The sequence below is a fragment of the Panthera uncia genome, chromosome D4 (assembly GCF_023721935.1).
Source record: "Panthera uncia isolate 11264 chromosome D4, Puncia_PCG_1.0, whole genome shotgun sequence".
NCBI classification, from domain to species: Eukaryota; Metazoa; Chordata; class Mammalia; order Carnivora; family Felidae; genus Panthera; species Panthera uncia.
Window position 1 is genome coordinate 32,273,127 of NC_064807.1, and position 72,089 is coordinate 32,345,215.

A 72,089-nucleotide genomic window follows, 5' to 3' on the forward strand; every position below is an offset into this window, starting at 1 on the left:
CCCACCTTAGTTGATCTCCCACTTGATCATTGGCATCAACTTCTTAGCCTTTGTGAGCAGGCCATGATGGTGGTGAATTCATCAGCCCTTGGTTGAAGCATCCAGTTTATAACACATGGAGCAGAGACAAGAGTTTCCCACTAAACTCTGAACAAACTGCAGATTTGCAATCATAATAAATAACTGTTGTTATTTTAAGTCACTAAGTTCTGGGCTAGTTTATTAACCAGAGCAAGGGGAAAGCAGAAGATATCCAGCATGCTTGGCTGATGTGAACTTATCCTTTGTATCTTAGCTCAAATCTCATATGCTAAGAGGATGTGGCCCCGACCCAAGTCTTCCTTGTGTCTGAGATGCTTCTCCCATAGCATACAGCACTAATCTGCCATGGCATTCAAACTATTGTATTTTAATTACAAATTTACATTTTCCTCTCATGGCTTGATTAGCATTTTGCCCCCAGTGCCTAGTACAGAGTCTGAAACATGGTACAGATTTAATGTATATTGGTTAAATAAATGAATGTGGATTTCAACCTTTTTTTCACTAGCTTTACCTTTCTAATAACTTTTATGGGTTGTCATTCATAACCCCAGGGTTGCAGATTAAGAAACATTTGTGAGCAGCAACTCAGCATGAGGCTGCAGTTTGAACAGTCTCCCTCTGTAATATACCAGCTTTTCAGAGTGTCTGGCATGACACCACTATCATTTTTGCAGAGCACCAATAAAAAATGATTTGATATCATTACAAATAATTTCTCAAATGTGTTCTTAGGAGGAAAGGGAAATCATGAAATAGAACGGAAGAGTTTAAAGAAATGATTATTATTTTGGATGGGGGGAAGAAATGAGGATGGAGAAATAAGGAAAAAAGGGAGCACAACTAAAGTGGAAAAAAGATGTGGTAGCCCTACATTTAAGATAGTCTGTGTTGCAAAAAGGGAAGACCATGGGTTTTAGAATCAGAACTGAATTCAGAGCCTGTTTCAGCTATATATGAGCAACTGGGAAAGACAATTCCAGTGTCCTCCCTTCAAATGAACATAGTAACTGCCAATTGATAGAGTTGTAGAGGATTAAGATGCCCTCTATTGGGGGCTAACACAATATGTGATATATGGCAGATGACTAACAAATGACTACTACATCCTTACTTTCACCACAACCACTACTACCATAAATATGGAACTAATTGAATGATGAGGAGGAGATAGGGTCTTGTAAGTGTCTTCTGACTCTCCTGAGTGTAGCTCTCACCTGGTAGCTAATATTTAGTGAGCTTTTTTTTTTTTCATTTTTTTTGCCTCAGGTGTAAACAGCTGAACTCCATCACGGTGTCATTTTATAGCCACTGCACTTGCTAATTTATAAGAAGATTCTCCTTCTTAAAGTTTTAAACAAACAAACAAAAAACAAGCTTGCCACCCCCTGGAAAGGGAAGTGAGAGAGAGAGAGAGATGAGGAAGCAGAAAGAAATAGGGTGATGAGATGGAGCCCCTTAGTCGTAGATCCTTCCCTGAGGACCTGGGTTAGAGGTAGTCAGAAGGCAGATAAACCTGGAGAGTAACATGACCCATGGCTCCTTCACCATCAGACCAATGATTCATCTGATTGTTTTGAGCAGAAAGTATATTATTGAGTAACCAGAAGACACCATACAACAAAATTTATGTACCCTATATCACTTGTAAACATGATAACTAGGATTTATATCGAGATGTATTTAGCTATAAAAGCTACAGATGTTGCACTACAAGAAAGAGCATGTGATGCAGGAGAGATGCCAGGTTGTTTTATACATGGTAGAGTTGTTTCTCTTTGATGACAGGGTAACAAAGAATTACAGGTCCTATTATTATAGACATAGGTTGAGTGGGAAGATGCTTAATCTAGCTGCCAGAGCCACCTTATAGATAAAGAAAAAAAAAGGTAAATAAATGCCTTGGAAATAATTTATTTTCTAATTCATGAAATGTGGAGTTGCAATTCTCATTACTTCAGCTGAATAATATGTAAGTCAAATGTCTTGGGTTTCTTCAGCTTATAAGTGTGCATATGGCCATACTAACATTAAAAAGTTAGTTTCAATGATGCTGAACCTCAGTTTCCGAAATTTAAAGTTTGCCAACTCCTGACTTAATGGAAATATTTCTCCATTTGAATTTCCATTCTGTCATTTATAATCTATGCTGGGTTCAAGTATGTTTCTTAATTTCCTGGAGCCTCAGTTTTATCATGTGTAAAATGCAATAATACCATTGACCTCATTAAACTACTCTGAAGATTGAGAGGATATATATATGTGCAACATGTGTTGCACACACCACACAGACCACAAAAACCTACCTAGCATATAGATATCTAGCACTCTATATAGGTTAATTCATTATCTTCCTTTACCTCTTCTCATTTTTCCCCTAAGACTGTTCCTGATGAGAGGATTATAGCTAGAACAATGAGGGGCTTGACAGGTTTTATCCAAGTGAAGATGGTGAAATTGAGTTTCAGGATTAGACTCAGGAGTCCTAAAGTGAGTTTTCAACACATGCAGTTGTTTCTGTTGATCCCTTTTGGGGAAGGGGATTTAGATAAAGAGAGGACATGGTAGTCAAAGGAAGGAAGACATATTTCTTTGTTATTCATGGCAAGGAGAAGGACTTGAAAGTCCCCTTCCCCTATAACATCTGTACTTGAACTTTTATCTTAGAGGTTGTCAATAAAAAATAATAGAGTGGTCTGCGTTGGGACTGGGGGCCTCAGGAAATCTCATCATGTATGGGCTCCATAACCTCCACCCTGGGAAGGCAACCATACACATTTGGCCACTAGAAGGTAGGGTGCCCTCTACTGTGGTGAAGTGAATAGCTTGGCTGAGTGTGGAGGGGGAAGCAGGAGGTTCAGGGACCCAGATAATAAACTTTGTGAGACTCCCCCTTACTTTCCTTCCCTTTACAATGTGGGGATATTTTGTACAATTGTGGGAGCCAGGTGGGTTTCTTCCTCTGCACAATAGGAGACAAAGGAAACTTTAGGAGAAGTTCTAACTGCATTTTTTTACTTATATTCTGGCTGTTGAGTTAGTAGTGTAATGAGCATTTCCTGTTCTGATTTAAGCTGCAAAGTTCAAGCTATAAGATTGGCTACTCACTGGCTGGTTGGTTGGTTGGTTACTTGCTTGTTTGGTTGGTTTTGGATTATGATTAACTAATTCTTCTTTGGGATTAGAGTTCCTAATCATGCCGTCAGATTGCCAGAAGTACCAGACATCATTGCTTAGGTCAGCCTTTACTCAATAGTCCTCCATCTTTGGGGATTAGCTATTCCAACCCTTCACCACCACCACCACCACCTTTCTTGGGTACCCTAAAGAATGCTGAAAAACAGTTTTAGAGTAAACTCACAGCAATATTGCCAAAGGGCAAGCTTGCAAACCCAGAGAACACCTCCAGGAATTATTAGGACACTTCTACATACACTTATTTATTGGTAGGAAAAATGGTGTGAATTTTGGCTTCAGTGTCTACATCTTGACTCATCACTTATTTCCAAAGGGGTTTTAAGCCCTTTTACTTTTCCAGAGTCCATGTTTTCTTATTGGAAAAAAGGATATAAGAATAATACTTACATTGTAAAATTGCTATGATAATTAGGAAAAAATATAAAGTGCCCATTGCAAAGTGTGATACACCTAGGTGCTCAACACATGCTTGCTAGAAAAATTATTATTAGAACAAAGTAAAGCAAGAAGTGTGGGGGACAGAGGTTGGAAATAGTAGCAGGGGATGAAGTTGGGAGGTAGGCTGGGGAAAGATTTTCAAAGACATTGGATGGAAAGTTTGGATTTTAGTTTAGTGGATATTAGATTTACTTGAATTAGATCAGATATTAAAAAAGAGGCTTGTAATTTGGAAAGAAAAATCTGCTATGCAAGTATAAGATAGAGAAAGATATGCTGTTAATTGAGAGACACTGACTTGACCAGGCAGTGGAATTGGGTATGTAGAGGCAGAAGAATACATGATTGAAGGACTGGGATGCTGAAACCAAGATGCCTGAGTTTAAATCCTGGCTCTGCCATTTATAAACTGTGTGGCCTCGTGAAAGTTGCTTTACCTCTTGGCATCTCAGTTTCCTTATCTCTAAAACGGGAGTCGTTTTAATGCCCTCTTCACAGACTTGTAAAGCTTAGAGCAGCACCTGGCACAAATGGAGCATTTTTTAGACAAAAATATCATTCATAATAGAATGTCGGTTTCACTTGACCAGAGACTGGAAATGCAGGAATAATGGAAGATATATCTGAAACTCCATCTTGGGACACTGAGTACATGCTGGTGCCATCAACTGACATACGAACACAAGAGGAGGAACAGGTTTGGGAGTTTTCATGATGGGTCTGGGATAAAGACGTGATTGAGGAAGTGCATCCTGGAAAGTAATGGGACTAGATGAGTTCACCCAATGACATTAGACATTTGGAAAAAAAGAGCACTATACAAACTTGCAGTATATTTATATTCCTCAGGTGGTTGAAGCCTATGATTAGAGTAAGGAGGGAGCTGAATGAAAAGAAGAGAATCAAGAGATATCTGGGTGGTAGAAGCCAAAAGGAGAGATAATTACAAGTCTGACAGGGTGGTCAACAGGGGCAAAGTCCAAATACTCTATGAATCTATCTTTGTACAATCTGCCTCCCAATGGGCCATATCTCTAATGTTTTTGTTAATGAGATCTGTCTTTTGTCCTCATGAATTTCCAGCTGCTTTTGATTTTCAATCATGTAATGAGTCCCAGACACAAATACAATCAACTGTGCAGCAGAAAGGAGAAATACTCCCATATACATGAGCATACATGCACACAGATACACACCACAAAGCCTAACCTGGGAAATGAGTTAATTAAGCCAAAGAGAATTTTTTGTCCTTAAGTAGAACACTAATGGTTCTCTGTAAATTAATGGAAATGGTGTTAATCAGTTCCTCTGCCCCGCTTTGCAGACCTCCTTGATCTCTACCAAAACACAGTGCCTCTTGTATGGCCTTGCTTCATATTTTACTCAGACAACTCATATAAGTCATACTGAGATGTAGGCTCCATTAACTCAGCTTGCAGGGTTATCATTTACATTTTTAAAGCCTGAAAGACTGGACTGCATAGTTGGCTCTCCCTCACCCTCGTCTCACTAAGAGTGTGGTGGGCAGAATCTTGGGTACATCTGATGGGAAAGTTGTCTCTCTGCTTATGGGAAGGACTGCATCTCAAATGTCCCAATGGAAAATCTTTAGGTTTCCAGAGAACAAACAATGCATGTTTCCACTGAAAAGCCTGCACTGAGTACCCACTATGGACACATTGCTGAACAAGTAGTTAAGGATGCCACCATGTAGTGTCCCTGTCTTCCAACTCACAGTCAGTAGGGGGAAAGAAAACCAATAACAGCAGCATTGGAGAGAAAGAAAACAGTGTTTGGGGGTTTGAGGAAGTGGAACAAATGCAAGGCAACTGTATCTATTTTCAGAATGCTAATGAGATGAAAATATTGAGAATGGGGAAGTAATGTACTCTTGCCCCATGGCATATTTTAGGTTTTTTTTTTTTTTTGAGGGGGTGAAAAACAGTGGAAATTGTAATATAGAATGACAAATAAGGTTGGCAAAGAGTGTTTATCAGAGCAATTAGAAGAGGTGAACTTGATTGTTAGTTAATTAATTCAACATGTATTTATTACATGGACACAATATGGAAGAAATTCTGCCAGGTGCTGGGGAGCCAGCTGGCCTTGTTGGGTATGCCGGGTAATTATCAGCACTTTCTGGGAGTGCTCCTTTCCTACAAAATGAACATGAGGGGAAAGGAGACTGTGAAGAAAAGGTTATAAACAATTTTGTGTTGTTCACATTCTTACAGGACTCTTCTGAACCATGGCTGAGTTGTTGTTTTACTGATGTATCAAGCATTTTCTCCCTTTCACTTCCACCATTAGTGATGAAAACCAAATGGGTGGGAATAAATTGTCCATTCCGCAAACCATTTGTAGAAATGTTTAGTTAATGGATAGAAAAATGCACGGTAGTTAAATGTTAATTAATTCCTTTTTTGAGCAGCATATTCGTTTTATACTATTTATGAGGGTTGTCTTGTAAACAGATTCCTATTACTTTGGTTCAACCATTGAATTTCCCTAAGTCACTTATCCTAAATGTTTATTAATTTCAACCAGCTCTAGAGACTGAATTCTTACTGAACATTACCACAAAATGCAACTGAAAATCAAGGACTGTGTCTGTTTCATGTTCTAAAAAATGCCCACTAAGGAAGGAGAAGTGCTTGAGGGAGCCCCAAAGAGAGGGTTTGTTGAAGATGATGATGATGATGATGATGGTGACAATGATACGGAATTGGGCAATGGTAATGATGGCAATGACAATATTGGATTCCCTGTTTTGATGCCAAATGAAGATGAGAACTGTGGTGTGAGTAACTTTTCTTTCCAGGTGTTTTAAAGACATTTTGTGTTTCCTAACAGAGACACAAAGGGAAATTCTTGAAAGGGAGGGCCTGTTGGACATTCTAGCTTGGAAGGACTGCTAAAGAGTGAATGGACTAAATAGATCTGTCCATCTTCCAGGAAAATGAAATGAACCCTTGGCCAGTGTGGAGCAAGAATTTGAAGACAACACAACCTAAATAAAACTCTGAGGTCAATTTTGTGAATTTGGGTGGTCACATAAATGCCAAGTCTCCCATCTCCTCATGTGTAAATGGGATACAATTCCCTAGGTGTCGGGGCTGTTGTGAAGACCATTGGGTAATGTAGTGAAGTTTCCATACAGTTTCTAATGTGTAGGTTGCAAAAAAAAAATTCATCCTTCTTTTCTTTCTTGTGATCATTAGTTTTTTCACCTATAAAATAGGCTAATGATGTGTGCATCAAATGTAATAATGTGTGGGAGAGCACTTTGTAAGGCAGAATGTCTTATAAACTTGTAAGCATTAATTATATTCTGGTGCAATATGGGCAATTGGGGAAGAGCAGGTCCTTTGGACAATCCCTATAAATCTCTGGGATTTTTCAAGATTCAAGACTTTGAATCCAATTCAATACTGACAATGTCAACATCATCCTCCAGTGGAGAGCAATAGTCATCTCTTTGAACCATGGGTTGTCGGGAGGTTGGAAGGTAGAAACAGAGGGTGGAAAAATGGAATTGACCCTTTGAGTCTGAGCTCTGCTATCCTGGCTGTGGACGAAAAGCTGAGTCTATCCATAGTCAGTTGTGGAGAGAAAACAAGAAATGGGGGCAATATAGAGAAGCTACCAGGAATTCATGAGGCTTTGTAACGTTCATCTTTTCAATAGTTGCCACAAATGGCAAAGAGAATTAGGCCTCAGCTATGCAGAAGGAGGGGGACTGTCACTATCTGGGTTATGTGATCAACCTTTGAAAATGGTTCTGAATTGATTACTTTTCTTAATGGCTCAAGAGGGCCAACTACTCAGTGGCCCTCACTTCCACAAATGCCCATCCTACTCTGCCCATTTTTCCCCGGGAGACAGTTTCATGTCTGCAGCTCCCTCTGTATCCAACAGAGGGAAGGGAAGAGGCAAGGCTCTTCTGCTTGGCATCAGGAAGATCTGTCTGCACTTTGGCTCCCCACCAGCCCCATCAGCATGCAAATAACTCCCTTTGTTCCTGCCAAACATCCTTATTGAAAAATCGAAACATCTTGTCTTTATTTTAAATTTTAAACAGGCAAATTAATTTTATTAGTTAAACCACTCTGGGGGAAGAAAGAGCTTTTTTACCTTAGAAGCCATGACATCATCTCATCTGTCACCTTTTAAAAGCCTCACGTTTGAAATCAAGCCTCTTGGCAGCCACTGCACTGGGCAGCAATGGCTCTAAAAAGAGAGAGAGAAAGGGGAGAAAAAAAGCCATAAAATGAACTAACTTTTGGAAATTTAGTGACATGGCTACAAAGCATCAGACAGGAGAGCTGAGCTGGAACAGCTGCTCCAGACTTAAAAGTCTGAGCTCTGGAGGCAGGGCTCCCAACACATCATACACTGTGACAGATGCCGACTGCAGCAGGAACATTAGTGGTTATTAGAATAGGGACAAAGCTTGAAATTGTGTTGGGGGCCAGTGTGTTCAACAATGACTGTTCCTCTCTTCTATTCAAGCACTAGGGAAGTTGGAAACATCTAATCCAGGAACGGATTAGTGAGTTTCTTTCATTGACTCTGCATATGATCTGTTCTCTCAGTATTATTCTGGGGCCCTTAGGCCTTTAAAAGTTCTGTCAGAGCATTTGTCTCCATAGAATCCACCACCACCATGGTTGAGGTTACTGGTTTTCATTGCCAGGCTCCCACAGTCTTCTGATTGCCTTGCTGAGTTGGGTTGGGTTCCCCAGAAAGCAAACTTTGAGATGCACATTTACATACAAAGGGATTATTTAAGGTGTGCACTAGGGTCATCACCTGTGAGAGAGAGTAGCTGGTCTGAGCAGAAGGAGAGTTCAGCTGGATGTAGTTGTAATAAAGCCTCAGCTAAATGCCATAGGGAGCTTGAGAACCCAGATAGCCCTTCAGAGCCACCTCAAATGGAAGTTTTTGTAGCAGCATTTTTCACTCATCTGATGCCAGCTGTCCCCTGGGAGGAACATAACTTCCCTATGGTAGCATCCTTCAGTCAAGGGCCACTCACGTAGAAGGTCTTAACTGTAAATTGTCAACAGCCAACATTCCTATATCTGGGAGAATGCATCTCAATCCCGAAGAGTGTACCTGGGATGCATGCAACAGCACCCACTACAATGATCTCACACTCCTGTTCCCCCATCCTCTGTTCTCTATACCCCAAATTATCTTTCTAAAATGCAATAGGATATGCCTGCACCCTGATCGTAAAGTCATCAATGGCTTATTGTATCAAGGTAAAGGCCCAAATCCTTATATGGCTTTCAAAGACCTGAATCAGTTGAATTTCCAGCCTCATCCATCTTCACCCTTCAGACAGAGGGCACTATGGATCCTGTTTTTATTCTCAGTGATGCTCTTCTTTTTCTGCCTCAGTAGGTAGACTGTTCTTCCTTTTTGGTGTACGTAATTTACCACCCCCTTCCTAGTTCTGTGAGCTCCTATCACGTGGATCAGTAAAAGAAGAGCCTTCTTGTTCTTGGACACCTGAATTAACCTTGTACAACTGTGTGTTCCCACTGCACAGTTTGAATCTGGAGACAGTGACAAAAAGACAAAGGACAATGAGGTTTGATTGCTGGCCTCAGTGGCAGCATCATTGAACAGGAGTGGCTGCAGGTCCAGAAGCATTTCTGCTGCCAGTTTACCTTGATTCCTGACAGTTTCTGAGCTGATGCCTTCAGTCTTCCTGTCAGTTTGGTGAGTTACCCAACGTCCTTCTCCTACATCCCTCTTTTGATATACTTTTTATTCATTACTCATACTTTTGATATCAGCACATGAGTCACTTCCTTAGGAAGCCTTTAATGGCACCCTCCCCAGCATAGGTCAATTTCCCTTCATATCACCAGAGCTCTTCATTCAGAACACTTACATATCTGTAATCAAACATTCATGAAAGTGATTATTTGATTAATGTCTAACTCTGCGATTAAAATTTGAACTTTCTGAGAGCAAGACTGTGTCTATTTTTGTTCACAGTTTTCTCCACAGCTGTAGCACAGGGTCTAAAACTAAATATATAATCACACATTTTGAATAAATAAAAGAATAATGAGAGCCAGTGTATGGAATTGGATGTCTCTTAACTTTTTAAAAAGTCAGATAAATATAGACATTGAAGGAGAAAGGCATAGGATATTTTCCAGAATGACTGTGGGAACACCATTTTTGTTATGCATTGTCTTCTTGTGTTTGTCAATAATTTCCTGTTTCTTTTCTTTTCTTTCCTTTTTAGTGAGATGTCTTAATGACATAATTGATTGGCTCCCTTACATTCTGATCTTATCACACTTTAGGAAGGTTGAACATTCCAGTTTCACATCTTTTAGATCTGAGTTTTCCCATTGTTAAGGCACAATTTTGCTTTGTTTTCCTTCTCACACTTAACTGAACCTTAAAGAATTACTGATGAAATCAATAGGCACATGATGTGTGGAGACAGATTCTTTTACAAGAGGCTTTATTAGGTTGCTCCTGAAAACTAGGGTGACAAAGATATTTCTTCAGTGGAAAGAGCACCAAATGAGAGAGGCTCTCCCCTTCTTCCACTTTTGGGTCTCTACCAAACCTCACATTTATAACTTTAGGGACAAAACTTAATGTCCTTTCATTTGAGGCTTGCCAGGGAGTTTGATTTCCAGCTGGCCTTGGGAACTCTTGGGGCAGGGATGGATGGATGATGTTCTAATGATAGTTGCCTAGGACCACACATCCATCGGCAAATTTGTAGGGAGGATGAAAAGGGCTGGGTTTTACAATCAGGGGGCCTCTTCAAATAGCATGGCCTGGCTTTAGCCCACATCAGAGCACATGGGATTCCAATGTGTTCTCTCTGCTCTAAGTTTCACAGTATCTCTGGTCCATGAGTCGAAAGCCAACTTGGAAGAAGGATTAACTACCTCTGCCAACATTTCACCCCTTCTCAGGGCTGACATCCCAACAACCAGAATTCTTCCTTACAATAGCATCAAATATCTGGGAGATTACCCATAGGAAAATGTAGTTGTTGTTTAAGAAGACAGACTTCTTGGGGCGCCTGGGTGGCGCAGTCGGTTGAGCGTCCGACTTCAGCCAGGTCACGATCTCGCGGTCTGTGAGTTCGAGCCCCGCCCCGCGTCAGGCTCTGGGCTGATGGCTCGGAGCCTGGAGCCTGTTTCCGATTCTGTGTCTCCCTCTTTCTCTGCCCCTCCCCCGTTCATGCTCTGTCTCTCTCTGTCCCAAAAATAAATAAAAAACGTTGAAAAAAAATTTAAAAAAAAAAGAAGACAGACTTCTTATTAGGAACTACTGGTCAAAAAGAAGGGGAACAAAGGGAGTATCCAGTAGGCTCCAAAGTTGTATTAGGCAGTTTTAATCATATTAAGTCACTGGGTCCTCATACTACACCTGACAAATAGGTAGAATTACCCCTACTTTCAGATAGAATATTCAGATTCTGAAGGCGTACACGGCTAGCATATAATCACACAACATTAAAGTGATAGAACAATGAATAAAACTGAGGTTGGGTTTTCTCACTCCAAACTGGTATACTGAAAGAGCATTGTGGAACAGAGAGTACCTCTGCCTGTAAGACCCCACCCTGGTGGACACTGCTGCTACACAGCACTCTTCACTCTTATCTGTAGATGTGGCTTGGCATTGATCTGCTGGCACTGCTACACCCCATATGTCTTGAGATATCTATATTCAGAATTTTTTATGAGTATCTTTTTTTTTGATTGGCATGATATCTAAATCAGACAGGATGGTGTTGTGAAAATTGATGAGAAGGGCTTTGCTTAAAAGTTACAAACTCTATGAGTTGGATTCCAGCTCTGCCATTTACTCGTTGTGTGACTATGGGCAAATTATTTCTCTAAGCTGCATCCTTAAACTGGAAATCCTCCTATGTTTGTGGCAGGATTAATTCTGTAATAACAAAAGTCATGCTTTCTTATTTTCTTTAAATCAGCTCAAATCTGATTCTGAGCTCCCTCCTACCAGCTCATGGAAAATGTACTCTCAAACATTATAGGGGCTCCCCCTGCTAGTACTGTGCAAGACTATGTGTGGGAGACATGAATGGTATGTGCAAAATGGGAGAGGAGACTAGAACGTTGCATGGGGATCTCCATACCAGCCATTTCCTCATAAAACAACCAGTATGTTCTACTCTGTGACAAATGTCAAGGCCAGAATGGAAAACACACAGACTCAGTCATCACAGTAAGGCTGAGAAGACAAATAATGTTATAATAAAGTGTGATAAATATTAGAAGGGCATGTGGGTAACTAACCTAATCCAGTAGTGGTGGTGGTGGTGGTGGTGTGTGTGTGTGGTGGGAGTCCATTAATCCTGGAACAGAGAGCAAGAAGGGAGAGTGGCATGAGATGGGACTGAGGAGTTAGGAGGGGCCAGACAGTTGAATACTGAGATTCAGTAATATTGAAGTTAAGAAAGGGTAAGTGACACCCTTGCAGGTTAGCCCTCAATCACAACAATTAAAGTTGTGGCAGTGATTAAGAGTGAAGATTGACCTGTTCAGTTTTCTGGCTCAATCTTGTTATCAAGGCTTACAAAGTCTTTTCCCAAAGGATTTATCCGACAGCTTTATCTAACAGGAAAATTTGTAAAGCAGAAGGAGAAATGCATCAACTGACATTTATTGGTATGATTCATGTGTATATTTGTTTCTTCAGTGTTTTTGGACACTTACTGTGTGTCAGACATGTTGCTATAGGCATCATCTCACATAAACATCACAGTAACCTAATGAAATACGAGCCATTATTATGCCCAATTTACGGAAGAGGAAATCAAGGATTAATGAGGCCAAATAATTTGCTCAAAATCATACAGCTCGTAACCATGATTTAAATCTAGGTGGTCTTATTTCAGAGCCCTTTTATCTTCTAATTTCTAACTAGATAATTGGATAAGTTGCCTCTTAACAGAGAACAATATCCTGAGGTTGTACATATATGTTGGTATATTTTGATGATGAGTGGAAGCTAGTTTTGGAAGGCTGTACTAGAAAGTGAAAAGTGGGTGAAAGTAAAAGTCAAAGTGAAAAGCAGCTATGATATTTGCATATGTATGTGTATATGTATGCAGTGATATAATTGGTTGAAGTCCTACACCAGAATTTTTTAAGCTGTGAAAAGTTCTAGTTTGACAAAAGTTAAAAGATGTTTTTTGAAAGAGGGATTCTGCAGTCAAATTGATTGAGGAGACATTGGGAAACAAAGCAAAATTTCTTTACTGTAGGACTTCTCATTTCCCTTAATATGGTATGCAAATAAAACATAACTCTTCTAGAGGGGATTTTTGTTTTTCAAAGGTAATTGATACAAGTACCTATTATTTTTTTCTTAAATGTCTATTAAGTAACACCAAGTATTATATAGGTTAGGGAATGCTGCTGTAATAATCTTTATATTTTAGTGATTTTCAGTGGGTGAAATCGAGTATGATAACTAATGTAATTCTATGAGTAGCTTTTGATAAATATCCTCTTGTGAGATGCTTTCTTTGAGATACAGAGATTATTTTTTATTGGCTTGTTCACTTTAATAGGAAAAGGTCTTTATTATTGTCTTGGGGCAATCTGAACCTAAGGGAAAGCCCGCAGATACTTTTGAACATTTGTGGATTATACAGAGATTTAATAATACCTTCAATATTTTATTACAACACATTTTTAGAGGTGGATAAGTTTGGTACAGGAGGGCTTCAAATTAGACTTTAAATCTGGAGGCAGAACCTCTTTTCCACAATATAAAGTCTTTTGTATCAAAAAGACTTACCCATGTTGCAAAGACAACAGGATGAGAAATGAAGTGGAAATCTGGCTTTTGGAGTTAGCAAAAGTAGAGAGTGGAAATGCAAACCGAAGAGAGGACAGGGAATTTACTGAATTGTAATTTCCTTTTAAAATCTGTTTGGAGGGTCCTTTGCTTTTATCACAATGTTCATCCATTACGCTTTCTCTTTTTAGCAGTAAGCATTGATTTGCGAAAATAATGGCTTCTGCTGGAAGATGAGAATTTCATTTAAAAAATGCTACATCTTGTAGTTTGTACTGTCTTTAAAAAAATCTAAAAGAAGAAATTGCTAACTTGATTTTGTCGGTTTTCACTGGGATTTGTTTTTCAAATTCTTGGACTGTTTCCATTCATAGAAACAATTTCAATGCTTATGATTTGGCAGAGAAATGACATTTTTTTGTCCCCAATAATTGTTTTCTTTAATAGTCTCCAATTCAAAAACAAAAACTTATTCTAGAAGATGAAAACTTGTTAAGTTTTGAGTGTTTAACACTTCTAAATTCAACCTTAAGAATGATGCAAATAGAAATAGTCTTCATAGGATTTCTACATAGAACAGAAAGCTTAAAATTCAGCAAAGTGGAGCAGAGTAAACTTTCTTCCATTCTTTGAGGTGGGAGGACAAATGTAGCCATAGGTATTTGTACCCAGTACCTCAGAGTGGCTGTGGTAGGAAAGAGGACATGAGGGGAATTGTTTTAAAAGTTCTTATAAGTTATATGCAAAAGTACTCTCCCATTGCCTCAAACAACAGTAATCTTGTGTCATGGGTAATGTCATAATCCCATTTTATTTTATTTTTATTTTGTTTTTTTATATTAAATATAATTTATTGCCAAATTGGTTTCCATGCAACACCCAGTGCTCATCCCAACAGGTGCCCTCCTCAATGCCCATCACCCACTTTCCCCTCACCCTACCCCCCCATCAACCCTCAGTTTGCCCTCTGTATTTAAGAGACTCTTATGGTTTGTCTACCTCTCTCTCTGTAACTATTTTTTCCCTTTTCCTTCCCCCATGGTCTTCTGTTAAGTTTCTCAAGATCCACATGAGTAAAAACATATGGTGTCTGTCTTTCTCTGACTGACTTATTTCATTTAGCATAATACCCTCCAGTTCCATCCATATTGCTGAAAATGGCCAGACTTCATTCTTTCCCATCGCCATGTAGTATTCCAGTGTATATATAAACCACATTTTCTTTATTCATTCATCAGTTGATGGACATTTAGGCTCTTTCCATAATTTGCTATTATTGAAAGTGCTGCTATATATATTGGGATACAAGTGCCCCTATGCATCAGCACTCCTGTATCCCTTGGGTAAATTCCTAGCAGTGCTATTGCTGGGTCATAGGGTAGATCTATTTTTAATTTTTTGAGGAACCTCCACACTGTTTTCCAGAGTAGCTGCACCAGTTTGCAGTCCCACCAACAGTGCAAGAAGGTTCCCGTTTCTGCACATCCTCGCCAGCATCTATAGTCTCCTGATTTGTTCATTTTAGCCACTCTAACCAGTGTGAGGTGATATCTCAGAGTGGTTTTGACTTGTATGTCCCTGATGAGGAGTGACATTGAGCATCTTTTCATGTGTCTGTTGGCCATCTGGATGTCTTCTTTAGAAAAGAGTCTATTCATATCTTCTGCCCATTTCTTCACTGCATTATTTGCTTTTCAGGTATGGAGTTTGGTGAGTTCTTTACAGATTTTGGATACTAGCCCTTTATCCGATATGTCATTTGAAAATATCTTTTCCCGTTCCTCGGTTACCTTTTAGTTTTGCTGATTGTTTCCTTTGCAGTCCCAATAGTTCATTTTTGCTTTTAATTCCCTTGCCTTTGGAGATGTGTCAAGTAAGAAATTGCTGTGACTGAGGTCAGAGAGGTTTTTTTCCTGCTTTCTTCTCTAGGGTTTTGATGGTTTCTGGTCTCACAGTCAGGTCTTTCATCCATTTTGAGGTTATTTTTGTGTATGGTGTAAGAAAGTGGTCCAGGTTCATTCTTCTGCATGTCGCTGCCCAGTTTTCCCAGCACCACTTGCTGAAGAGTCTTTTTTCCATTGGATATTCTTTCCTGCTTTGTCAAAGATTAGTTGGCCATACATTTGTGAGTTCAATTCTGGGTTCTCTATTCTATTCCATTGGTCTATGTGTCTGTTTTTGTGCCAATACCATGCTGTCTTGATGATTACAGCTTTGTAGTAGAGGCTAAAGTCTGGGATTGTGATGCCTCCTGCTTTGATTTTCTTCTTCAATAATACTTTGCCTATTTGGGACCTTTTGTGGTTCCATAAAAATTTTAGGGTTGTTTGTTCTAGGGTTGAGAAGAATGCTGGTGCAATTTTGATTGGGGTTGCATTAAATGTGTAGATTGCTTTGGGTAATATTGACATTTTAACAATATTCATTCTTCCAATCCATAAGCCTGGGTTGTTTTTCCATTTATTTGTATCTTCTTCAGTTTCCATCATTAGATTTCTACAGTTTTCAGCATACAGATCTTTACATCTTTGATTAGGTTTATTCCTAGGTATTTTACATTTCTTGGTGCAATTATGATTGGAATCAGTCTGTTTCTCTTTCTGTTGCTTCATTATTAGTGTATAAAAATGCAACCAATTTCTGTACATTAATTTTGTACCCTGCAACTTTTTTGAATTCATATATCAGTTCTAGAAGACTTTTGGTGGAGTCTATTGCGTTTTCTATGTAGAGTATCATGTCGTCTGCAAAAAGTGAAAGTTTGACTTCTTTGCCAATTTTGATGCATTTTATTTCATTTTGTTGTCTGATTACTGATGCTAGGACTTCCAACACTGTGTTAAACAACAGTGGTGACAGTGGACATCTCTGTCATGTTCCTGATCTCAGGGGGAAAGCTCTCAGTTTTTTCCCATTGAGGATATTAGCTGTGGGCTTTTCATAAATGGCTTTTATGATGTTTAAATGATGCTGACTTTGTCAAGGATTTTTATTAAGGAAGGATGCTATATTTTGTCATATGTCTTTTCTGCATCTATTGACAGGATCATATGGTTCTTATCCTTTCTTATATTAATGTGATATATCACACTGATTAATTTGTGGATATTGAACCAGCCCTGCAGTCTAGGAATGAATCACACTTGATCATGGTGAATAATTCTTTGTATATGCTGTTGAATTAGATTTGCTAGTATCTTGTTGAGAATTTTTGCATCCATATTCATCAGGGATATTGGCCTGTAGTTCTCTTTTTTTGCTGGCTCTCTGTCTGGTTTGGGAATCAAGGTAATGCTGGCTTCACAGAATGAGTCCAGAAGTTTTTCTTCCCTTTATATTTTTTGGAACAGCTTGAGAAGGATAGGTATTATCTCTGCTTTAAATGTCTGGTAGAATTCCCCAGGGAAGCCATCTGGTCCAGGACTCTTATTTGTTGGGAGATTTTTGAGAATTGATTCAATTTCTTTGCTGGTTATGTGTCAGTTCAAGTTTTCTATTTCTTCCTGTTTGAGTTTTTGTAGTGTGTGGGTGTTTAGGAATTTGTTTATTTCTTCCAGGTTTGTTGGCATATAATTTTTGGTAGTATTCCCTGATAATTGCTTGTATTTCTGAGGGATTGGTTGTAATAATTCCACTTTCATTCATGAGTTTATCTATTTGGGTCATCTCTCTTTTCTTTTTGAGAAACCTGGCTAAAGGTTTATCAATGTTTATTTTTCAAAAAAACAAAACAAAAAAAAAAACAACTCTTGGTTTCATTGATCAGCTCTACTTTTTTTTTGATTCTATATTGTTTATTTATGCTCTGATATCTATTATTTCTCTTCTTCTGCTGGGTTTGGGGTGTATTTGCTGTTCTGCTTCTAGTCCCTTTAGGTGTGCTGTTAGATTTTGTATTAGGGATTTTTCTTGTTTCTTGAGATAAGCCTGGATTGCAATGTATTTTCCTCTTAGGACTGCCTTTGCTGCATCCCAAAGGGTTTGGATTGTTGTGTTTTCATTTTCATTTCTTATCATATATTTTTTAGTCTCTTCTTTAAGCCTGTTTGACCCATTTGTTCTTTAGTAGGATTTTCTTTAACCTCCATGCTTTTGGAGGTTTTCCAGACTTTTTCCTGTGGTTGATTTCATGTTTCGTAGCATTGTGATCTGAAAGTGTGAATGGTATGATCTCAATTCTTTTACATTTATTGAGCACTGTTTTGTGACCCAGTATGTGATCTATCTTGGAGAATGTTCCATGTGCAGTTGAGAAGAAAGTATATTCTGTTGCTTTGAGATGCAGAGTTCTAAGTATATCTGTCAAGTCCTTCTGGTCCAATGTATCATTCAGGGACATTGTTTCTTTACTGATTCTCTGTCTAGATGATCTATCCATTTCTGTTAGTGGAGCATTAAAGTCCCCTGCAATTACCACATTCTTATTAGTAAGGTTGCTTATGTTTGTGAGTAATTGTTTTATATATTTGGGGGCTTCCATATTTGGTGCATAGACATTTATAATTGTTAGCTCTTCCTGATGAATAGACCCTGCAATTATTATATAATGCCCTTCTTTATGTCTTGTTACAACCTTTAATTTAAAGTCTAATTTGTCTGATATAAGTATGGCTACTCCAGCTTTCTTTTGACTTCCATTTGCATGATAGATAGTTCTCCATCCCCTCACTTTCAATCTGAAGGTGTCCTCAGGTCTAAAATGAGTCTCTTTTAGACAGCAAATAGATGGGTCTTGGGTTTTATCCATTCTGATACCCTATGTCTTTTGATTGAAACATTTAGTCAATTTACATTCAATATTATTATTAAAGATATGGATTTAGAGTTATTGTGTTAGCTGTAGGTTTCATGGTTGTAGTGATGTCTCTGGTCCTTTGTGGTCTTTGCAACATTTCACTCACAGAGTCCCCCTTATGATGTCTTGTTGAGCTGGTTTAGTGGTGATGAATTCCTTCAGGTTTTTTTGTTTTGTTTTGTTTTTTGTTTGGGAAAGGCTTTGTCTCTCCTTCTATTCTGAATGACATGTTTCCTGGATAAAGGATTCTTGGCTGCATATTTTTCCTGTTGATCACATTGAAGATTTCCTGGCATTCCTTTCTGGCCTGCCAAGTTTCAGTAGATAGGTCTGCTACTACCTTTATGTGTCTACCCTTGTAGGTTCAGTCCCACTTATCCCTAGCTGCTTTCAGAATTCTCTCTTTATCCTTGTATTTTGCTAGTTTCACTCTGATATGTGGTGCAGAAGATTGATTCAAGTTACATCTGAAGGGAGTCTCTGTTCCTCTTGGATTTCAATGCCCGTTTCCTTCCCCAGATTGGCTAAATTCTCAGCTATGATTTGTTCAAGTACACTTTCAGCCCCTTTCTCTCTCTTCTTCTTCTTCTGGAATTCCTATGATATGGTTATTGTTCTGTTTGATTGAATCACTTAGTTCTCTAATTCTCCCCTCATAATCCTGGATTTTTTTATATCTCTTTTTCTCAGCTCCTCTTTTTCCATAATTTTATTTTCTAATTCACCTATTCTCCCCTCTGCGTCTTCATTCCATGCTGTGGCCACTTCTATATTATTTTGCCTCTCATGCATAACATTTTTTAAATCATCATGACTATTTTTTTTATTCCCTTGATCTCTGTAGCAATAGATTCTCCTCTGTCCTCTGCTTTTTTCAAGCCCAATGATTAATTTTATGACTATTATTCTAAAATTCTTGTTCAGTTATATTGCTTAAATCTGTTTTGATCAGTTCATTAGCTGTCACTTCTTCCTGGAATTTCTTTTGAGGAGAATTCTTCCTTTTCATCATTTTGGCTAGTTTTCTGTCCCTTATGAGCTTTAAAAGCTTGTTGTGTTCTCTACACCTGTGAGCACTACTATATTAGAGGGGGGTCATACACTGTCCATGGCCTGGCCCTTCAGGAGGTGTGTTTTGGGGAGTGTTACTTGCTCTCTGTTGTTGTGAGTTTGATTATTTTATTTCCTTCTTCGTAGTGATGTTTTGGACCCTCCACCAGATGTGCTTTGAATTGTTCCTTGGAGTAGCCCAAAAAAGGAAAAAAAAAAAAAAAAAAAAAGAAAGACAAAAAAGAGACAAAAACACACAAACATACAAACATAAAATAAACAATAAAATAAACAAAAACAAAAAAGCAAAAAACTAAACACAATACAAAAGCAAAAAACCCAGAAACACCGACTACAAGTAAAGAACAGGGTGGAGGTGATGCTGATGGAAGGGCACATACAAAGAGAAAAATGACAGAAGCAGGGAAAAAGAAAAAATAAACATTGATTAAGCAGAGAGACTAGAAGGCTTAATCCAGAGAGAAAGGAAAATAAAGAAGGAGGCAGGGAAAAAGAAAGGAAGATAAAGTTACCCAGACAGAAACTATATGGCTTGATTATTCCAGAGAGAGAGAAAGGAATGTAAAGTAGAAGGTGTAGAACATGTATCAAGAGAATGGATTAAATATGTCTATTTAGACAAACCAATAACCAGGGTAACCAGCCTAGAGGAGGGAAGAGATAAAGGGGAGAAATGGAGTGTGGGGGAGTGAATATATCTATATATCCAGAACCAGAGAGAGAGAGAGAGAGATTACTCTGAGTCTGAAGACCTGAGAACTTGGAGAGCTAACACTGTAAGTTATAGTCTACAAGCTGGCAGGCTTGAGGTCCTAGAAGAGTAGATGTTTCAGAGTGAATCCCAGGGCTGGAAAAGACCAATACATCAGCTCCAGAGGTCAGTTTCCTTTTTGCAGGAAAGAGGGGGAGAGGGAGACAGAATCTTAAAAGCAGACTTGACATTCAGGGTTGAGCCAGACAAGCTTGGTCCCATGACCCTGGGATCATGACCTGAGCTGAAATCAAGAATCAGATGCTTAACTGACTGAACCACCCAGGCGCCCCAGCAGAAGTTTCCTTTTAACACAAGTCTTTTGTTCTATTTAGGTCTTCAACAGATTAGATGAGGCTCACCCAGTTCAAATGCTTATCTCATTGAGAAATACCTTAACAGACACACCCAAAATAATGTTTAACCAAATATCTAGGCACCCTATGGCCTAATCAAGTTGACAGACAAAATTAGCCATCACACAGGCCTTCTGAGTTGAATCTCATGCTCTGCTTGCATAATAACAATATTAAGCCCTCTTTCTGGCCTATTTTTGAAGCTATCATCCATGCTGTTGTTTATATTCCTGTAACAATTTTACTTATTGCCATTCATGGTGTTTCTCTGTGTGAGTCTATTGATCAAGGCTGTCCTCTCACAAAATTTTATATTTGTATTGATCCTTTGGAGCTAAATAAGCTCAACCAGGGGCAAGTTTTTCCCTCAACAGCTATATATATGGAACAGTTTGGGCTATCATAACTGTATTGTAGAGGGATGGGGACAGATTTCTGGCATCTAGTAGATAGAAGCCAGGGATCTGGTAATGAATGATCGTGCAATGCACAGAACAGCCCCCCATAACAAAGAATTATCCAGCCCAAAGTGTCAGCCAGGTTAAGGTTCAGAAACTATAAGTGTTCTTAGGGTCCATGGTGGGTTTTGGGAAATTCATACATACCATGAAAATATATGCAAAATTTTATATGTACATTGTTATTTTTCCCCCACAGGGGAGAGTCCATAGCTTTTATCTTATCATGACAGAGTTACATGCTCTCTCTGTTGGATATGGCAGATTAACACTTAGCATCAAGCTTCTATTGTACCTTTCTGCACTGCAGAATCTGGATGGCTAAAAGCTACATTTCCCAAACTCACTTGTAGCTATAATACTGGGTATAAATTCAGTTCTTCTGGAAGGCAGAAGCAATGTAGAGGGTATATTCCTGCTGCTTTGGTTGTTTGTATGGAAGTGTACTGGTAGTCATGTTGAGTTTTTCTGCTTTGTTTTTCTGCTTTGTCTTTCTGGGAACCAACCAAGAGCTTAATGGGCAGTAAAAGACAGTGTAAACAGTGGTAGCAAAGACAGTGGTTTTCTGATCTTGGATCACCATTACAAGAGAGTATTTCCTTGAAGTCCACAATTCCAGAGGCAGTCTTCTGGAAGGGATTTATCCCTTATTTCCAACAGAAGCAAATATAGAAGCTACTTAGATGGACCATATTTTGGATATTTTTCTAGGAGTCATTTATGGAGGCCTACCTAGAATCTGTTCCTCTAAACCTTCTAAAATTTGAAAGCAGCTGCCTTCTTATACAAAATCCTATTCTACTTAAAAACATTGAGACGAGTGTCTGGGTTTTTTCTTGTTTGTTTTTTGTTTTTTGTTTTTTTATAACTGAACTTTGCTGATACACCTCTAAAAAGTTAAGGATCACTGATTTTCTGGACTTCTGGCCTGGTGAGGTTGTTGATTCTTTTTTCATTGTAGAGTATCATTTACCTATATGGCAAGATCTTTTTCATATCTATGTAAGGGAGCCATTAAAAAATTTTCTACCTGTGCATCAGTAAGCTTGTCATCGTGGGGAACCAGCAAAAACCACAGTTCAGTGTAAAATAAAACTGACTTCATCGGCATAGAGCTCTTACCATGCATGTAAGAAATATTGAAAAGTTAACATTAGAAAAGGCCTTAGAAACCATATAGCCCAGTTATTTTCAGTGGAGATTTGTGGGAAATGTAGGGTTATCACAATGCCTGCTACTGGCATTTAATGCCCACAGGTCATGGATGCTAAACATCCTGCCATGCGTGGGACATACCTACACCATAAACAAATGCTCCTTGCCCACCAATGTCCATAGCACTCTTCTTGGGAAACACCAGCTTGATCTCCTTACTTTACCAAAGGAGCAAGTGGAGCACAGGACAATGAAATGATTTTCCTAAGGTCATAGAACTCATAGCAGTAAGACTGAAACCCAAGCCCTATGAGTCCCAGAGCAGAGGTCTTTTCTCATCACACTAAGAGAGGTTCTATGGTGTCATCAAGGGAGTCAGGGAGCCAGGGAGCCAGGGAGCCAGGATACATGCCTGGAAATGGAAATAAAAAGAGAAGGAGCTGAAACAGGTCTATCAGGTGTCTTATATTCAGTCAACATGAACCTAAATGGCCAGACTTGTTCTGTTTTGTTTTGTATATGGGCAGAATGAGTTCTGATTGCTCATTATTCAGTGTTGTAATGTTATTCAGTGCTGTAGTGTTAACTGTTTTGTACATTACCCTGAGTTAGAGAAACTTGTTGAAGAATAAAAGTGAATGGAGAGATGCTGGCTTGGCATTTGACTTTGTTCTCAGCATGGTTACCACATCTTGAGATGTTTATTCCTCAGTGCACACAGGGAATTTTAAATTCTTCCTCATTACATTTAATTGCCATGCAGTAATCTACTTGCTATCATGTCTCAAAAGGACACCCTACCCCTGCTGTGGATTTTTATCTCTGTTATGATATTTTCCTTTCTGAGATGTTCTATATTCAACTAGAAAGTTTTGCAAATGTTTTTTGAAATTCTCAAAGTGTCCCTAGGATTCCTGGTACAGAATTAATTGTACAGGAATTGGTGATTAGTTCTTACTTTGGGAAAGAATACTTGGCTGAACAGGAGGCAGATTTACTAAATAAGTTGCCTCCTTTCTGTGTAAAATTTGGCCATATTCCCTTTTCTCTAAGAATGAAGGTCCTGAATTATTTCAAATTTTCATTGTAAGCCTGCTATTCACTCATATGGTGATTTTAAAAACATAGGTATTAGAAATAAGATGGATAATTAAGCTAGAAATTAGGATATACTAAATTAAATCTTGACTTTTTCTCTACACCTATAGGCAATAATCATCCATACCTTCCATAACAGTGAATTGCTTTCTGACATGAGTGATGTCTTATTGCTTTCTCACCTGCACAAAGTAGTCATTCATTCATTTGTTCATATCATCAACAAACATTTCCTGAGCACCTACAACCTGTTATACACGGCTATGTGCAAGGGATTTATCTAAGGTAAGTTATCTAAGGCTATGTTGCCCAGCAAGGTGTCAGTCTGTTTGGGGTACTGTAATTTTATTATTGGTATTTTACAATGGCTTAGGTTTCTTCATTCTATTTCTCATTTTGCACCAGACTCTAAAGATGAAACTGACAGTGATCCAGAGCAGAGAGATCTCTAAAGTGGTGAAGACAACCAAATAGTCTTTTCCTTCAGGAAGTTTATATTCTGGTTAATAATAATAGTATGTTGAACTAGAGTAAACTACCTCATCAGGGTATTAGAAGGGTTAGTGAGAAAGGAAATACAGAGTTCAGCATAATGCCTGACTCAAGTGAGTACATTAGTTTATAATGTTTATTATATTAGTTATTAGGTGAGGCTTTCATAGCTATTTTCCAATTATCTGTCCATCCCAACTGTGTGAGTACCAGGCAGTCTCTCTCTGTTCCAAATCACTGTCAGTTTCACCTCCAGGCACCCCAATAATAAAATTACTATACCTCCAAACTGGCTGGCACCTTGGCTGGGGAACATAGTCATAGATAAATTAAGTAAAATTTCTGTGTTTGTTTCTCCATTCAAGAAATGGAAATCATAATGTATGTCATTTCCTCCTCCTCCTCCTGGAGCTAGGAGGATTAATGGGAGACTAGATTACAAGTTTATTAAGCATGTAGGGTGTAGCCTTTCTCAATGGGTAGCACACTGTGATGATCAGCTGCTGTCCCAACAATAACGCCACAGCAGATAAAGTGATGGCTTTATGCTCCATTTGAAATTTGATGTGTAAGGATGGAAAGAGTCTATGAACATCAAATAGAAAAAAAGAAAAGTGAAATTAATAGAGAAAACCAAAGAACACTGAAGAATTAGAATTAAAAATAATAGGGTACTTAGAAGGCATTTGAAGTGAAGAGTATAATGTAGGCAATTGTGTGGAGTATGGTACAATCACAGCAACAGAATTTTACTCTGCAGTGAAGGAAGATGGCATTCTTTTGAGAAGAAAGAATAGTCAAGTCTGGGCTCTGGCTGTCAACAACCTGGTAACTTCAAGCATCACTCAAGCTGTCTGGGTCCCAGTTTTCCATCAGTCCAATAATAATACTTTCCTTGATCCTCAGATATTGTCTTGAAGACTTGTGACAATGGCAACAATGAAAAGCTAAAAGATGTGAATGGGCCTTGGGCTGAATCATGTCTTCTGCACCCTCATTTATAGGTTGAAATGTTAGCTCCCAGTACCTCAGAATTTGAATGTATTTGGAGATAAGACCCTGAAAGAGGTGTAGGAATGCTAACAATACTGACTCCATCTCCGACCTTCCATTTTGCTTGTGCCTGTGCAATGATTTCCCTGGGGTTACACGTTTCAGGTCCTGTGCATTTTAATGTATGTCTTTTTTTTTTTTTAATTTTTTTTTAACGTTTATTTATTTTTGAGACAGAGACAGAGCATGAACAGGGGAGGGGCAGAGAGAGAGGGAGACACAGAATCTGAAACAGGCTCCAGGCTCTGAGCTGTCAGCACAGAGCCCGACGCGGGGCTCGAACCCACGGACCGTGAGATCATGACCTGAGCCGAAGTCGGACGCTTAACCGACCAAGCCACCCAGGCGCCCCTGTTAATGTATGTCTTGACTAGAATGTGGGCAGCCTTGTTCTGGTCCTTCCTGAAGTTGTTTAGGTAACTGGAAAGATAAAATAGTTTCTCTCCCTACCTTCAGTCACAAGTGACAGCATGAGGTCTGTTAAATGATAGACTTTTTGACCTCATCACAAGGCTTTCTGCACATCCTCTCACTCTATAAAATCTGTGGACTCAAGTCCAGACTTTGTGGAGAATAGCTATGTAGTGCCTGGATCGTCACTTGCCCAATTCTCCCATCAGTAAGTTGCCCTAAACAAAAGTATGTATAAACTATATAGAGTCACCTGCTTTGTTTTCTGGTTGCAAGGTGCCTTCTCAGTTTGGACATACTTTACTCTCCCTCTGCCAGCTTGTAAAAAGGTAGTTAAGGTTAAATGACATCATTAAAGTGAGCCCTAATATAATATGACTATTATCTTTATAAGAAGTTAGGACACAGACAAATATGGAGGGAAGATCATGGAAAGCAGAGAGAAGATGGCCATGTACAAAGCAAGGAGAGAGGCTTCAGAAGAAACCAACCCTGTCAATGTCTTCAATTCAGACTAGTAGCCTCTAGAAATGTGAGAAAATAAAATTTCTGTTTTTTAAGCTACCCAGTCCATGGTACTTTGTTATGGGAGCCCCATTAAACAAATACAGGCTGTATCAAGGTACTATCTACTTTTTGTAGATTGCTTTGGACTGCATATTTTGCTTCCTCAAAACCTAATATGATGGTATTTGGAAGTGAGGCTTTTGGGAAGTAATTAGGTCAGAGGGTGGAGTCCTCAAGATAGGATTTGTGTCCTTATTAGAAGAGAAAGAAAGATAGTGCACTCTCACTCTCCTTGCTATTTGAAGGTACAAAAAGAAAGTGGCCATCTATAAACCAGGAAGAGAGCCTTCACCAAGAACCAGAGCATGCTTGCACCTTGATCTTGAACTTGCAGGTTCTATAATATGAGAAATAAGCATTTGTTGTTTAAGCCACCCATATGTGGTATTCTGTTACAGTATCCCAAAGTGGCTAAGACACCCGTATAGCACTGAGCACACAATAAACAATAACTTGAATGGGGCTATCAATGATGCCTGGGATCATTGTCTAATAGGGAAACATTAGTCTGTTCTACTGTGAGATGACATTGAAGGAACACAATTGAGATATTTAGAAGGTAGTCTTTGCTGAATAACTCAATGTAGAAGGTGAGAAGTATAAAACCATGGTGACTAGCATGGGTACAACTTTGCAGCTGGGCAGGTGATGGTTCCATTTGCAGAGACAGCAAACCCAGGAAGAAGAGAAGCAGAATCTGAGATAACTGTTAATTAAGTTTGATTTATGCTGAGTATAGCACATGCTTATATTCATAGATTGATTTTAGTACCTTCTTAATGCTATACTCATCTTATGTATCTTTACTTAAAAAAAAAGCACTAGGGGTGCCTGGGTGTCTCAGTCAGTTGAGCGACCGACTTCAGCTCAGGTCATGATCTCACGGTTTGTGAGTTCGAGCCCTGGGTCAGACTCTGTGCTGACAGCTCAGAGCCTGGAGCCTGCTTCTGATTCTGTGTCTCCCTCTCTCTCTTCCCCTCTCCTACGCATGCTCTGTTTCTCTCTGTTTCATAAATAAATAAACATAATTTTTTTTAAAAAAGCACTAAATATAGTATGTCTACTTTCCATGAATGGTCTTAGATCCCTGCAAACAATCCTTGACTTGGGAATACTTCAGTCTATGTTCTTACCTTCTAAGTACATTGTCCAAGAAAGGACAAATTGGAGAGGAAACAGGAAGAAAAGAGAAACAAGCATATGGAAAGAGAGTAGGGCACAAATACACTCCCCCAAGCACACTTCATTTTAATTTCCAAGAGAAAACATGAGGCTTGCAGATTGCAAGGTTAATGTGTTTGAATGTGAGTGGGTAGATGGTGATTTTTGCTAAAAATATACTGGGTGAGAGGAAGAAAAGATGATCTCTGTTTCTATCTCTCTCTTTTGATTCACAGCAATTTTATTTCCATTGGTGGACTGTTCTTATATAAATTGACAGACACCTGTCCAAACAACTTCACTTTGAGGGATAAGCGCTTTTTTGGTCCTTGTTGCCCTTGTAGTAATGACAGAACTAGAGGCACGGTTGCCCAATTCTCCAGTCAGTTCATGGAGACCTGTCACAAAGGCCATGAGAAGGAAGTGGTTAAAGGCAGCAAACAGGTCTGCAGGGTCCTCCTGGGAGACCTGGTTGGCTAGGTGAGGGAGAGTAGCTGTAATAGGGAGGAACTTAGCATGACTGACTCCATATTGTTTCTATTTCCTTTGCTGCTGTGACCTGCAGCTTAGAAACTTCTGCTTAGACCTGCATGTGCGCATGTTAATCATTAAAGGAATTTTGCTTATAGCTTAGATTTCCAAAAGCCACCTTTCACTCAAAACCTACCTCACCTGAGGAGAGGTAAGTACAGAATGACTATATTATGTTTAAGATTTACAGGAAGGACACAACAATGTTCTTGTGTGCAAAGATCAACTGATCAAGGACAAAGAAGTTACAGGAACTTCCCTGAAAAGTCCACAAATGTCAGTGACCTTTTGACTCTAAGTCCTTCCCACTGCCCACTTCTGCTAACACAAAAGAAACTCAAATCTTATGCTCAGGGAGATGGTTCTTTGGGTCAATATTCTGCCATCTCCTTGGTTTGCTGGCTTTCTGGACAGTCACTTTTCTTACCCCAACATCTTGCCTCTTGACTTACTGGATTGTTATGCTGTGAACAGAATGAGCTTAGACTCAGTTACATAGCCACCTTGTTAAGCAAGGAGTGGCCTACTGCCTTTTTGTTTGTTTGTTTGTTTGTTTGTTTCTAGAAGTTGCATTAAGGCTTTTGGTGCCAGTTAGCAAGTACTACTTAATCAGGTCTTCCAGCTGAAATATTTATCAGCAGCTACTGAAAAGAATTGGACTGGGTTTGGAGAGATGTTTCCACCCTCCTTCTGAGCCCAGAGAATGTAGATCAGGAGCTGATTAGCATGCAGACGCCATGGGAGAATGCCTTTTATTGCAGATAGCATTTTATCACCCGGAATGACTGGTATATATACAAAGGGGCTCTTCAAAAATCTTCCTGGAACAGAAGCCCTGGCCTACCCCAGCTTCCTTGCCCCTTTCTTCTCCCCAGCTGTTGTTTTTGGATTGCTGATTTCACGGCTCTGCAACAGCAACCAAGAGGTTGCTGTTTCAAAAGCAACAAGACCTCTCTGTGTTTTGTTTTGTTTTAAGCTGACTGGAACTTTTGAAGCCAGTCAGACTTTGGGGAACTCAGTGGCCCCACTGTGAGATGTAAAGAATGTAAAGGAAACAAGCAAAATTTTACAATATGTCTTCTTTGCCCATCCTTTTTGCTAAAAACAAACTAACAGACAACCCCCCTCCCCATATCTTGTCTGATTTTTCCAGGGTGGGGTGGGGATAAGGGAAGGATATAAGCAGTGAGAAAGGGTAGAAAAACACTCACAGCATGCCCCCCACCCCCAACCATGAACCTGCACCTCCTACACACTGCCCCCGAACACGCCCTCTGGTAAACTTGTGCAGAAAAGAGCCATTTCAAGTCTGAACGCTGGAGGAGGCCTTCAAGTAAGAAAGGGAAGGTGTTTCCCAGGCTCCTGTTTCCTCTGTGTTTGAGCCATTAACGGTGTTAACTGAGTAAAGCAACCACCAGGCACAGCTGTTTTATTCCAAATACTTGCTGATCCACACAATTTCTACAGAGCTCCAACAGTTGTTCTGGGCTCATAAAGGACATTTGAATAGATTGTTCTAATTCTGACTGGCACTGGAGTGTAGGATTCTGACCTCCCCGGAAATGGCATTTTTCCAAGGGGAGCGATGGTAAATAGAATATTTCCCTCCTCTTCCCTCCTCTTTATGGCCTATGCTAGCTGGGCTGAATTGTTTAGAGACCTGTTTCATATTCCATCTTCCTTTCAGAGAGGCTACAACATCACAACTCAATTACCATATGGCAATATTTAGAAATGATCTGAATAAATGAAAGCAAACAAGCACATAAAAACACACACATACTCATATAATTTCTAGCTAAAGAGCTAATCTATTTAAAATGTAACTCTAAATTGGTAGTTCCTTATTGCCACCCAGGACAAACATAAGGGCAGTAGATCATTACATATTTCTTGGTACTATTAAAATTCCTAATGCAATCTAGAATAAATATAAGATATTGAAGATATCATCCTTACTGTGTCCCAATCCAGAACACATTGAAGGCTTAAACTGTTCCATTTTATCAAAAAAATTTTTTTAATCTCCCAAAGTTGTGACAACCCAATCCCTTTCTGTAGTGGTTCTTGATTTTTTTTTTTCCTGTTAGGACCACAAAGCCATAAATAAGAATTTGCTTCCCACTGGAGTGCTGCATCAGCATGTCTGAAAGATCTGTGGATCTTGGATCCAAGCACTGTGAAAGTAGCTTGTATTATTTCAACTAGACTCTGAGCATCATGTTAGATAATGTAACACTGTGTCTATGTTACCTTTTGAAGGAAATATGTGAGTTGAGATGGTAGGGCAGTCACAAAGTACTGCTGTTTCAGGGGTTTGGGTGGGGCGTAACACTGTTATAGGAAGATAGGATTCCTTTTTTTCACACTTTTGAAAATGGCCTCAACTTGTGATCTCAGTATTTAAAGTGTTGAAACTTAAGAGGTGTTTAAGTACAATGTGTACATAGATATCCATATTGTTCATGGAGATTCAACTTCCTCACAGGCAAAATGCTACACTTTCTGAGCTCTCATTAAGAGGAACAACAGTGATCTGTAGTTAGAAAGCATTTGAATCTTTGACCAGAAAATTAAGCATTACTGTGATTATAATCAGTAAGTAGAAGGTAATATATATATATATTTTTTTACACACAGGGTTTTATTAGTTTCAAGTGTACAATATAACAATTCAACAATTCCATACATCATTAGGTGTTTATCACAACAAGTGCACTCCTTAATCCCAATCACCTATTTAACCCATCCCCCAGCCCCCTCCCCTCTGGTAATCATCAGTTTGCTCTCTTATAATTAAGAGTCTGTTTCTTGATTTCTCTCTTTTTTTCTCTTTGCTCATTGGTTTGTTTCTTAAATTCCACATATGAGTGAAATCATTTGTCTTTCTCTGACTGACTTACTTCACTTAGCATTATACTCTGTAGCTCCATGTCATTGCAAATGGCAAGATTTCACTCTTTCTATGGCTGAATAATATTCCAGTGTGTGTGTGTGTGTGTGTGTGTGTGTGTGTGTGTGTGTATACTATCTCTTTTTTATCCATTCATCAATCAATGGACACTTGGCTGCTTATTATAAATAATGCTGCTATAAACATAAGGGTGTATATATTCCTCTGGGTTAGTGTTTTGTTCTTTGGGTAAATAATACAAAGTGAGACTGCTGGATTGTAGGGTAGTTCTAGTTTTATCCATTTGAGGAAACTCCATGCTGTTTTCCAGAGTGGCTGTACCATTTTGTATTTCCACCAACAGTGAAAGAGGGTTTCTTTTTCTCCACATCCCTGACAAAACCTGTTGCTTCTTGTATTCTGACAAGTGTGAGGTGATATTTCATTGTAGTTTTGATTTGCATTTCCCTGATGATAACTGATGATAAACATCTTTTCATGTGCCTGTCACCCATCTGTATGTTGTCTTTGGAGAGATATATATTCATGTCTTCTGCCCAATTTTAATTGAATTATTTGCTTTTGGGGTATTGAGTTGTATAAGTTCTTTATATATTTTGGATACTAACAAATAAGGTGATATTCTTGATCCACAGTCTGCCCCATCTGCTCTTTGAATGGATTTGTTTTTGTTTTTAGTGGAGAAAAGCAGAGACATTATTTTGTCTCTTCCTAACAGCTGTCACGTATAAAAATATGGTAGGTATAACTTATATGTTATGGACTTTTATTCTTGAACTATTTGCTTTTATAAACAGAACTGAGACTAGGGTAAGACAAGAAAGGCACCCAGGGCACAGAATTTAAGGAGATACTCACTTTTAGGGTCATACCAGTCCCAGCCCTGTTCATAAACATAAGGATCTATTTTCCAGAAGCAACACAGAGTATATCCATTTTGGGCCTTTGACAGAGGGTAAAATATTTGTCATTTGATCTTTTACAAAGCTGTGCTAAAAGAATGAAGTATTATTCAAAGGATCTGTGATTCACCTACTCCTCTAGGTACTATAGCTTCTATTCTTGGATCAAGTTATTCTCAGAAAAATACACAACTGAACTCTTTTTTACTTTATTGCTTTCAGAATTATATTTTATTGAGTTTTCTTTTAATGGCATTCCTTTAGCTTTTATCAAAAAATGGTAATTTTTAAAAGCCAAATCAAATCCATAACCATATTTACTGAAGAAACCTTGCTTAGGACATTTCCTCCAGGGTATTCTGTGCTTCTTGGATTGATTAGTTTAGAATTCAGTGCTAGGAAAAGTTATACCTCCCTTGAAGAATAGTTATGAATCATCTTGTGCTGGTTAATTTTTGGGGTCAACTTGACTGGGCCATAAGGTGGCCAGATGCTTGATCTTAAACATTATTCTGGGTGTGTCTTTAAGAGTATTTCTGGATAAGATTTACACTTGAGTTGGTTGACAGTAAAGCAGATTGCCCTTCCCAAGAGGATGGGTCTTATCCAATCTGTTGAGGGCCTGAATAGAGCAAAAGGCTAAGTAAGAAAAATTTACTATCTGCCTGATGGCCTTCTGCTTAGATATTAGTTTTCTCCTGCCTTCTACTCAGTCTGGAACATACACCATCAGTTCTCCTGGTTCTCAGGCTTTGGACTGCAGACATTGGGGCTTCTCGGCCCTCTCTCTCTTTCTCTCTTTCTCTTTGTGTGTGTGTGTGTGTGTGTGTGTGTGTACCTATTGGTTCTATTTCTCTGGAGGAACCTAATACACACCTTCTCTGATAACTGATATTATGTATTTGTCTATATCCTCTTTTATTTTGGTGTTCAGGATGTTCAGATCCAAGTTTGAAGCTTATGTCTCACATCTGTACTAACCACAGTTTGTGTCTTAGTCTGTTTGAGTTGCTACAACAAAAATGTCACAAACTGCATGGCTTATAAACAATAAGCATTTATTTTTCAGAATTTTAATAAGAATTTATTTTTCTGGAGTCTGGGAAGTCCAAGATCAAGGCACCAGCAGATTCATTAACTGGTGAGAACTGGCTTCCTATCTTTTTTCTGTAGCCTCACATGACAGAAGGAACAAGAGAGCTCCCTGGAATCTCTTTTATAAGGGTGTTAATCCCTTATTAAAAAAAGAGCCCTCATGACTGAACCACCTCCCCAAGGCCCCACTTCTAAACACTATCACTTTAGGATTTCAATATGAATTTGGGGGAGGGGGATACATTCAGTCATAGAAATCTGCCTTTTTTCTTTACTTTGGAATTGATTTTCTTGTAGTCATATATTTTTTTAGCCACAACTGTCTAGTTTGCTTTATATTTTAAAGTAAAAATACTTAAGATTTACTGAATGTTTATCATGTGACAGGTATATTCTAAGCATTTACTGGAGATTATTCCATTCAATCCTTACAACAACTCTGATTCATTACCTTTATTAGACAGATGAAGAAACTGAGGCATGGAGTAGTTAAATAATTGGCCCACACTCATGTAACTATTAATTACCATTAATTAATAGAGCCATAATTTGAACTCACATAGTCTTACTCGTAAGTCAGTATTTTTAGCCAATATCTATGACCTTGTTTGAATGCATTAACATAACCATTATTTTTCTATGTTTTTTATATAAACCATTTTAAGTAATTTGAAGAGAGAGAGAGATCCAAGTAAGTATTGATTTTGATTTTTCTTCTGCCCCAAATTTATATGTAAACTACAAAGTCTACCTAACTTCTTAATATCTCTCTGCTATACCCTTTTTTCAGTGAAATTTTTATTTTGAGCACATTCAAGGTTACAGAAGAGTTGTAAGAATTATACAATAAACCCTTGGATACTTTTCACATAGATTTTTCCATATTTGCTTATAAATTTTATTTGCATCAATAGCATTGTTGCTATTATTATTATTGTTTGACAACTATTTGACAATAATTTACAGACTTCTTGGCCCTTCACCACTAAATATATCAACATGTATCTCCAAAGAACAAAGATATATTCTTCATCTTGTTTTTAAATATTTATTTATGAGAGAGAGAGAGAGAGAGAGAGAGAGAGAAGATGAGTGGGGGAGGGGCAGAGCGAGAGAGGACACAGAATTTGAAGCAGGCTCCAGGCTTTGAGCTGTCAGCACAGAGCCCAATGCAGGGCTCGAACTCACAAACTATGAGATCATGACCTGAGCCAAAGTCAGATGTTTAACCAGCTGAGCCACCCAGGTGCCCCCTGTCTTACTCTTTACAATTATTGAGTTCAAGGAATTTGACATTGATATGGTGATATTCACATTTCAGCAATTAGCCAGAATATCCTTTATAGTACTTGCCTTTCTCTTTCTTCCCCTTCTTTCTTCTCTTTCTCCCTTTCCCCTGTTCCTTCCCTTTCTTCTTTTCTATCATCCTCCAGTCCTTCTCTCTCTCTTTCTCTCTTATTCACTCACTCTCTTACTTCTACTCAGGCTCTAGCCCAGGATCATGTTTTACATTTAGTTGCCATAAATTGCTATGTGCTTTGACCATTAAATGTCTTCGAACATTCACTTTCTCTCCTACTAAGCCAATGTTCTTTTCATTTGGAGTTCCCAGCCTCTTCTTTCCTCACTTTGCTTACAAGTGTTTTTGAACTAGTTCACAAGGAAGAATGGGCTGCAAGTTTTCCTAAACTTCAAGGCTTCTCCTTCCTGGAGAAGGATTCACATTTTCTATTTGGTTTATTAAAGTGGCTGAATCCTATTCCAAACATTTAGAAACCACCAGACAAAACATGCACCAAGAAGTCAAAGTTAGCTTTTTTCTCCTTACCTTTTCATTGGAATCTTTCTAAACTTCATTAAAGATCAAATTTGATTGCTTTTGTCCAAAAACTATGTATGATCAGCAAAGCCCAATATACAGGTGTATAATTTGAAGACCAAGTATACTACTGAGTAAGAATGTTTCAGACTGTGAGTTTTTGAGACTGAATATATGTGTCACTTCAGAGGGAATCTTAAAAGGAATTATCAAATCAGCACATCTCTGTGTCAAATATAACTGTAATTGATACAACATTATCTTCTGATTTTGAAGCAGTTAGTTCAAAAGCAATAGAAATTCCAAAAATGAAAAACAAGGCTGTTTCAGTAAATTTCTAGAACACATACCATAGAGCTTTTTCAGGGTGTTGTTCACATTTGTACCCATGGAAGTAGACATGGATACAACATAAGGATCAGACCATCAGTTTGCCATTTACCTACCCCTTGAGGAGTCGGGATTTTCAATTCATACAAGTTTATTTTTATGCTTAAGATTATATTTTCCATTGTTTTATAATGTAATTGAAGTAATTTTTATTAAAAAAATCCTTTCCATCAGTTAGTTGAATATTTTAACACTCTAAGGCTCTTTCATTCCACCCCCAGTCTTCATGTCAAATACTTAATGATCTATAAATATTTAGAAAGTTCTAATGGAGTATGCTATTAAAAGCAAATCTATAAGAAAGTCTGGTATTGTTTGAGTAATCTTCCCCAATTTACCTCTTTGTAAGTTTGGATATGTTAGCACTAAATTTTCTTAAATGGAGTTTTCTTCTCACCTATAATTTTATTTTATTCCTCCACCCCACTTACAAACTGGTAGGAAGTTGAAGGTCCTGATCCTATTTTTATTCTTTTTTTTTTAAAGTTTATGTATTTATTTTGAGAGAGAGAGAAATGGGTGTGTTTGTGTGTGAGTGTGTGTGTGTGTGTGTGTGTGTGCAGGGGAGAGGCAGAGAAAGAAGGTGTGAGAGAGAATTGCAAGCAGGCTCCATGCTGTCAGCATGAGTCCAGCATGGTGCTCCATCTCAGGAACTATGAGATCATGACCTGAGCTGAAAACAAGAGTCAGATGCCTAGCTAATTTTTTTTCTATTAAAAAAAAATTAATGTTTATTTATTTTTGAGAGAGAGTGCACAAGAGGGGGAGGTGCAGAGAGAAAGAGACACACACACAGAATCCAAAGCAGGATCCAGGCTTTGAGCTGTCAGCACAGAGCCTGATGTGGGGCTCAAACCCACCCACCACGAGCTCATGACCTGAACCGAAGTTGGATGCTCAACTGACTGAGTCACCCAGGAGCCCCAGTATTTTTTTTTTCTTTTTTCCAAGAGAACATTTTGTTAAAATATGATATTGGTTTCCTGGCATGGTCAGTCAGCTGATAGAGTTCATTGCATTTTATTTGAGTTTCATTTCCAATAGTTAAGTCTAAAATTCACATTTTCAGGCCATTATATGGGAGGACCTAGGAAACCCCCATTTTCATTAAGCATTGGATTCCTACACACTGAAGGGTGCCCTGATTGGCAGTATCAGTGATTTCCACCAGAACCCTCTTTTGACCTTTATCCTTGCCAGTACTGTTTGACCACTAGGTGGCACACATAAGATGCTAAGGCAATAAATGTCCATGATTGACTCCCAGTTCTGAACTGGTGGAGGATTTACGGGAAATCTGGAAATGAGTGTATAAAAGTGTATAAAACACTGGTCAAATGTACATAATTTTCAAAAATTATAAAGTAATAAGTGTAAAGATTTGTAGGTTGTTTATCATGTTCTGGACTTTAACAATACTAAAGTTTTTAACAAATAGCTTGTTATATTATCATATTCCTTTTTGTTACTGGGGAGGAAAAATCTAGTTAAATGAGAACTTCATTTAGTTGAATTAAGATAAAATGAGAATTTTTATTTTATCAAAATAATAAATGTATATGATAATATATAAAATAGTACACAAGTGCTTATAATAAATAACTACAATCCATCTTCCTAAAGACATTCCTCAGAGGCAACTTAAAAAAACAAAACAAAACAAAACAAAAAAAAAACTTTGTAAGACCATTAGTTAAATAGCAAAATCATGAAATAGTTTTAACTAGAAAATAGATATTATATTTCTAGAAACATGAATATGCAATGATAATGTAGTATGGGTATGATCTTGTACACTTGTTTCAAACTGTTACGCCAATGGATGCTTTGAAATGAAATTATAAACATATGCTAAAAATCTTCTTTAAATTGTATACAAAATGTTTATGCTTTTGGACACCCTTTCTTATAAATAATCCTACCAGTGAAGAAGGGAGAGGGAAGAGAGAGAAAGACAAGACTGAATGAAAACAAAGTCAGAGAACAGTAAATGATGGGGAAATGGAGAGAGAAGACCATGGTGCTAGTCCTCAAACTTCACTCACTATTATTTTTGGTTTATTCATTCCTTATTGAGAGTCACTCAAAGCCACCAAAACTCAGCCAAAAAAAACCCCTTCCAAAACCTGCAATTCAACCCTCTGCTCTGAGAACAAGCTTATCCCCAAAGCTTTTGAAGGATATCTAGCTTACCAATGAGGTCATGGTACAGGTAGGCATTGCATTGCCTGTATAACTTGAAGGTCTGCCTTTTGTACCAGTTATAGTTGCTATTGTGAAGCATTTCTTAAGCATTAAATTTTTTTCATTGACCACTTGTGATCCAGATTATCCTGGATGGATGGGATCATCTTGGTTGTAGACAAAATTATGTTTGTGAGCATACAAAACTTATCGTGAAACCTTACCATCAACTTTCTGGGGAGAATCTTAGTGGGACTCCTAGAGGACAGTCTTTATTTTTTTCAAATCCCCAAACACCTATTTTCTACAATCCACAGCCTGAGGAAGGAATAGAAACAGGAATAGATCTATATCTATTCCTGGAGACAGGAGACAGGAATGGAAACAGGAATAGATCTACATCTCTCCAGTTTTTAAGACATGACCTAAGGAGTTCATTTCTACATACTCACCTCATTCATGACATACTTATTGTCTGTAATTTCACTCTCTTAGGCCATGTGTCTTAAAGTTCTGGGATTCTTACTGTATCCATTTATTCTCTGATTACATCTAAACTGTAGAATGAAGATAATTAACAAGAGATGACATTCCTATCAGTTCTACTGTGATCATTTGTGCAATAAGAAATTCTCTTGCTCTAGACTCTCAAGGACCTGGTTGGACTCTCCACATGATCTCTTCTTATGTGTACTCCAGGAATCTCCCTATGAACTTCTTGCAACCACTGGGGAATTGGCTAAACCCAAGATGGCTAATTTGCTGGTTCTCCCCTCCCATAGTCTGCCTCTCTGCCTTGAAAACCTCTCTCCATTCCTTGGTATCAGGACAATTAGTTATATTCAAGTTTTATTATATTATCATATCCCTCTTTGTTACAGAGGAGGAAAATTCTAGTCAAATGAGTTTTATTTAGTTGTATTAAGATTAAATGGGAATTTTTTATTTAATAAAAGTCATAATTGTACATTACAATAAATCAAATAGTACATAAATACTTATAATAAATAGCAACAATCTTTCAGCATCTTCTCTGAGCTGGTACCTTTTTCTTAATCATTCTGACCATGGCAGTTGAGTTTTAGGAACCAGCTTTCATGCAAATTGATCAGGAACAAAGTACAAGACATCTTCAGTGTATCAACTCAAGTCTTTTTGTAGACTGATCCCATTTGGGTAAGTGAAATTATGACATAACCACGTAGATGTAGTGCTTCACAAACTCTATGACTCCAATAATAATTATACCTTATATTATAATGCAGTAGACACACAGACACATGATATATAACTGAAAAATTTAGAAAGTAATATTTACCTTTAGTACCTATGAAACGTAGAAACACAATATAGTAAATTTAAACCTAAGTATTTATTAACATAGAAAAATCCTTAAAAATACAAAACAAAATCAACAAGTTAGTTTCATAATCCACTAATAGGTTATAACACTCATTTTGAAATACACTTATCTTGAATAAATGGGAAAAGTGCTTCTTGAGAACTTTGATGAGTGGTGTCTCCCTCACACTCAGAGACTGCCATTTCTCTTCAGGTATCTTTTTATTTCTGCTGTGTTCAAGTGCAAACATCTTTCATATGCCTGGACTAAGTTCTAGGTGTGGGAGACATGCTCTGAGAGTTTTCCTCAGTCTCTCCCAGGTCACGAAGGACTTATGAGTGAGTCATATCACCAGTAATATTTTCCAGAACAATCAGGTACTTTGAGATATTTGCCTGTTGGTCTTGGCCATGAAGATGAATAAGAGAACAACCTGGAAAAACCACAAAGGGGCTTAAGAAGAGCTTATACAAGACATACAGCTGGCAGAGAACTTGAATGGACTCCATCTTGTCTAGGAGTTAGGTCATGTGCAGTGGCTAGGGCAGAAAGTTGTGGTCCACTCTACCACTCAGACAGGTGGTCACCACTGAGGATTTGATGGCATATATTCCCAGGACATTAAGGAAGGTCTGTATACTCATAACACTCTCCTGAAGATGTTCCTGTTTCATATAGAATATAGTGACTCACAGCTGAGTCCAATAACTTCAGAAAAACTATCCTCCAACATGTCAACTAGATCCAAATATAAGAAGAATGACTGTGAGAAAAATCCATCCATTATCTGCAGAAATTCAAAGATCTTCCCAACTAGGATGATATTGTCTAGAGAATCTTCAATGATGTTCAGAGGTAAGTGTGATATTTCTCTCCCCCAAAGTCTTTCTCTTTATTGGTGGCTCTCCTTTATGTATAAACTCTGCTGGTATTTAGGTATAGAAGCTCTTGGAAGCCCTGGATCCCAGGCCCTCTGAGTGTTTGAAGACCAGTGTTTTGGAGGCTAAGCTCACCTTTCATCATTTTTGGTTCTGTCCCAACCCTGATTGTGAATTCAGTCCCCAGGCATATAAACTTACTCTAATATAAATACTCTTATGTTAAAGGTATTCATACTTTATCATGATTTGAGAACCTGTAGGGAGAATTTTGTCATTTTCCTATCATTAGCTTCTACAGCTTCTTTCTCCAACAAAGTAGTTAGTTGGGACTTTTGGTCTTTTTAGTTCTAGAAGTGGTCTCCATAACTATAAATAACGTACTTGTTCATACTTGTATTTCTTGACATATCAACCTTAGAGTTACCTCTTGACTCCCCACTCTGGAAAGTGAAGATTCATTTCAAATGGTTTCTCCTTACTTCCATTCAATTATTTAATCAAAATTTTACCACAATTTAATGTGTATCCATGAATTGCTTGTTTGGTTTTGCTTTTTTTTAGTTCCTTGGGGAAAGGCTTTAATTCCCAAGCATGCCTCTGGCAGTACAGTCCTATAAGAAATCAAAAATGTTCAGAGGCATTAAAGAACGTATAAGCACAACTAGCAGATGCCTTTAGTGTCCTATAAGTTTATCTGGGAATATAAGTTTTACCTTGACTTAGCTGAGCAAGAGACTAATTAAAAGGAAGTTTACATTGTAAAGGCTGCTTTAAGCTTGTAGAATTAGATGTGATCTTAAATATGTAAAAGATAACATGGTAATAATAGTACTATCGCTGGCTCAAGGCCCTGGCAAATGTGGTACCATGAGCTTTCTATTCTTATCTCTTCAGTCTTTTTTTTTCCTTCCTTTCTCACACCCAGGATAACATGTTTACAATTACCTTCCTTGCCAGAGAATAACATGATACAACAACATCAGCCTTGTACAACCTACTCTTCTAAAAAAGTGATGGGAGGGAAGTCAGAGCTAGACAGTTTCCTCTATAATTCTTTCTGTGTTCCCTTCTTTCTTAAAGCTTCTCTTTTCCTGGAGTAAGATGTATTCACTTATTCCCTTAAGAAGTAAGTACTAAGAACTTCCTTTTCCTAAGTACTCCGATGGTAAATGAGACAGATAAGATACCTGTTCTCAGAGGACTTACAGTGTAGCTGAGAAGACAGGCAATTAACAGGTGTTAACAATAAGGAATGGTGATCACTATAGCAGGGGAAACATAGAGTCACAAGTGGGGTGATCAAAACATAGTCCAGATGTGTGAGAAGGCATCCCTGAAGAAGTGACTTTCTAGCTGTACCCTGAAGAATGATACAGAAAGTATCTGCAAAGGGCAGATTGTTCTAAGTAAGGAAATAGCATGCAGAGAAGTCTCAGAGCTGAGAGAGAGCCTGCATGAGTTTTGTAAGGACTGACGGAAGGAGACTTGGAAACAGAAGCAAGAGCCACATTATGCCTGGCTTCCAATAAGTCAGGTTGAGAACACCTAGATGTCTTTAAGGCTAAAAATAATGGAAATACACTAAAATAGTTCAAGTGGGAGAGAAATATAACCATATTTATATTTTAGAAGGCTCATTCTAGCTTCAGGGTGGGGAATGATTTGTTAGAACTTACTAGTTAATTGCCTTGATGGTGAAGGAAAGGGAAGAAGCAAGAATGGACTCCTAATCTTTACATGTGGGAAACTGGCTTGATGATAGTGGCATTTAGTGAAGCAAGAAACTCCAGAGAAGGTATGAATTTGAGAAAAAGATAATGAAAAATCTGGAGCACATTTTAGGAGGCTATAAGTCACTCATAATGAGATGTCCAGAAGGATTTGAACATAGGGGTTGACAAACTGCCAGACAGTAAATATTTCAGACTCTGAGGGACAGGAATCTTTGTTGCAACTACTCAACTCTGCCACTGCAGTACAAAAGCAGCCATAGATAATACATAATTAAATGAAAATAGCTATGTTCCAATAAAGCTTTATTTATAAAAACAAGTGGAGTACTAGGTCAGGCCCTTACTGACCCCAGAGCTAGGAAAATGGAGCTGGGAAAATGGAGATGGGGGATCAAGAACCATCCGTATGTGTGCTATGACTTTGGTTTGAAATATCTTTATTTTATTTTTATTTTTATTTTTTTAAGTAGGCTTCCCACCCAGTGTGGAGCCCAATGCAGGGCTTGAATTCACAACCCTGAGATCAAGACTTGAGCGGAGCTCAGTAGTCAGATGCTTAACCCACTGAGCCACACAGGCAACCCTGAAATGTCTTTTTTGATAATTTTTGTTGAATTTCCCATTTTTCTGAAGACACTTTTCTGAGAATTAAAAGCTAAAAATTAAAATATGGCTTGATATAAAACAGAATAAATTGTATCCAGAAGCAAATACATAATTTTAGTTCCTGAATTTTATTTTTTAGTGGTTGTAAATAAGTGTACCACAAAAACAATACTCTAAATCCCAAGATGGGAGTGACAGAAATGCTTTTCCTGGATGGAAAATGTATGAGGGAAAGAGAGGTGGGGTAGCCTCATTATATGGGGCAGCATGTCACCAGAGCAGAAAGAGAAAGTGCTTAGGAAAGAGTCACACAGCAGAGTCTACTCCCTGTGATGCCACACTCCTCAGGCACACAGAAGGTCATCTTTGGTGAAGCTGGTTTGCCTTGTCAAGTCAATAATGTATGAACAATTAAATTGCCTTTCTTAGCTTGGTAAGGGACCAAGTATACATCCCTGGGGAAGAGTTGATCTTTTAAAAGGCATTTTTTTTCTATTTCTTTCTTTTCTATTCTCAAATAAATCACTCTATTCTTGACTCCTAAATTATCCTTCTTATCTGAAGATGTCCTGTCTTGGACCAAACTGTCTTAACATACTCACTGTATTCCAGAGGAGCACTGTTGACTGTGTAATTGGGGCAGTGTGTTTCACTCAGGATGTCTCTACTTTGGGATTGTCAAAGCCTAGATTTTAATAAAGCCTCAGGTAGGCCTGCCCATGCAACCCCCTTCTTTTTTCTTGGAAGCTCGAGAAACTTAGCAGGTGGTGCCTAATTTAGCCTCCCAGGATTTCTGGGAGGCAAGTCAGCCTGGACCTGCCTGTGTCCTCATTTTTCTGTTGAAGACACCAGGACATAGGTGGGTCAAGCAGTGCTTGGTCTGTTATCTAGCAAGTCGGCCGCGGAAGTTGGAAAAGAACCAAGAAGCGTGTTTCCTATTCTTTGTCAAGAAGAGTGATGATTTTCACACAGATTTGTTCCCGGGGGTCTTAAAGGCACACATGACCCAAGGGGAAAGCTAAGTAGGGTACTCTGGGTTTCTCTTTCCCTGAAACTCCCACATACTTCAACAAGAAACAGCACTACTGCTTCCTTTTTCTGTTTTTTTTCTCCTTGAGATTGTGCTTAAGAACTCTTGTAACTTGAAAAAGAAATGACTACACACTCTTGTTGAAATCATGTACCTTTAGTTTATAAATCTGTGTGTCTTTCACTCCAAGTCTCCCTTTGACTTCTGTAGCTTAGTTTTTACTCTGGATGCCCACTGCCTTTTAGAAATGCATTTATTAGCACCTGTTGTGTGTTGTACCTGTCTGTGATTGTGATGGAGAACTTCTCTAGCACATGCACCATGTCTTCTTCATCTGTGTAAACTGTGGCACCTAATCCATATTGGCTAAATTGTTAATGAATGCATAGATGGATGGGTACATGAGTTAGACAGTTTCTGCTTGAATTTTTATTTGGAGCTAGCAGTACCTAAACAGTAGTTCATCTGACTTTATTTAACTCTAGCCTGATAGCCAATGAGTATTGTGGCCCATCTCTCAATCATCTTTGTGTATATAGTGCCTAGAACAGGGCCTGGCTTGTAGTAAGCATTCGATAAACAAATTATTGAATAACCAAGCAGATGACTTTATAGTTAAGGTGATTCTTCCAGATGAATTTCTGCTGGGAAGCACATTGAGAAATTAATGTGTTTCAGTCAGTAATCTTAGTACTGGGGTTACACATACTAGTAAAATTTGGCTCTGCATGGGAGGAATTTTCCTCTCCAGAGTTGGAGTTGGGAGTTTGGCAATCCATGGAGGAGAAGGAAAATGGCAGAGTCACACCATCTAAGAAACAGGGCAGGAACCAAGGCTTCAAGTTTGCAGCAATACTCAATAGGGTGCTAGGTGTAGAGATGGAAAGAGAGGGCTTACACTCCCAGGACATGTCCGAATTCTGCAAAACTTCTTCCAGTAACATATCCTGCACCTCCCCTTGACAGGTATCTTTGGCATATTTCAGTGAGCCACTATTGCTGATGGCAATATGCATATTTCCTTAGGTATCTTTGTGCATACCATAGTTTGGGGGTGAGCCTTGCCTGTCTGGTGGCCTCTACATGGATACACAGGGTGAGCTGTTTATTTCTGTCTCAGCTTCCATGCTGCCTATAAGGGAAGAACATTTTCACATGGAGTTTCCTTATCCACTTTAAAATAAAATAAAATCCTCATTACCTCTCTTTCCATTTCTAGTTTCCCCATCAACTTGTGAGATTCTACAGTCCATTTTTTTCAGTCAAAATACCAAAATTCTATCCATTACTTGCAGTACTCTGTTGGATAAAAGGCTAGATTCTCCCCTTTCCAGGTCTGCATAATCTATCATATTGCTCTCGAATGAGGCTTGCTCTATGCTTCCCTTTGCTGATCTCCATTCAAATAAAACACGCTGCTGGCTGTGCTCAAGTCCTTCTATGTCATGCTCACACTAGGCCTCCCCCAATCCCTCTGGGTCACTTGGAAGCTGCTGACAGTGCTCATCAGTGCACTCCTTTTTTCCAAGTTGACCATGCCTTTCTCACATCCTCTTGGACCACTTTGAAATTCCCTGATCTATTACAGGTGCTGGCTCCTTTCAGAAGTCTCTCTAGTTTGCCACCAATAAAAATATGATATCTGTGGCTCCTTGCATCTCCTTGTATCTTTTTGTGACTCTCATGAAACATTTTTTGTATTCTTCCTATTATGAGAAATTATACATTGTTCCTTCAGACACTTCCATTTTACTGATTAAAACTAAAATCCAGAGTAGTTACTTTAGAGAGTTCCCAAGGTTAATCCATTTGAATTATAGCAGAGTAGGCATTGGAACTCAGTTCTCTTTTAAGTGCTTGTCTAGTTCTTTTTCATATGTGTATTGTGCTTGATGTAATATGCATATTAGATGTACCCAACCTTGTTAGACAACCTTGTTGTCTAATCTAGGATTGATTAATTGCAGGGGTTTCATGCTAGTTTGGGTAGAAGGGCAAGCCATAACTTGTGAGGCAGCTTGTAGAAAGGAAAGAGTGATGTGAAAGGCATCCTTCAACTCACACTCAAAACACAGGCAGTACCTTAACATCTGTATTAAAGTTCTTTGGAGAAACAGAACCAATAAGAGATGATAGACAGATGAGAGATAGGGAGAGAGAGAGAGAGAGAGAGAGAGAGAGAGAGAGAGAGAGAGACTTATTATAAGAAATTGGCACATGTAATTATGGAGGGTAGTAAATCCAGTCTGCATGTAGGCCAGCAGACTAGAGACGCAGGGAGAGCCAGTGTTCAAATTCAAAGGTCATCAGGCAGGCAGGCAGAGTTGGTGTTCTTGATTGAGGGCTATGAGGCAGGAAAAGTCAATGTTTCATATCTGTTGGAGAATTTTCTCTTATTGGAGGAGGTTTGGTCTTTTTGTTACAGTCAGGCCTTCGAGTGATTGGATTAAGCCTGCCCAATTATGGAGGGTGACCTTCTTTACTTTACCAATTAAAATGTTAATATCATATAAAAATGCCCTCACAGAGACACCCAGAACAATGTTTGGCCAAAATGGAGTGTTTGAGCACTCCATGGCCCAGTCAAGTTAACACCTAAAATTAATCATAATGGCATCCTTCAACTCATGTACAGGTGGTACCTTGAGCATCCTTCACCTTGCATGTAACACACAAGTAGTACCTTGAGTGTCCTTCAACTTAAACTTAACACACTGTATCTTGGGCATTCTTCAGTTTGGGCATGACACACAGATAGTATCTTGAATTTAACTCTCACATAAAATTGAACAGGAATGTAAGTCACTCATATGCATCCAATTTCTCAAAAACATAGGTGTTAAAAAGTTAAAACACAACTGAATTTGCCTTCACTAATTGATATTGTTGTTTAATTGCTCTTTAGGATCCAAGCCACCTTAGGGCATGGGGCATGTCCTTTTACCACATACACATTGCACAGGCTGAATAAATATGGTGGGTTGACCATCAGGTTCCTTGCCAAGATGGATCCTACACCTGATAGTTCAGAGTCACTGGCCTCCCTCACTTGTTTCACATGCTTAAAACTTGCTAAAAAATTATCCTTTAGGCTTTAAATTTTCATGCTCAACTTTATCCCAAAGGTGAGGTTTTTAGGTTGTTCAATGTTTAGAGAAACATCTGTTCAGCTGTTTCTGATACTCAGGTGCCTGAAGAAGAAGGAAAAAAAAGCAGACCCTCAGTTTTATGTCATAAAAAACATCTAAGATTATTTTTGCCCATGAATAACTCCAACACAGAGTAATTTTAAAATTTGAAAATTTCCATGCATCTTCTTCTCACAGGGGAGGAAGCAGGGTCATTTTAGAATTTTTAAATAATAATATGCATATCCAAAGCAATTTTGAGTGACCAAAAATATACTTTGTATGTGAAGAGCCTAGATGTAAGGAACAGTTTCCATAGTTGTATGCTTGGTAAATACACTACAGCTCTACTAATACTCAGTGCATGGCTTTTTGTATATCTAATTATAAATTTGTTTGAGGTTAGTGATACTATATCATGTCTAGACAGAAGGAGTTGAAGTGTATTTTTGGTTTTTGTTTTCTTGTTTGTTTGTTTGTTTGTTTGTTATCTTTATTTCCTTCCAAACCCATGTTCTTCATTTCTGGTGCTGAAGGAAAATAAGCTTCACTTTTTTCAGTAAATTTCAACAATGAGACCTTGTTCCTCCAAGAATGTTCCTTGTTCCTCTGGGGCCTATTGTTCTTGGTAGTCTCTATTTGCTATTGTTACATATGTCATTGTCGGGCTCCAACACCAGACTGTAGCCTTTTTTTTTTTTTTTTTTAAGGTCAGAGAATGTGTTTTATTTGCCTTTCCTTGAATGCCCAACTCTGGGTCTGGTGTACTTGGGAACTTATTAAATGTTGGATTACTGGATGAGAGAGGGCAGGTGTTCATTCAGATTGGTGGTATGGTCTGTGGTATGGAAGAACTCTAGATCTCTAGTCTGGTCTCCTGCCTCCAAGCTGATTCTACTTGTCATTGCAAACATGATGTCCTGGTGTATTGAAGCATTTTTTTACATAACCTGTTCACTCCTGTTCTCATTTTATAAACACAAGATATTGACTCTCACCCTCCACTCTATTAAGAATCTTCCTGGCTCATAGTATGTACAACTCTTTGTTATACTTGACTTTAAAGTTTACATTATGAAAATAATAAGGCTATTTGAGTTATCCAAGTATATGATATCATAATATTGAATATGCTTTAAAAAATATCCTCCTGTCCCCACCTATGCTACTCCAATATGCTGATATGACCCCAAGCTGAGAGCATGATATATCTTTCAAACACCTGTGCTCCCCTTGTCCCACCCATGAGAATGATTGCTTTTAACATCAGCAGGAATAGTGACTACACAGGAAACTTGCCTTTTGAGTTCTGTTTCCATGTTTAATCGTGGTTGTAGTAAGGAAGTTCTGACCTACATCCCATAGGATGGGATTGCATATTCTCTAATATTTAGTTCTGAGAACAACTGTTCACTGTCTCCCTTGTCCTAACCTTCCATGTAGAAAAAAAGAAAGCTAATGAGTCTGAAGCTTGGTTTTCTTTACTTTTATAATAAAAAACCCATAATCCCTTAAACTTTGTGCCCACTGACTGATTTATAGACACTTTAAGTAATTTTAGTTGGTATTCTGTATTTGTTAGTTTTTCTCCATTTTTCTGCCACATTCTTTAAACACTGCCCTAAAACATCTGACCAAAGCTAAGCATCATGGAGAAACAACTTATTAGCTTCCTCTTTAGAGGGGAAAGTAGAACCCCTGGGATGGAATGACTGCCTAGAGCCTCATAATAATTTGTAAAATTGGACTGCATCAAAGAACTCACAGCATGCTCAGTGGAGAGAACACTTAGAATCAAGAGAAAGGGTTTGAGTCCATCACCTACCTGCTGTGTCACTTATCTGTCATCTGGGAAGTGGAAATAACAATATACTCTACTTCTTTCCTAGAGACATCATCAAGTTCATAAGAGACCATACGATATAATTGTAAATTGTACAGCTCTATAGAGAGGATTGTCAGACACAAGGGAAACAGTAAAAGGCCTCCAGAATGTCAAGATAAAGTTAACTCCTGCAAGTGCATTGGAGAAGAATTTAGGTGTAGCCAATGAGATTAGTGATTTGTTGTAGTAACTCTGAGGTAGAGATAGTCAAATCCGATGAAGATGCTCAGGTAGCAAATAAGGAAAAGCATAGTGCCTATTCCTTTGTGTCTATTGTGTGATGCATAAATTAACATATTATTTAACATTTTTCATATGCAAAAAGAGATAGTGACAGTTTTTTTTTTTTTTTTTGCTATTTCACAAAGGGAGTCTTTGTGCTCAGAAAGATTAAATGATTTGCTCAAGGCAGTAAGGACATTGGAGGCTGAGCCCAGAGAAGGACCCTCTGTCACCTCGTCTTCTCAGTTCTATTTTTGTTTCTAAGTTTTTTTCAAGAACTTGAAGTGGAATGAACACATGCATCTACAAACATGGCTGAAACTGCAACCTGATATATTGTAATTATATGATTGGAGGTACAACACAATCAAATATAAACTAAAACCACTGTAATAAAACAGCTGAAGCTGATTAATGAGAAGCTGAAATAGCAATTATATTATAGAAATAGGCAGTGTTAATGGAATGTAGTAAAAAAAAAAAAACTCTCAAAGAGAGAGAGAAAAAACAGTGTTTATCTGCTCTGGTCTAGGAAGGATTCCCAGCTCTTGTAGGACAAGAAGTAAATGATGTTGTAGCAGCCAGAAGGAAATTTTCTTTTTTCCATTTTAACTTGTTTTATTTTTTGTTTTTGTTTTATTTTTTAATTTACATCCAAATTAGTTAGCATATAGTGCAACGATGATTTCAGGAGGAGATTCCTTAGTGCCCTTACCCATTTAGCCCAACCCACTTCCCACAACCCCTCCAGTAACCCTCAGTTTGTTCTCCATATTTATGAGTCTCTTCTGTTTTGTCCCCCTCCCTGTTTTTATATTATTTTTGTTTCCCTTCCCTTATGTTCATCTGTTTTGTCTCTTAAAGTCCTCATATGAGTGGAGTCATATGATTTTTGTCTTTCTCTGACTAATTTAACTTAGCATAATACCCTCCAGTTCCATCCATGTAGTTGCAAATGGCAAGATTTCATTCTTTTTAATTGCTGAGTAATACTCCATTGTGTGTATATAGCACATCTTCTTTATCCATTTATCCATTGATGGACATTTGGGCTCTTTCCATACTTTGGCTATTGTTGATAGTGCTGCTATAAACATGGGGATGCATGTGTCCCTTCAAAACAGCACACCTGTGTCCTGTGGATAAATGCCTAGTAGTGCAATTGCTGGGTCACAGGGTAGTTCTATTTTTAGTTTTTTGAGGAACCTCCATACTGTTTTCCAGAGTGGCTCCACCAGCTTGCATTCCCACCAACAATGCAAAAGAGATCTTCTTTCTCTGCATTCTTGCCAACATCTGTTGTTGTCTGACTTGTTAATGTTAGCCATTCTGACAGATGTAAGGTGATATCTCATTGTGGTTTTGATTTGTATTTCCCTGATGATGAGGGATGTTGAGCATTTTTTCATGTGTCGGTTGGTCATCTGGATGTCTTCTTTGGAGAAGTGTCTATTCATGTCTTTTGCCCATTTCTTCACTAGATTGTTTTTTGGGTGCTGGGTTTGGTAAGTTCTTTGTAGATCTTGGATACTAACCCTTTATCTGATATGTCATTTGCAAATACCTTCTCCCATTCTGTCAGTTGCCTTTTAATTTTGCTGATTGTTTCCTTCACTGTGCAGAAGCGTTTTATTTTGATGAGGTTCCAGTAGTTCATTTTTGCTTTGGTTTCCCTTGCCTCCAGAGACATGCTGAGTAAGAAGTTGCTGCGGCCAAGATCAAAGAGGTTTTTGCCTGCTTTCTCCTCGAGGATTTTGATGGCTTCCTGTCTTACATTTAGGTCTTTCATCCATTTTGAGTTCATTTTTGTGTATGGTGTAAGAAAGTGTCCAGGTTCATTCTTCTGCATGTCCAACTTTCCAAGCACCATTTGCTAAAGAGACTGTCTTTTTTCCATTGGATACTCTTTCCTGCTTTGTCAAAGATTAGTTGGCCATACGTTTGTGAGTCCCATTTATGGGTTCTGTATTCTCTTCTATTGATCTGAGTGTCTGTTCTTGTGCCAATACCATACTGTCTTGATGATTACAGCTTTGTAGTATAGCTTGAAGTCTGGGATTGTGATGCCTCCTGCTTTCGTTTTTTCAAGATCTCTTTGGCTATTTGGGGTCTTTTCTGGTTCCATACAAATTCTAGGTTTAATTTGTTGTAGCTCTATGAAGAATGCTGGTGTTATTTTGATAGGGATTGCATTGAATATGTAGATTTCTTTGGGTAGCATTGACATTTTAACAATATTTGTTCTTCCTATCCAGGAAAATGGAATATTTTTTTCCATTTTTTTGTGTCTTCTTCAATTTCTTTCATAAGCTTTCTATAGTTTTCAGTGTATAGATTTTTCACCACTTTGCTTAGATTTATTTCTAGGTATTTTATGTTTTTTTGGTGCAGTTGTAAATGGGATCAATCCCTTGATTTCTCTTTCTGTTGCTTTATTGTTGGTGTATAGGAATGCAACCAATTTCTGTGCATTGATTTTATATCCTGCAAATTTGCTGAATTCATGAATCAACTCTAGCAGTAGTTTTTTGGTGGAATCTTTTGGGTTTTCCACATAGAGTATCATGTCATCTGTGAGGAGTGAAAGTTTGACCTCCTTCTGGCCAACTTGGATGCCTTTTATTTGTGTTGTATGATTGCAGAAGCTAAGACTCAGGAAGAACATTTCTTAACACTATCTTTTTTGACTTGATTCATACATCATGTGACCTTGGCCTACACAAAGTCAATAGAAACATCTCTTTTTATATAGCAATACTCTGGGGGAATGGCTTATACATCAGTTTCTTGAATGTTGAGTTATTATGTGTCAGTCTTTCAGAGCCAAACCAACGTCTTCACAAATAGGTTTTTGAATTTGCAGATTCAAGTGCTAGTTGTAAACTGTGGCAACCTCAGCTGGATCCAATGCCTCTTGAAAGCTGGACTAGTGGACAGCCCTCCATCTATGACATCTGTCATCTCTCTTTGATCATACCTACCACACTATTGTTACTTTTTCTCTAGTCTACCTTTGTTAAAAAGGATAGAATTTTTGATTTTGACTTTATTATTATCATTCCATAGGCTCTGACACATTAAGTAACTTGCCCAATTCAAATAGTTAATGAAAGTATTTAGACATGAACCAAGGTCTCCTGAGTTCCACTTGAGTTTCTGCCCCTTTTCCCACTATATCTGTTTCCTATGTTCTTCTTCTCTTTGTGTTTTTTGAAAACTCCTATGGCAAAGGCTGTGTCTCTGTCATCTGTACCTTAGTTTCCTCAACTTTCAGCTGTGGATGATAATACTTATTCCTAGGGATGTCATGAGAATGAAATGAGACACATGTAAGACCCATGGTACCTTGCTTTGGATGGACTAGAGGCCAAAAAAATGCTAATTTCCATTCATTCCATTACTCAAGTTATTCTACAGACCTTTCTTCAATAAATTTGGTTTCATTACTTTTCTCCACTAGACTAGAAGCCCGTGGGTCTCAACTTTGACTTTGACTGGAATCATCTGGGGGAGCTTTAAAAGCTACTGATGCCTGGGTGGACCTTATTCCCAAGGGTTACAATTTAATTCCTTTGGGGGAGGAGAAGGGCTTAGATATTAGTGTTTAAAATCTCTCCAGGTGATTCAAATGTGTGGCCAAAGGCTAAGGAACCTCCCTCCCCCAATGTATTGTGAGGGTTGGGGTTTTGTTTTACTCATTTTTGCAATCCCAGAACCAAACTCAGCATTGCATTGTGGGCAATCAATTTTGGGTTGTTTGTAAATGGCCATGCAATAATCTCTCATTCATGTGTTTGTTCCTTTCTTCCTTTCTTATATATATATATATATATATATATACACACACACACACACACACTGCCTACTATAGTGTGTGTATAAATATAGAGTATTTCACTTTGAATCTGGATGGAGTGTTTTATGGATGTAGTTGGAGACAGACATACAAACAAATAAATAAGTAAAATGAATAAAAAGTCATTCTGGTGCACAGCCTGATACTCTCCAGATAAAACCCTAGAAAACTATCTGTCTTTGTCCCTATCAGAAGAGCATTTTACCATGACATTTTGATAGCATTGATTATTTATAGCAAAGATTTATTTCTATTCTCAGTTCTTTTTCATTAGCACATGAAGTATATTTTAAATTGCAGTGCTTCAGAATTCTTTCCTAATCAGGGGGAAAATTCTTGGCAATTTGGGGAGATTAAACTTTTTTCCTTATCTTCTGACTGAATTATACCATCCACTTGCTATCCTGGGGGGCCCGTTGGGATATTTTCATTTTAGATGACAAGGTGGGAGGATGGGCTCCACTTGGTCAATGAAAATAAAATATTATACTCCATGGGGGGAAATAATAGAAAAAATTATTCTAAGCTTTTTTTTTAGACCTCATCAATTCACTGAGTAATTGGCCAGTATGACTTATTTTAAGCTAAAGCTAAGTTAAAGTACTTAGTATATGAGATTAGTCAGTCAATCATCTTGCAAGCCTATTTGAGAATAGGATCAGAAGAGAACTGATTTTTTTGAAGGGGTCAGAAGGATGTGAAGAATGAGATGTGGTTAAAGGCATCCCAGAGGAGCACTGAACATAAAGGCTCTGGAAATATATGTTTTCCTGTCTACATAGGAGTCAGGGTGGAGTGAGGAGGGTGATGCTGAAAGATCAGGAAGATTAGCTTCCTTTGCACCATTTCTAGTTTGTGTAGGGCAAGAATTCTCAGCATCTGCACTCCAATATTTTGGTCTGGATAATTTTTTATGGGAGGCCTGACCTATGCATTGTAGGATGTTTAGCAGCATCTCTGGCATCTACTCACTAGATGCCAATAGCACCTCTCCCCTTGTTGTGGCAACTGAAAATGTCTCTAGACATTGCCCAGTGTCCCCTGGGGAATAGAATTGTTTGGTTGAGAATTGCTGGTCTATGGAAAGCCAAGGTGATTGAAGGCGATCAATTTTTTAAATCCTTCTTAAAAATCTGTAATGGAGTCTCAAGTTAGTCTACTAAATAGTGAAGGCAGTAGGGCAGACACTTACTGTGTATATTATCTGTTGTTAGCACTAAGTGGACAATTAAGACTAAATTGTGAATGAATGTTGTCAGCAAATAGGTTAGGTATGGAAGATTAGAGATTAAAATGATCTTGCTTTTATAGGAGCTACCATTTTTTCTAAGGACTGAGGTAGGAGCATAGATTCTAATTCAGATATTATGTATTTGGCTTTATTTGTTTATTTACACACATGCATAATACATTATAAAATACATTTATTTAGTACCTGAGCACCTGATACTATAGTTCCTGGGGAAATATCAGTGATCAAAATAACTACTTCCTCAGGGCTGTATCATTTTGAATGAGTTATTAACATCTGGGAGCCTCATTGTTTTTTTCATCTATAAAATGATAATACTGTCTGCCTACTCCACTATTAAATAAAGGACAAAAGATAATGTATATAAGGTATTTAGTGCAACATCTGCATAGGGTAACAAAAAATGACAATAACTGTTATAAAACTGACGATGATGATGATGATGATGATGTGATGATGATTTACTACTAGGAAAATCATCAACTTAACCTTTCAGAAGAGGAAACTGAGCCAAGAGCATGCAAGGAACTTCACTATCTAGAGCTCAGAGACAGAGCTCTCTACTCTCCTTTTCTCATTGAAAAGAGGATTTAAGTATTATAGATATTAATAAAAGGGATCATACCTTCTGAAGATCCATCTTTTTAGAGAAAAAATTCATAGTTTTCAGGAGCTGAACAAAGATCACCCACATGCCATAGAGAGTTTTATCTATAAAAGATACATATCAATGTTGCATTCATAAGCATCCTGGTCCAGATGATTATCTGGGTGGGGTGGAGAGGATAAAAGCATGAAAGAAAAGTTATAGAAACATTAAAACAGCAGGAGTATTCTTCAAAGGGGCCTTTAAGTCACGAAATTTTTTTAAGCCTCTCCAACAATTCATAAGGCAGAAATTTCACACTAGGGTGAAGAGAGTGTGCAGAAGCAGCTTACAGCCTTCAGAAAGGACATCTTAATGGGCTCTACAGGTGCTATTAGGAATTTCTATTTGAGTTAAAAAAGGAAAAGAAAATTAAAAAAAAAATGCCTGAAAATGTATGCTGGGAGACAGCCAATTGAATTTACCCACAGGCTCCAGTTAAAACGTTCTTGTTCATTTCCATGCCTGTTGGCAAATTGGGAGGACAATCAGAAACTCCAGTTCTTTTTCTAGATATGAAATCACTATTTGAAGGAGTAAAAAGGAACCCTAAAATTCTTGATTCTGACAAGACCCCATCTCTTCTTCCTATTCCTATGCATCCTCTGGGATACCTTTCCAGTTTCTTGCTCCCCAACACTCAGCCTCGCCACGTTGGCTGCCTTGACACCATCAAGATTAATCTTGTTATATTTTTATCCTTGTTTATGTCTGCCACCGCAAGGATCCCAGGACTTCCTGGTAAGCCTTCATCCCTGTGTGGCTCCACACAACGTTACCCACATCCACCCTGCCACATATATATTTAATAACCTCTTACCTTACTTTACTTTTTCTATAGTACTCATCAACAGCCACATTAGCATACTTTCTATTTTTTTTGGTTTGTTCTCCTTCAACCCTAAAATCTAAGTACCATGAGTTTAGAAATATGTTTATATTTTGTTCAAGGCCGTATCTCTGTCACCTAGAACAATGTCAGGCACATGGTAAACATTCAATAACTATTTGGTAAATAAAAAGAATGAACTGATAATTATGTTTGAATAGTGTGCCAGGGGTTATGCTACAAAGGCAGGGGGAGGAGAAGAAGCAGTGTTAGATAAGAAAGAAACTCTGCCTTCAACATGTTTGTAATTTGTAGAGAAAATTATCTTTCAACATAGAGTTGGACAAGTGCTTAAGGAGTGTAGTAGTGATACCCAACTCTGATCTGCATCCTGTTCACTCCTTCCAGACCAATAGAAGGAGTCAAAATTCCCCATGCCTTTTGCCATGGCTGTTCTGACGATCAGGTTGTAAGAAGAAGTGATATATTTCACACAAGGATTTGTTAGTACAAAGACTCTCTAGCAGTCTCTTTTCTTCATACTGTAACAACTGAAGAAGTAGCATATTCCAGACAGTGCAGCTTGAGGATGGAGAATCTTCATTAGCCTGGATTGTTGACAGGTTGTATGGAAGATAGATGCCCTAGTCACCTTGGTTGACAGCAGATTTTGCAAAAGAGAAAAATAAGCCTTTTGATGTTAAGCAACTGAGATATTGGCTTATTTGTTCTTGCAGCATAACCAGACTTAATATAAGGTGTACAGAAGATGCCCTTTTTCCTGAAGTTAAAATTACAGCATAATCCTGACTCATGACCACTAGGCCATTAAAGCAGAACATTTAAAAGTATAAACACTCTCTGTGGCTTAGAAAACTACAAGATATCTCTGATTTTATAAGTAAAGGGGGTGCTATGTTTCCTCATATAGAATACCATTTTACTTTCTTTTCTGACTTGAGAATGATAAATGGATCTGTGGCAGCTAGAATAAAGATTGAGGAGATGTACTCTTCATGATAGCAACCCATCTGGAAGATGATAAATTGACAAATATTTCCTGAGTGTCTGTTCTATACCCACCACTAGGTCAGGGACAAAGAGAGATGCCAAAGCAGCAGAAGACATAACTTCCATTCCAAAGGAGACTATGGCTAAATATTTACTGTATTAGTTATAAGGTTTGTAATAACTTAAAGAAAGGGGAGATTTTTGAAATCTGGAGGAATCTAGGAAGGGTTTCTGGAGGTGAGAATTTGATCTTTTCCTTTAAAAATGGGCAAGATTTATTATAATTATTAATAATTTATTGAGCTTACTAGGCAGTAGGCACAAATGTGAAAATCTATATAGCTCATTGAGTCTTTCATACATACTGTGGATGGTATCTCCACTTTATAGATAAGAAAACTGAGTCTTGAAGATGTTAAATAATTTCCAAGTCCTAGAGCTTGGATTCAAACTTAAGTGTGTGCCTTGCCAAAGGAGATGCCCTTAATCATGAAGCAATTGTGTTGAGGTGGAAGGATGAGTAAGCCTTTCAAGATGGAGAATGTATTGGAGTAAACCTCATTTGCCACAGACCCAACAAACTCTAGGCTTTATGGATTTTTCTAGCAGAAATCCTTCATCTTTCTGGCTGTGGAGGAAGAATTAGTTGAACTTATCTTTAAATAGTGCCTGAAGTAATGGAGGTGCTCAGCTATCATATTTGCTGAGTGGCTTAACCTTTTCACATTTCCCAAATATGAATATCCATCTCAACTCTTTAGCCATACAGACATATAAGGAAATTAAGTGGTGGGTGGAACTATTCCTAATTCACTCAGACAGCTGGTGACTCAGGACTCTGCTGAGGATTATCATAGGTTTAATGGGATCGTTAACTGTAGCAAGAGTCCAGTCATACCATTTTATCTGTGGTGGGCGAGTGAGCATTGTGCGATTAGTCAGGATCCTGGCAATAGTCATATTTGAAGGGTTAGTTGGAGAGAATTTAATGAAGAAACTATTTGTAGAGCTGAAGGTAGGGTAAAGGAGTCCACATGGAATGATGAAGGTCCAGGAATTAGCGACATCAAAAAGCCATCACCACTTCTAGACTTGAAGAAGCAAATAGAGGGAACAGTGTTGATAGAACTGACAAGAGTTAAATCCATATGTAGCAGAAAAAACAGTGACCCCTCAAAGATGTCTGTGCCCTAATCCCCAGAGCCTGTAAATATGTTACAAAAGGAACTTTGCAGGTGTGATTGTGGTTAAAGACCTTGAGATGTGGACATTATTATGAGCCCAGCCTAGTCCCATGTGTCCTTCAAGGCAGAGAGCCTCTCCCTGCTATGATTAGAAAGAGATGTGATGAGGAAAGAAGGGCCAGAGGGTGGCAACATTGCTGGCTTTGAAGAAGAAGGGTAACCCTTAGCAAAGGAATGTGGGCAGCCCCTAGAAACTATAAATGGTAGGGAAAAAGATTCTCCTTAGAACCTCCAGTGTGGAACCCAGCTTTGCAAATACCTTGATGTTAGCTTATTGAGTCCTGTGTGGGATTTCTGACTTACAGAATCATAAGATGATATACTTGTGTTGTTTTAAGCCTCCAAGTTTATGGTATTTTGTTAAAGCAGTCTCAGGAAACTAATATACCATCTAAAAGGAGCTGCCTGACAGGAGCTGGGGGTCTGGATAGAGGATCGCAGCTACTGGGCCACTGTAATCCAACAAAGTTAGGAAAAGAAATACCCTGACTTCTCTTTCCTCCTGCCCTCTGGGGTCCTTCTAGTGCCCACCATTAGCTGAAAGCTACAGGGCAAAACAGCATGGGGGGGTTAATTCCCAAGTGTTTAGTCTTTTAGAGCACAGAGCAGGTCAGGTCAAGGCAGAGAATGGATCTACAGGGCCAGATAAAAAAAGAACCAGCATAGAGGTTAAACTTTAGGATGAAGGTTTCAAATGGTTGTGTGCTTGACCTTATTTCACTCATTATCATAGAGAGGAGGATCTGGTAGGAAGCACTGCTGAAAACTTGCTTTCGGGAAAGCGGTTGGATTAGTTCAATGTATTTCATCTTTGCAACTAGGGAACAAATATGTAAATGTGGTTCATTCAATCCAATTAATTAATCAGTTGATCATCTTAGTCACCATTCAATAAATATACTTGAAAGACTTGCCATTCATGAGGTATTAAGCAAGTCAGGTGGGGGGGGGGCTGATAGGTAAGATACAGGGATGCACAAGACACAGCCTTTGCTCTGAAGGAATTTAAAACATGCAGAGTAGAGGTAGAATTGATCTAGAGTGAAGAAGCAGACATGCACAATAATCCATAATTCATCCATCAAGGCTGTGTTCTTGAATCTGGTGGAGGGAGAGGAGGTGGGGTAGAGATCAAGGGTATTGGTGTGGGGTGGAGTGTTCACAGAGAAGGTGATACTTAAGCTGGGCTTTGAAATATGTTTATGACTTTTCTAGCCTGAAAAAGGAGAAAGGGCATTCAATGCAAAAGAAACAGCGTGAGAAAAGTAGGGGCCAAAAGGATTGGCATTCATGTAACTGCCAGAAATTGTGTCTTGCTAGGATATAAGATACCTGGAGCATGTGACATTGTGGGGTGGGTGCTTGAGGCATAATAGAGTGTGATGGATGATGAAGGGTCTTGAATGGGGTATGTGTGTACATGTGTATGTGTCTGTGTATGGTTTTAGTACAGACTTCATAAGCATATGAAAATAATTGGTAAGTCATATAGAAATGTACTATAATTATAACATACTCTTAAACAAATATAACATACTTTTAAAGAAAACACAAAGAAGTAAAATGTGTGAAACAAGTCATTGCTTCCATAATATAGACACTTCTGTCTCTTAAAGTTGATTCTTGTCTCATGCCCCAACATAACCCTACTCTTCCCATTTATTTATGGAATTTTATATGCCAAAATAAAATGCTAAATAAAAATGTTGAAAGAATCACAAACTTTGAATTCCCTGAAAACAAACACATGGCAGATATGACTTTTCTTTGCTTCAGTTGGTTCTTGTCCTCTTTCTTTCCATACCCTCTTTACTCTTGGAACTTACGCATGTGCATGTGTATACAAATACACAGAAATACCCACATGCACACACACATAGGAGGAGCTCAACTCTGAAAGTTCTTTTCTGATTTCAGGAAGATGAACAATGTCTCTCCCTTCACCTCTCAGGAAACACTGGGCTGCCCATTGAGCCACTTGACTGATTCAACACATAAATGATTTCCAGTGTTCTATTTGGCATCACTCAGACCCTAGCCACTGACTCAAACAAATGTGCCTTGTCTTACTTAAGAAAAGCACTTCTATTTCAGAGGGCATTTGGGAGAGAGAAATGGAATAGGTTTCTTCCTTGAAATGTGTCAGAGAACCTGGCCAAGTCTTCCTTAATGTAGGTCCACCATTACATACATTTTTTTCCCATGATGGAATATTTTCCATAGTGCAAGTGAGTTAGATACTGCAGAAAAAGAGGTGGATGTTGTTATTTAATTACTTTTGGCTGAGTTTTGTAATATGTATTGTAACACCCCTTTCCAAGAACCTCAATAGCTAAATAAGAATGAAGAAAGCAATATTGAATCCGGGAGAAAACTCCAAAGATTCAGGAAGCCTTGGGATCTTGAGAAAGTTGGTTTTATCTCTCTAGACCCAAGTTTCTCACCTGTAAATAAGAGCCAAGGCAACATATTTCAGAGAGGCAATTAAGAGAGTGTGGTAGTTAAAAACACCAATTTGGACCAAACCCAGCTTGCCACTTTCTAGATGTGTAGGTATAGCACATTGACTCACTGAGTTTCATCTATAAATGTGTAAAATTAGTACCTGGCTCAAGGACTATGGGGAAGGGTAATTAGGAAATACATGTAAAGTGCTCTGTATAGTGAGTGTGTGTGTGTGCCTGCCTGTGTGTTTTTCACAAATTGAGAAAACAGGGAGGCAAAGAAGGGTTGGAACTCTAAGGGGCAGTGATACAGTGCCTTGGCAGTCACCTAGGAATAATCAAAGAGTTGGGAAATTTAATACTGTCTCTTAGAAGACAGCAGGGGGTCACAGGTGCCACAGATCCGTGAGATGTACTTTACTCACTTCTAGTAAAGAAGTTTTCCTAATGCACAGGAGAAAAAACACACCCAAATCCAAAAATGATGATGAAAAGTGACTATCTAGAGGGAATCAGTGGAGTATTAAATAACAGTGTTCACCTTGCAGTAGCACATGCTTTCTGGATGCAGAAATGAAATAGTTTCTGGTCAGACATGAACACTCATTAGTACCATCTTGGCTTCACCTTTTATTAATTTGTGGAATCAGTGGTGGATGATGCACCCTGTCATTCTTTCCTAACCTCTTCTTGTTGTAATTGGAGAATTAAATCAACTTAACCAACCTCTCATCAAGAAGCTGTGCAATAACCACAAACAGAATACAACGAAGAGGAATTTATCCTAGATTCAATACTACAGACCATACCTTCTTGAAATTACAGGAAATGATTCATAGTTCTGGCTGTGGGTTTCCCACAAGATTTGAGGGTGGGGATAGGAAAGAGTAACTCATTTGACCATATGCTACATTTCTCAAGATATGATCATAGATCATGCTGGGCTCATGAGTTGCTCCTTAAAGAGTAAGATAGAACAGCCATTAAGGCAGGAAGATATTGGGGACTACAGTGGAATATTTGTCTCTTATGGACAGAAAGAGGGCCTTGCCAAAACAAACAGACAAAAACCCCTCTAAACTTGGAAAAAGATATCACCATTCCTCCTTTCCTATCCAACTCTCTTATGACTGGAATGCCTTTGAATACTTCTCCCCATCCCTGAAAAGTAAAGCAGTCATAAAGTTAGATGTTCAACTCCTTCATATGCATGAAAACTGGTTCTTTCATCAGGTAAGGTATGAAGTAGGCCAATTAATATATACTTACAACACTGAGTTTTATCATTATCATTATTATAATGGCTTTCCTGTCTGTTCAGAGTTCGATGTTTATTGAAACCACTTGCATTATCTTAGAGCTCTCTGCCTTTAGTCTGTCACTACAAAAAGACTTCCTTCGCTTGTCAGTGATTAGTAATTATCTTCACATGTATAGAGGTGGCCCAATACATGGTTGAACTATCACACAGAAAAATAATACCTCAGTTTTTGGTTATCAATTCAGCTTTGCAATGCTAAAATCCTTTGTGGCTTTATTTCTATGTACAGTTGAGATTGTCACGAGGCCTGCCCATATCCATATATCATCTTTCAGCTCACTCAAATCATCCTAACAAATGTTTATATGATTGCCTCACTTTCTTCTGATCATAGAGCAGATTGGGACATCCATCCAATGTTTCAGCACATTCCTGAGTTACCACTGTGATGGAGTGTTCTTGGAAGACTCTCCAGTTTCTTGCTTCTCAGGACTTTGGCTGCTTTCCAAGGAATGTACCTTTGGAAACCATCGTTATCAGTCCTAGGTTAGGTCCTTCTTGTCTCTCCCACCTTGCCTGTCTGATTCCCTCTGACTCTAATCCAGATGAGGTTTACTGGCCACGTATGTCTAAATAATGCCAAGATTACTTTCAAATAGCACTTTACATGTTTCAAAGCCTTTTCCATGAGAACCCTGATATCTAATAGTTTTACCAGCTTTGACTTAATACAAGGAAAGGACTGGCAAATGAGTGTTTTCTAACTTGAAGTTATATACTTGAGGCCAGCTGTGGAGCTGTCTTACCCTGGTTGTCTTTAATAATAGCAAAGATGTTGGGCAGACAGTTTTGGATGCGATTGTAGCCAAAGAGGATAAATTAAGTCTTTTCAGAACACATATGGTCTGATTTTCATGTGTATCTTGAGAAATCACTTTTTTGTTGTTAAAAAAAAAACAAAACCCAACATGGTATACTTGTACATCTGCATTTTTTGAATGGTAGTGTAAGGAGATACTTTATTTAATGTATTAGGATCTGAATAACCACTCTCCCACATTTTTGAAGACCCTTACATATCTCTCTTTTGTTCTTGTATGCTTTAGAGAAATCAGTATAGTTACTTACTAAATCAACATCATACTTGCCAAAAATCCTCACCTCACTCTCATGGTACTGGGGGAAAGTTCTTGTATTATTACTCATAATATATCACTAAAGAAAACCCAAGATATTGAACAGACAAAAATTCTTTGTATTTTTAAAAAATTTCTTTTGACATTTATTTATTTATTTTTGAGACAGAGAGAGACAGAGCATGAACGGGGGAGGGCCAGAGAGAGGGAGACACAGATTCTGAAACAGGCTCCAGGCTCTGAGCTGAGCTGTCAGCACAGAGCCCGATGTGGGGCTTGAACTCACGGACCGCGAGATCACGACCTGAGCCGAAGTCAGCCGCTTAACCGACTGAGCCACCCAGGTGCCCCAAAAATTCTTTGTATTTTTAGAGAGTTTCTACATCTTAAATATACAATGTTGTTAATACAATACAAAATTGCTATTAATCTAAATCAACTGCAGGGGTTCTCCCGGTTTAAATTTGTTATTTATTCAGAAAGCACACTATAAGCACTCTCTGCCTCAACCAGGCTTCTGGGTTGTTCTGTTTGTTGGATATTGTTGGATGCAACAGAACTTTGAATTAAGTATGAGCTCTACCAAAAGCTCTTAAGGCATATCTTATTGTGATTACTCATGTTTCCAGGACCATTCTTTCTGGGAGTTTCTTGAATAACAGGATTTGAAGCTGGAGGGGAACTTGAAGATATGGTGTTCTAGAAAGCTCAGACAAGTTCATGAAGGTCATACAGAAGACAGTAGGCAAGTCAGAAGTGGACAGACCAAATTTCTTAATTCTATTCAAATGCCCTATGTGACTTCTTACTAAAACCAAAACTTATATGTAAGAACATGGCAGCAGTCTTATGTCATTTGCAACTGAAAAGATAAACACAAAGCAAATATTCTTTTGTAAATGTATATGGCAAAAGACAGTCTTCACTATTAACTAAAGTATGTAGTATTCATTCTTAAACCTGTTCTGACCTTAAAAGCTTGATTCATAACCTTTGCTAAAATAAAGTATCTCCTTCCTGAAAGTAACCCCATCTCCTGGCTACTTTCATTTCTTTTTAGACCATAGCTATTCCATAGATTTCAAACTGTACTTATGCAAGATCAGAAGCCTATTGGGACTCACTGGAAAGTAAAAATCACTATTCCAATATTGCTCCTATCCCTAAAACTCAATTATTTAATTACAAGAAATTCTAGGAAATGTAAAATTTACTTCACAATATTCCATTTCTGCAATACGAAAGGTTTTGGATTGTCCATAACTTCTCAGAACCATATCAAACTACTCTTCTTGAGGATTTTAGGAATTGGGTCCATTAATTTACTTGCTCTGTGCACTTTTCCTCCTCAGAGATTTCTCTCCCAAGGGCTGAACCAAGCTAGGCTAATCTTATTTTTCCCCCTAGCAATCTGGAATTGGTACATAGAGCCTCTAGTTACCTGCCACCAGGCTTTGGAGCTAGGAAGTTAAACTGCAGGACAATTTTCTACCAAGTGTACCAAAAGAAAGAAAATGGTTGGCAGAGAGAGAAAAGAGATGGAAATAGTAATTTGGAGTCCTGACCTTTTGTTCCTGGTTCAATAAGCACATAAGGTACAACTGTACTTGCTCATAAATCCCCATTGGGATTTAATTTAGTGTGAGTAGCATTCCATTCTTGGAAAAAATAAAACCAATTCATTTTAAGACAGGGAACATCCCCTCCCATACCCAAGTAAGAGACATGGCTGCAGAAAAACACAAAAACAATGTGACTGGGCTTAATTTAATTTTATATACATATCTAATGTGAGGCTCCAGTGCTACCAAGCATGTGACTATCTTTTCATTCTCCAAGACAACCATTTCATAATTTCTTTTCTTTCCTGAAACTTCTAATACTCTCTTCCCTTGTCATTTCCACCTTAATGACTCAGGTTTTTATTTTACTGGGAAAATAGAAGCAATGAAAATGAATGGCTTCATCTTCCCATGGACAGCATATCTGCCAGTCTACCTTCATTTGTGCTCATTTACTCCACTTTCCCTCCTGGTAAAGTACACCAACTGCCCATATGCCTGATAAGGCAAACCCCTTGACATATGTGCTGCGTTCCATTTTTCTTGGCCTATGCCAGGACTTTGTTCCTTCAATTATTTCCCACTCCTTATTTCTCTTACATTATTAATTTTGCCTCTATACTTACTCAGCATCCAAATATACCATAAGAGTTCACATATAAATAAACAAACAAACAAAAAAGCAAGCTTCCTTGTTCTAGAGCAACTACTTAACCACTACTCCATTTTAAAATATTACAATAATTATTACGAGCAATCATAAATCAAATGTTACCGCCAAGTCTTAAAAGATATTCACGTAAAGTATAACTTGAATATAAGAAATGATTATAATTCATTTTAGACAGATGGAGAAAAATAATGGGGAATTATGGGAAAAAGTTAAAATATCCTGATAATCTTTTATTTTTTAAAAAATATTTTAGTAGGTATGTATGTATTTGGTGTATATTTGTACATTTTAATTTAGATATGATTGATATACATTATATTAGTTTCAGGTGTACAACATAATGATCCAATATTTGTACATATTGCCACTCCATTTCTCTACAACTTTTTCTGGTGAAACCCTGTACCACCACACCAACACTCCACTCCCCTGAAGATTCACAATGATTCTCATGCCCTCAAATCCTATGGTTAACTCTTAAACTTCCTTTTCTTTGATCTTTCATCCACATTTGGCAGAACTGATGACTCCTTCCTTATTAAGGCATTTTCTGTGTGTGGTGCATAATAAAGTACATTTTTTTTTTCTCCTTACTGACTGTTCTTTCTTATCTTTTTCTGCCGGCTCCTCCTCCTCTTCCATATCTGGTATCAATACTAATTGAACACTGAGTCAAATATTGGTACCACTAGAAGTAGTTCTAGAAGAATACAATATTAGTATAGCATTAGAGCTCTGATATGAGTAGATTTAAAGACATTGATTAGTCTATTCAGTGTCCAGTGGCACACTGGTAGTCTATGTCAAGCAATAGTGATTTTCCAAGTTATGAAATGTATAGTTGAAATAACTAAGTAACTGGTAGAATACCCATATTGGTTCCCTGATCTATGGAATGAGGCCCTTTGTGATAGGAAAGGAAAAATTAAAACCTCTCTAGAACTTCTTCTTACTAAGTCAGTAACTCATAACCAGTACTGCATTCCTGGAGGGTTTGAAGAGATTTTTTTTCTACCATCAAGAGCTAGGAAGATGCAGGGATGGTTATTGCAGCTACATCCCCATCTAAATTTGCTTTTTTGGAGTGTGCAGATGATAGATAGATCTTGGAGAATGAGAGTGGATTACCATAAGCTTAATCAGATGGTGGGGGAATCCATTTATAATTTGTTTCAGATATGTTTTTTTTTTTCTACTGGATCTACCCCTTGGATTCTAGTATAAAGCTAGTAACCTAGTAAATACCTTAGTAAAGACTGCCAGAAGCAGTTTTCTTTCAGCTGGTTACTAGCAATACACTTTATCATATAACTGTATCAGCAATTTATCCCTTTATCATAACCTTTTTTTTTCTCAGGAACATCCCTACCTCTCCATTCTAAAGGATATCTTGCTGCTTCACTATGTTGATGAAATCATGTCCTTGGACCTGTTAAGCAGGAAGTACATACTTCCCTAGACATATATGTGCCAGAATGTAGGAAGTATTTCCCACAAACATGCGGGAGCATGCTAATTTGTCTAAGCTTTCAGCCATCCAATGGTTTGTGGAATATTAAGTTGTCTGATATGTAAGAGGTCATGGGTAATCAGCATAGTACTATAGACTGCAGATATAACATAGGGTTTATTAGGGGAAACTCTTAAAATCAGAGAAGTAGTAGAGTACACACAGTCTCATGAATTCTCATTGCTCTGTTAAGTCCAGAACAGACTTGCTTTGGCCAGAAAGCTAGATGTTCAAAAAAGAACTCCCGCTTATGCACCCCATTATATAAGTTAGCCTAAGAGGGGGATACAGTGTCTGATTACTTGTAGTAAAAAGAAGTAAAATAGGGTTCAGGAAATGCTAGTAAAGATGCATACTAGAGACCAAGGTCTAAACATAGAGGGCTCAGAGAACAACCTTGCTTGCTAAATGGAATGCTAAAATTAACCAAAGTCCTTATCTCTGCAGGCTGGCTCAGTGGAATTAAGCCAGCTCTCTGCTAAGCTTCCAAAAGGGGAAAGAGGTGAGCCCCCAAGACCATCCAGATTTGTCTCTCATCAATATCCCTTCAAGGAAAGGGAAAAGTTGCTGCATCTGGCCCCTCTTCCAGTTCTAAAACAGTGCATCTGGTTGTTCATTTTGTCTAGGAGAAATGGCCAAATATGTGGATCTGCACTGATTCATGGGTAGTGGCTAATGGTTTGACTGCTTAGTCAGAGACCTGGAAGGAACACAAAGGAAAAATTGTGTCCGGTAGTTCGGAGGTAATGTGTTGATAGAGCTCTCCAAAAGGGTCATGAATATGAAGATATTTGTGTCCCATGTGATTGTTTACAAAGAATACCCTCACCAGGGGTGAATCTTAACAACTAGGTGGACACAATGACTCATGCTGGGATGTTAGTCAGCCTCTTTCTCCAGACATTCCTCCTCTTGCCTAGTAGGCTCATGATGAAGGTGGCAATGGTAGCAGAAATGGAATGTATGCATGGGCTCAGCATTATGGACTTATGCTCACAAAAACCAATTTGGCTTCACCACTACTGAGTGCCCAAGTCACCAGCAGGAGAGACAAACACTGAGTCCACAATATGTCACTACTCCCATAAGATATCACCCAGCCACTTGATGGAAAATTAATTACATTGGATCACTTATATAATGGAAGGAATAGCACTTTGCTCACAGTGGAGCAGACATATATCCTGGATATGAATTTGTCTTACCTGCTTGTGATGATTCTGCCAAAATTACCATCTGGCGATTTCCAAAGTGCCGTATTCAGTGTTAAAGTTTTCCACACAGAATTACTCTTAACCATGGAAATAATTATTAAATGTCATATTCACTAGTCTTATGGTCCTTATCACCCTGAGGAAATTGATCTGATAGAATCAGATCAGAATCTACTGACTGTCCTTTTGGAAACTGTTTCAACACCATGTGTTTAGCACTATTTTGCAGGGTTGGTATAATTCTTCAAAATGAATGTATGCTCTGAATTGGTGTTCAATGGGAATAGTTCTTCCTGTTACTCCTAATGATCTAGTAGCAAAATTTATTCCCATATCTTTGAGATCTGTTGATTTAGAGTTCTTACTGAGAAAGGGAAGGGTATTTTTACCAAAGTACATACAAAGCGTCACTAAATTGTAAGTTGAGACTATTACCTGGTCATTTATTACCTCCTCCCAGTGGACCAACAGGCAAAGAAGAGGGTCATTGCATTAGAGAGGGGTTGTTGATCCTGACTATCAAGGGGGAAATTGGGCTTCTCCAACATAATGGGAGTAAGGAGTAGTATGTCTGGAAATCAAGAAGGTCTCTGGATGCCTCAGTGCTTCTCCATGTCTTATGTTTAAATTAATGAAATGCTGCAACAATCCAATAGAGGCAGGACTGCTAATGGCACAGATTGTTAAGGAACAAATATTTGGGTCAGCTAGCTATCAGGCAAGGAACTGTGACCAACCAAGTATGTTCAGTGTAAAGAGAGTACAGATAGGCAATGGAAACAGGAAGTTATAAATCCCAATGGTGATGGCTTGACAAGTTACAGAAATAAAGACTCTCACGATTATTTCTTCCTTACTTTGATGTAAATATGTGTGTGTGTGTGTGTGTGTGTGTGTGTAAAATACCATTTGTTTTCTTTCTTATTTCAGTTTCTGATTCTCATACTTCCCAACATGAAATGTATTAATATTGTTTAAGGTATAGATATCAAAGGAGGAGTGTCACCCAGAAGAAGAACAAGCATAATTTACAGATGGACAAAGAGACAGAGAACTTAGTACATCCTCATCTAGGGAGGCCATGCTATGTATCATTGGTTATACTAATTTGCATCATGTTAGGTAAAAATATCATTTTGCTATGGCCTTGATTTAAAATTAAATATGGTTTAAAAGGTATATATGGATGACAAGTTGACAAGGTCTGGACTTAATATGGATTGATTAATCTAGATACTGCATTTTCAAGAATCTCCTTTCCTGAATGGTTCCAGGTTATAGTTGACCAAGATAGGAACTTCTGTGATATTCAGAGGCGGAAAAACATGCACAGAGGTGCCTAGCTTGTCCTCATTCTCTTCTGTTGTACGTCCAGCTCTTCTTTCCAACTGCAATGCCTATTATCCAGGCATCTGTACCAGATGCTTGGATGTGGACCCACAGAAATAGTAACTATACAGAGACTACATCTCATAAACTTTTGCTGCTGGTTGTACCTGTCTTCTCAGATTTCTCCAGAAACCGAGCTTCTCTACCTGCACCAGAACTTCAGGAGGACCAGTTAGTGATTTTTCCTCTAAATCTGTAGTGCCACCCCCAAGGTGTTTCCTTTTTCACCTACTTCCATACTTGTGTAAGGTCTAATTCTCCTAATCAGTTTCTTATCCAATAGCAAGCACAATGCTTCTGTCTCCTTGTCTGAACCCCAACTGCTATAGAACCTACCAGAACACCTACAGTAAGTGTTTGATGAATGTTAAGTGTCTCTGTGTGTGTCTGTATGTGTGTATCTGATGGGGGTAGGTAAATTGCTGGTGGCACCATTCCATTTTTTTGTGATATGCAATTATCAATGATGGAATTGAGAATGTACAATCCTAAATATTGAGAAAGGGAATTTGGGGATAATTCCTGGACCTATGATGGTGTAGGGGATACGGTAGTTAAATATCCCTTGCTCAAACTCTTACATCTGAAGCATCTAAGTTATTCTATTGAAACCCAGAATGTAGAAGTGGACTATTCATGACATAAAATCAGAAAAGCATTGGATATTAGGATGATGAATTAGACAAAGTAATAGCAACCATAACCAGAAGAAGAAGAAGAAGAAGAAGAAGAAGAAGAAGGAGGAGGAGGAGGGGAGGAGGAGGAGGAGGAGATGATGACAGTAGAAACAAACAAAAAATCCCTGGCCTTAGAATGTGTGCGTATTTTCTACAACAAAGCAAAATGAATTTTTAAACATTTTTATTGAAATCAGGGAGGGTACTCAAAAGTTTCTGGTGAGCAAGACATAAGAAATTAAAAAATATATTAAGATATATGGGCTATCATGGATATTATATTGATTAGTGGGCTTCTTTTTATCATTTTATTTCAGAAAATGAAAATATTTATAAAGTCCCTCATAAATACACACAAGGTCTCACTCCTCCTGCTCAAATCTTTCCTCATGACAGGTTAAGTCCCTTACAACAGTTGTAATAATTTTTGAGTTATTTTCTTAGGTTCTACTCAACCTTCGTTATACTACCTTTTGTTGTTGTTGTTGTTGTTCAGGAACAACAACAACAACAACAAAATTCCCTCATCTTTGACTTGTTCTGCTAAAGTGATAGACTCTAGAGTAGATGATTTGTGTGCACTTTCTCTAACCTTGACCACAAGTAAAGAATGCAGGAGTTGGGTTTCCTGTTTTAGAGGTGAGGAAAGTGAAGATCAGAGAGATTATTTAAGTGATGTATTCAGGGTCACACAATGAGGTAATGAGTTTAACCCAAATCCACATTCTTTCTCTTTTCTATTGCTTCCATTTAACTTTTGTATCATTGCTTTCCACATCCCAAGAACTATTGCACATTCAACTTTTATACCTATTGGTCAATTGCTCTCCAGAAATTGCACCAATATACAAATATTCCTACCAGAGTAGGAAACTCTTTATTTCTCCGCATTTACATGTGTACCAACTAGATTTTCCAAAATAATTTTAGAACCAGGATGTGATTATAAAATTATTGCTAGGTTGAAAGGTAAGAATAATATGATGTGTTAGATATTTAAAATGTTAAATGCCAAACATTTTTGTTTGAGTGTGTAGTGTTTTAAATAAACCCTATAGATTTCTACACAACTGACTGTAATTGTGTCAGGACTTAGATTCAGCTGGAGCTTTAGGTCTCATGTTCTGGAATTGGTGTATCAGCCAGAACTTTTAAGCTATTGGTTAACCGAGGCTCTCAGCAAACAGTGGAACTACAAGCTTTTCACTGAGAAGGCCAGAAACTTTCCAATCATACCTTCTCAGTCTAAGAAATGGTCTTTGCCACAATGAACTGCAAATATTTGACTTTGTATTGTCATTCTTATTGACTCAGAGAAAGATACACTTCTGATGGAATGTGTCCATTACAAGTGAGTATGGAATCCATACCATTCTCTAAGCATAAGGAGATTCTAGGTTCTTTCTGGGGTTTCTCATCCATGGAATCTGATTCTGAGCCTTTCTAACCTAAAGACATTTCAATTATCCACAGTTCTCTCCACCTTCTCCAATCCAGCACTGACAGTAAATGCAAAGAGAGCCTGTGAAGCTCATCTTTTTCTTCTTACAGTGCACATTTTTCTTATCTGTTTAAATTTTAGCCCTCTGGGAAATAAAATTTGATAGTAGGAAGATGGAGAGGGAGAGAGAGAGAGAGACAGAGAGACAAAGAGACAGAGAGAGAGAAAGATCTCGAGAATCTGCAGCTTGCTTTATTTAGGGTTCTTGCAAATGCTGACAATAAAATATGAACTTGGGTGCAGGTAGTTTATTTGATGGGTCATCCCGGGAAGCACAAGAGAGACAGTAAGGATAGTGACACCAGGAAGGGAGAGGAGATAACACAGATGCATTAATTATTTGCACTATTGCTGTGGGTAATTGGAGTTCAGTCCTCCTGGGAGACTTCTGAGAACCCATATTGAATGTACTTCTGAATTGAGGGACAGAGAAGCCAGCATTGATCTGCTTTTTATTGGTTGAGGCTGCTCTTAGCGACATTGAATTCCTGATGCTTCTAAGGTGCCCTATATCGAGGTTGGGTGAGCTCCTGTGATGTTAGAGAAACTGAGTCCAGAAGCATAGTGATGTATAAACTGGAGGTATGCCACTGTCAGCATGTCAGGTGGTTCCTGCTGCAGGTGAACTAAAAGATGGCCTTAGGGGATATGGGGCAGGGTCCCAATAGTATCTGTACTAAGACCCTGCAGAGAAATTTCATGACTTTCTCATTGTCTCCAGCCAACCTAATAATATTGTTCTGGGTATGGATGTAGATGTCTATGGAGAGAGAGGTAGAAATGCTGCTCAAGAGAAAGAGAGGAAAGGTAAGGATATGGTATGGGTAAAGACAGGAATTGGGAAAAGAAAACAGGGATTATAGATAAGACTTTGTGCTCACATGTATATGTATTATTTGTGGCCATATCTATGTGTGATCTATAGGGTCCCATATTTAATGGGAAAATAAAAATCTATTAAGTGCAAGGGGAAACTGTGGCCCCTGCTTGGAATCTGAAAAAAGAATAACCACCTAGTCATTCAGGAAAGTTAATCTATTTCCTCATTAGACTGTATAAAACTTGGGCTGAATACATTCTGCTGAATCCTAAAGACTCCCCACAAAAGGAGAATGTCTTCTCTGTGTTCCTCAGCCTTGACTTCTCATTGAAATTCCATGGAGAACTTTACTATTATTGTTATTACTAATTATTATTATTATTATTATTATTATTTATTGTCAAATTGGCTAACAGTCACTGTGTACAGTGTGTTCTTGGTTTTGTGGGTAGATTCCCATGATTCATCATTTACATACAACACCCAGTGCTCATCCCAACAAGTGCCTTCATCAATGCCCATCACCCATTTTCCCGTCTCCCCAGCCCCTCCCATCAACCCTCAGTTTGGGTTGTATTTAAGAATCTGTATTTCAGAGTCTCTTATGGTTTGCCTCCCTTCCTCTCTGTTACTATTTTTTCCCTTTCCCTTCCCCTATGGTCTTCTGTTAAGTTTCTCAAAATCCATGGAGAACTTTAAAAAAATACTGATGTCTGGACCAACCTCGAGGGGTTCTGATTTAATTGGGCTCAGTGAAGCTTGGGGACTGAGACTTTCAAAATCTTCCTGGGAGACTTTCATATGCAGCCAAGGTGAGAACTTCTGCCCTGGAAGTTCTTAAAGGAGTATGACTTCATTTTATTTTCATGGTGAATGAGTGACAAAGTTCCAGTCTTCCAGGTGGGTGATCTAGGGTGGTGATGAAATGAGCCATTAAATCCTTGGGGAGATGAAGGCTAAGATTATGCTGAAGTGACTGTGGTTGGCAGAGAGACTAGCATATGTCCTATTCTAGAAAGGAAAGGAATAAACCTGGATCTGGTGATGAAAAAGGGAAGCATTCTCTTTGAGTCATCCTCAGTTGTAGTTATTTAAAGCCTTTCTATGTCACTCATCATCAGGGAAACACAAATCAAAGCCACATTGAGATACCACCTCACGCTGGTCAGAATGGCCAAAATGAACAAATCAGGAGACTATAGACGCTGGCAAGGAGGTGGAGAAATGGCAACCACCTTGCATTGTTGGTGGGAATGCAAACTGATGTAGATGCTCTGGAAAATTGTGTGGTGTGAAGGCTCCTCAAAAAATTAAAACTAGAACTACCCTATGACCCAGGAATAGCACTGCTAGGAATTTACCCAAGGGATACAGGAGTGCTGATGCAAAGGGGCACATGTACCACAATGTTTACAGCAGCACTTTCAATAATAGCCAAATTATGGAAAGAGCCTGAATGTCCATCAACTGATGAATGGATAAAGAACATGTGGTTTATATATCCAATGGAATACTACTTGGCAATGAGAAAGAA